At 31.4% G+C, this 72,089-nt stretch overlaps 4 protein-coding genes and 1 non-coding gene across 10 annotated transcripts; 3 read left to right on the top strand and 2 right to left on the bottom strand.

Moving 5' to 3' along the window:
* The first annotated feature begins 13,521 nt into the window (after positions 1–13,521).
* LOC126673834 (uncharacterized) lies at positions 13,522–14,361 on the top strand. The gene has a single exon (XM_050368140.1). It carries the CDS (start codon positions 13,522–13,524, stop codon positions 14,359–14,361), a length of 840 nt encoding a protein of 279 aa, XP_050224097.1.
* Positions 14,362–38,091: 23,730 nt separating this feature from the next.
* Positions 38,092–46,312, top strand: LOC126673818 (uncharacterized). Its single transcript, XM_056104851.1, has 8 exons — positions 38,092–38,795; positions 39,503–39,730; positions 40,106–40,466; positions 40,741–41,574; positions 43,147–43,550; positions 44,175–44,402; positions 44,845–45,232; positions 45,456–46,312. Exons 1-8 carry the CDS (start codon positions 38,402–38,404, stop codon positions 46,177–46,179), a joined length of 3,561 nt encoding a protein of 1,186 aa, XP_055960826.1. The 5' UTR covers positions 38,092–38,401; the 3' UTR covers positions 46,180–46,312.
* Positions 46,313–46,950: 638 nt separating this feature from the next.
* LOC126666416 (small nucleolar RNA snoR8a) lies at positions 46,951–47,041 on the bottom strand. Its single transcript, XR_007637917.1, has one exon. It is a non-coding gene; the product is annotated as a small nucleolar RNA snoR8a (small nucleolar RNA).
* A 9,379-nt stretch (positions 47,042–56,420) lies between these two features.
* Positions 56,421–65,925, top strand: LOC126666338 (pre-mRNA-processing protein 40A). 6 transcript variants are annotated; one of them, XM_050359358.2, is made up of 29 exons: positions 56,421–56,575; positions 56,928–56,989; positions 57,164–57,433; positions 57,510–57,710; positions 58,040–58,107; positions 58,351–58,420; positions 58,678–58,698; positions 59,402–59,454; positions 59,531–59,588; positions 59,674–60,029; positions 60,137–60,209; positions 60,428–60,526; positions 60,658–60,726; positions 60,806–60,883; positions 60,980–61,066; positions 61,182–61,216; positions 61,346–61,451; positions 61,828–61,908; positions 61,987–62,079; positions 62,144–62,197; positions 62,270–62,386; positions 62,521–62,619; positions 63,963–64,010; positions 64,082–64,174; positions 64,452–64,559; positions 64,665–64,729; positions 64,814–64,916; positions 64,992–65,360; positions 65,433–65,925. In XM_050359358.2, exons 2-29 carry the CDS (start codon positions 56,957–56,959, stop codon positions 65,568–65,570), a joined length of 3,045 nt encoding a protein of 1,014 aa, XP_050215315.1. In that variant the 5' UTR covers positions 56,421–56,575; positions 56,928–56,956; the 3' UTR covers positions 65,571–65,925. The 6 variants fall into 6 exon arrangements, with proteins under 6 accessions (XP_050215315.1, XP_050215314.1, XP_055960234.1 ...); XM_050359357.2 differs by having other exon boundaries at positions 57,161–57,433; XM_056104259.1 differs by lacking the exon at positions 56,928–56,989.
* Positions 65,926–66,272: 347 nt separating this feature from the next.
* Positions 66,273–67,960, bottom strand: LOC126666339 (uncharacterized). The gene is made up of 3 exons (XM_050359362.2): positions 67,241–67,960; positions 66,925–67,033; positions 66,273–66,847 (listed from the first exon to the last, which is right to left on the bottom strand). Exons 1-3 carry the CDS (start codon positions 67,652–67,654, stop codon positions 66,321–66,323), a joined length of 1,050 nt encoding a protein of 349 aa, XP_050215319.1. The 5' UTR covers positions 67,655–67,960; the 3' UTR covers positions 66,273–66,320.
* Positions 67,961–72,089: the final 4,129 nt, after the last annotated feature.

The following is a 72,089-nucleotide window of genomic DNA, read 5'->3' as shown; positions in this document are numbered from 1 at the left end:
AAAATAAACCTATGTTGATAAAAAAATGAAAAATTATATAATGCAATTGTTGCGCCATGTCAGCCGTATAACAAAGTAATAATGGGTTATCATGTGAAATTTTTAATGATTAAAAAAATAAATACTAAAAATTAAGAAAAAACTACCATAAATGCTCTTTTTTTTTTATCGGAAATAGATGTTCATTAATTTATTGTAAGTAGTACTACTCCCTCCATTCTGAAATAGTTGTCGCTTTAGCCATTTTCACACAAATTAAGAAATCAATAAATATGTCTAAAATTATAAGTATCTTTACTAAATTAGCCCTTTTTGAAACTTGTTAACATTAATTAGTATGGCTCTTTATTTGTATTTTGTATTCTTTTAATGAATTGATGAGGGATATATGTGGAAAAATAACAATAAATGCTTTCTTGGTTTTCTAAAGTGACAAGTATTATGGAAAAAAAAATCCCCCTAAAGCGACAACTATTTCAGAATGGAGGGAGTAATATATTACTGCGAAGATGAACACACTTAGAAAAAAAATACTACTACTACTAATAATAGTAGTAGAAATGTGAAGTTAATGGTGTGCATGGCTTTCCCAATGCAATGTATTGTGCGTTGGAAACTGGCAGCAGTTTGTTTCATCAAACTGAGAGAGAAGCACCAAAAAGAAAGAGTGGAGACTAATAAAGTGATCATCTTTTGACTCAGCTACGCATAATATTCGTAATACTACTGCTACTTCATTTCCATTTTTGATTAATTTAAGACCAAAAGGGCCGGTTTGCTAATAGCTACTCACGTGATCATCATCATCATCATCTCACTTGGGGTTTTATATTCATCCATTCTTAATTCTTCTCCATCAATTCTCATTATTATGTTTTCCTACATTTAATTTTGTCTACGCTCATTTTAATTATTTTAAGTTGAACATCAGTCTTTCTTTTAACTAATTTTCATTTTAAGATAAATTATAAAAATTCAAAAATGGCTTATTTATCTTAAATTTAAACATTAAAAACTGACATGATCTAATTTTATTAAGATTATTATTAAAGATTTTAGCTTTGTCAATTTAATTTTTCTATCTAAAATGATGATTAAATAAGAAAGATAAATTTAAAATAAAATTAATAGATATTTTTTTAAATTTTCCAAAATATCATCTATTTATAGATAAATATATTTTCTAAATTGCCAGCTAAAGAAGTTGAGGCAGTAAATTTTATTTATTGCATAGAAAATATCCTACGAAAATTGTTTTTACTGATTGTCACTAGTATAAATTCAATGTAATGATAAATGAACAAATAAATGAAAAGGTCGTGAATTGGAGTATGCATTTAGAAATTCAGTTTAATAGTAAAAATATTAATTGATTGATTATAAAAATAGAATTGGAGGAATACAATTTGATTATATTCTAATTTTTTACTAAAATATAAAAATATTTTTAAAATCTTAAAAATAAGAAATTAAAGTCATATGTCATCTCTTCCAATACAATTGTTCTCTTTATTTTATTTTATTAATATTTTCCTATTTAATAAATTATAATCTTTAAAGTTAATTTTTTTATATTGCCTTATGTAATGTTAACTATTTATTACTACCAATTATTTTAAAAAAGATAATTAGTGATAGTACTAGTATTAAATAAGAATATAGTAAAAAATGGTATAAAAATTATAATAATAATTGTATTTTTTTGTTTTATATGATAAAGATAAAGTGGACAGTTTTATTAGTCTGAAAATATTTTAATTCTAATAAATTACCAAATGTGTGCGGATTTTATCAGTTATAATCAAATCTTTTAAAATCAGCTAGTTTAGTCCCTTTTGGAATATTTGGAACCTTTTCTAGCCATTCGTGAACCAAACCGAAAATTGTGTCATTCGTGAATGAGCTAAACTAGCTGATTTTGGGAGATATGAGATATTTGAAACTTTTTATAGCCAAATCAATCAAAATCGGCTAGTTTAACTCATTCACAAATGATAAAAAAATTCAGTTTGGTTCACGAATGACTATTAAAAGTTTCAAATACTCCAAAATAAATTAAACTGTCCGATTTTGAAAAATTTGATTATAACTGATAAAACTCATAAACGTTTAGTTTTTATTATGATTAACCGAAATTAAAAAATCAAATCAACCATTTTCTGTTTTGTGGGCTCAATTGTGTATGGGTTTGATTCGGTGCACACACCTAGTGGTGAGTTGGTGCATGTGAAACGTATAATTATTAAGTGCATTAAAATCGTTACCCTTAATAGGAAATGTAAATGTTTTGAAAGAAGAAATGTAGGCACGAGGGTTAGGTTAGGGGAAGCTGGTGTTTAATTGACAATATCACCTACGTCTATTACAAGCATTTATTTTCATTTGAAAAATATTGGAAATCCATGGAATAGAGCAGTAGACTAGGTTGCCTCCTTCATCTTCATTACCTCAAATATCCCAATATTTATTTTTGGTCGTAATTATTTATCAGCTCTGTTCATGTATTGTGGAATTTTTGTAGTTTTAGGTTGGATCATTTACTGAAGCCCAGTAGATAAGAAAAAAATTTCCTTTAAAAAAATACTCCCTCAGTTTATTTTTATTTGTCAATTTAGTTAGTTTTATTTATTTACAAATAGTTGTCCATTTAGAAATCTCATGTGATATTAGCTACTTATCTTCCAAATTTACCCATCCCTAATAAATAATTCTATGTTTTAATTTAAAAGACATTTATTAACTAATAAGGCTATATTAGTATTTTTCTTTATAAATTAAGACCAAAGAAGCACCATCTTGATATGTACAATATTGATTAAATAGACAACTAAAAAAGAACGGAGGGAGTACCAAATTTATCCCTTAAGTAGCAGCTCTTGTTACTTATACCAGTTTTACATTATATGCTACGCGCGTGACTCGTAATGTGACTCGTCAATTTATATATTAATTAACTTATAATTATATATACTGATGTATTTTATTTATAGTTAATATTAAATTAACTAAAGTTTTTATTAGAAATAAATAAAATTACTTGAATTTATTGACTTTTAAAATGAATTGACGTTAATGATATTTATTTATAAACTAGTTTTTTTTGACACGTGCTACGCACGTTAACGATATCTTATGACCAGTTATTTAATATTATAATTGTATATATTTTTAATAATATATTATTACTTAAATTTTATTAGACTTGTATATTTTTATTTGTTTTGTTGAATTATTTTATAAAATTATAATTTCTTTTATTGGAAATGTTAAAAGTTAGAATTAAGCATTAGATTTAATTTTTGATATTGTTGTTATTAAAAAATGATAATATGATTGAAACAAATTTATATTATTTTTCATAGTAAATAACTAATATATATCAAAAATATCAAAATTTTAACACAAATATTATAATATGATTATTTAATATTAATGAAACTCGTCATATTCTTTTATATATAGTGATATATCTGTGCAATTTCTATTAGGATTAGAAATTTAACACATAATGATAATTGTCACAATTCCTTTTAGTATTAGAAATTTAATACATAATGATAGCTACTGCGATAATTATTTTTAATATGTTTCCTTTATGGATTAGGAATGTCAGCTTTCTATTTGTTAAGCACAAATATTCTTATATGTCACAATTAGAAATATCAACTTGGATAAAATATGTAGAGGGTATTTTTGTCCGTGAACGGAAGTGTTCCCCCGCGAATACACTTTTATATTTGTTATAGATTATTATAATTATACCATTGTGTTTACTATATATAATAAATTAGTTAGAATTTCTGTTGGATTAGGACATATTTTATGAGTTGAATTAAATTAATTATTTTAAGTAAATTCATTCTAAATAATAATGTATTTTATTTTTAATTAATTTTAAATTTGTTGGAGTTTTGATTGGATTAAGAAATTAACATAAATTGGATTAGGACTATTAGTTAGAGCGATTAATTATACTAATAATTAAAATAGTAGTAAGAGTATTACAATCATATTAATTAAATTTGTAATAATTGCACTAATGTATTTTTAAATTAAAATTAATATTAAATTAGTTCGAATTTTTATTAGATTAGAAAATATCTTATGAATTGTATTTTATATATAATTAGTATTAAATTAGTTAGGGATAAGTTATATTTTTTTTGAATTAAAAATATCTTATAATTTGGAATAATTTTATTAATTAATTTTATTACTAATAAAAATAATATTAAAAATACTAATATAAAAGTGCTTGTTTTTATTCATAGCATATAGGTGTGTCAAATTGGGTTATGACATGATAACACAATTCGCCTAACACGTAAATTTGGCGAATACCCAGTTGAGGTTTAGCGGGTTCGTGTCATAAACGTGTAACCCGTTTATGACATAAAATAAATAGGTCGTGTCACGGGTTGACTCACGAACTCATCTAACCCGCCTAACCCGTTTATAAATTATATTATTTATAATAATATATAAATAAAATAGGTATAATTTCATAAGTAAAATTTTTTGTATTAAATTTTTATAATTAGAGTGTTAATTGATTAATTTAAGGTTAAAATCATACTTTTATGGTTTAAATATTTTTAAATGTTAAATGGGTCGTGTTAGTTGTGTCGTGTTATTCGTGTAATTGTGTTGATCGTGTTGCCCGTTTATCTTAACGTGTTAATCGTGTCGTGTCATGTAACTCGTTTAAAATTAGTGTCGTGTTAGGGTTGAAGATTTTAACACGATTAGTTAAACGGATCGTATTCGTGTTAACCCTAATCGTGTTGTCAACAGAATGGATCGACATGACACGTTTACGATCCGCCAACCCATTTTGACACCCCTAATAGTATAGTTATATGTAAAATAGGTTAGGTTTGTGTGGAATAAGGAAGGGTAATACTTGTCGCTTTAAATATGGTTAGAGGTTGATAGCAATTTTGCGAAAATTCCTACTTTTGTTGTTCCTCACATTGAATGATTATAATTAAAGACTTTCTATATAGAAAGGTAAGTTATTATCTAATACGATTTTTATTTAATAGTGATGTTTAACAAATAAATAAGTCTAATTTTTTTTATTCTAGATGAATTCTTCTCCAGTAATAATAGTCAAACAAATATTTTAATTATATAATTAATAAATTACCATTAAACCATAATTTAAACAATCAATTAATAATAATTTAAAAAGAGTTAATAGGTAAATGTGCCTATATCTCCCATCGTCCGTGTTTTTATATATATAGTATTTTTTTCGAAAACATATATCTATCTATACTATATATAAAAGCACGGATGGGGGGGGGGACAGGCAAATTTACCGAATAATCCTTTTCAGTTTACTACTAAATGAAGGTTTTATAGTCATTAACTAATTGGTTATTTAATTAATCACTATTGTAATTAAAGTTCTAATTAGAATAGGTAGCTAAATTATCTCCATATTGTAATTAAAGTCCTAATTAGAATAGGTAGCTAAATTATCACCAATTTAGTTTTTAATATGTACAAAATAACTAAATTGTTTCCAAATTAGTAGGAATACCTATCTTTTAGTAATATTATTAAAATTTCTATCTTATTATTTTTAAAGATATTATTAATAAAATTAAATTAATTATTTAATTAAGTTTATTATAGACCAAAAAAAGAATAAATTCAGTGTGGAAAAAATTTAATAGCCGAATATATTATATTTACTTTTAAAAAAATTCTTAACTAATTTAATATTAATTATAAATAAAAAAATTGATATAATTATAATAAATTTACTAATATGTTCATTGACGAGTTACGTTACGAGCCACGTGCATAGCACGTAATGCGAAACTAGTATATATATAAGGAACAATATCAATTCATGAAAATGTCAATTTTATGAAAATTGGTTGAAAAAAATTGAAATTTTGTCAAACTGTAACAGTGTCATCCCTCTGCAAATAAAAGAAGTGGGATATTTAATTAACCCTAATTGATCCCACCTAATTCTAATCAATTTTAATTAATCGTTAGTGAAAATTACCCATAATTTTAATATGTGTTTATAATGACAAATTTAAATTAAATAAGATTACCAAAGTTTTGACAAAAAAAAAAAAAAAAAAAAAAGATTACCAAAGTTGAAAATTAATTTTTGGCAGGTCTGTGAAAGCGGCACTTTACTACAAATGTCATGACTTTCTTTTTTCATATTCTAACGTGGATATTTTCAAAAGTATTTTATATTTTTAATCTGTTATAGTATTATCTTTTTTCAGAATCGTAGTTTTTATAGTAAATAAACTAGTGAGTCGTAAGTTTTTTTAGCCACTTGTAGGTTTTTAATTCAAGGTTTATTCATTAAACAAAAAGTCTTGTGAGGTCTATAATTAGATATTTAGCTGTTTTTATCTACTGCTGGTCAACATATGTATACAAATTAATTTGATTTGATTTTGGTTGAGTGAATGACTTTTCTATTAATAAACATATAAAGTCGAACTCTAGTATTTCACAAATCAAACTGGACCGGCTGGTTCAACGATTCGGCCGAGAATTACAAATTAGTTCGATTTGTTCTTTTTTTAAATAACAAAGCAGTTCACTTTCTTTGGACCATAAAAAATACTAAAAGTTATTGAACCGGTTAAACGGTAAAAACCGTATGATTCTTTATGTGATATTATTTAACTAGTTGAATCAATTGAGCCATGAAAATACTGTTTTTTTTTTGGATAATTTGGTTTTGAAACACTTATTCAAATATCATTACTCTTACTTTAAAATGAATTTAATAGTTACATAGTTAAAAAAAACATAAATTCATTAATGTACTTGTTGGGGTTCAATATTTTTTGAATTTTATTTAATCTTCATATATTGAAAATTATGTTGAAATAATGCCTAAAATTTTATTTGTATCAAAACGATATTGGTGAAGTATTTGGATGAAGGATAATTTTATTATTATTGGTCAATTAGAAAATATAATCCAATTAGAATTAGTACCCCTAACGCTATAACGAGAATTTGTTTTCTATATACACCCTACCCTATTCATCTTAAAAATTGAACTAAAAGAACTACACACACAATGTAAATTAAATATTGATGTGAATAAGAAAAAAAACGAATGTGTGTGATGTGAGTAATATAAATTAATCTACCCTTTTACGTTATTACGTATAAAGAGTTAAACATTTTATGGGTCCTATATTTTACAGTTCCGAACCTGATATTTATTCCTCCTCCGGTTGAACTAGTTGCCGCTTCCTCCTTTTCATTAGTTTTCTAAGGCCATATTTATTAGAGATGTTCTCATTCTAGTGATTCTCCACTAATTTTATACTCGTTTTGATGATTAGTGCATCGCTCGATTTGTTCGCCCGTGGATGTAAAAGCGTAATTGATGAAACACGTAAATCTCTTTTATTATTTATTTATTTTGCTATATTATTATTTGTTTGATCAAATCCATAATTTAATATTCATCGAATGATTTTATTTCCGCTGCGCATACCAATCCGATAACAGTCACGATAATTTGTATCAGAAATTCAATAATTGGCATGAATCTTACAATAATTTAGATGGTGAAAAGTTTTATATTTTTACGAGTTCATTAGACTCTATTTCTTATTAAACAAATTAAAAACTTGTTCAAAATTTATAAATGAATAAAAAGTCAAAAACACACTAGTGTAGTTACTACCTTTTTTGTTTGTTCAAAGAAGAGATTGACTACTCCTTGTACGTGTCTAAAGACATAAATAAACGTGACAAGCTCAAGTCACCACCAAAAATATATTTCCACACTTAAAAAGTAGTCAGAACATTGCTCAACTGAATTTAAAAACTAAATTTGTGTATTAACTTTTTTGATCCAATATATATAGTGCATGCTTTTCTACTATACTGCCTAACATTTGGGTCCCTGAAGTGTTCAAACCTCATCTTTTACGTGATTTCGCATTTGAATTTTAGAGTATGAGATCAATTGGAGGATGCCCTACTCATTAATCTCACATGAAATTTCACTTTCAGAATTTTTTTAAATGGCTTTTGAACATTCGAAAGGGAAAATCTCATATATGCATTAAGAGTAATATTGAGACTAACAAATATGAGCAAAGAGGTGCGTTCAAAAGAGAAAAGGCTCAAATAATGCCTTCATCATGTCAGGTTCCACATAAATATAAATAAATGATTATTCCAACAATGTTAAAAAGAAAGGGTTATTTGAGTTGTTTTCATTTATTTATTTTTTATAATTGATAGCTATATTTGTCACGATTGATTTCGCGGTAGTGAAAGAGAGAATGTAATATGGAATTGGTGGGTAAAAATAAGCCATGAGTTTAAGCATTTTTTGATGGAAAATGTGCAAAAGTGTCGCAAGGACTTTTACGTCATATTTATTGAAATGGTAAGGATTTTCTTATCACGAAATAAAATGAAGGATTTAATGGGAAATAAATGAAAAGTCAGGGAACATAGGTCGAAATTACCCGAGAAAAATTAGAAGTCCTCTCCTTATATATTCAGCATTATTTTTGTTTTCCTGGTTAAGTTTATAAATTTATATCATAAAAATTAGATTGAGGGTGTTTGTAGCTGTAAGCTGCGTAGTGTTTATAGATTTCTGAAATTATTATATGTATATTCCTGAGATGTGATAAATGTAGATCAGATCAGAAGAGTGGAATCCTCGCTAACCGAAGAGCTGAATAGGGAGGAAATTTACTGGCAACAGAAGGCAAGAGTTGATTGGTTAAAATGGGGAGATAAAAACACTTCTTTCTTCCATTCAAAGGTCATACAAAGACGAAGAAGGAACAACATAACACAACTATTGGATAATTCTGGAACACTTCGCCGGGAGCAGCAACAAATTGCAGACATAGCCATTCAACACTTCCGTTCAATCTACGCTACATCCAATCCCTCAGATATAGGGGCAACAACCGCAGGTATACGCTCCTCAGTTAGTAGAGACATGAATTTGCGCCTCACTAGAGCTGTTTCAGACACAGAAATTTGAAAAGCAGTTTTCAGTATCCATCCGAACAAAGCGCCTAGACAAGACGGGATGACAGGGCTGTTTTTTCAAACCAATTGGAGTATGATCAGTGGGGATATCTGTGGGGCAGTCAGAAGTTTCTTCGAAGGCAGTAATCTCCCTACCAACCTTAACCATACCACTATTACTTTGGTTCCGAAGGTACAAAACCCAAAAACAATGTTCGATCTCAGACCCATAAGCCTTTGCCCGATCTTCTATAAGATCATCTCGAAGATTTTGACCACCCGCCTTCAAAAATTCATGCCACATCTCGTTAGTGAGCACCAAAGCGCATTCATCAAAGGGAGGAATATCTCCGACAATATCTTACTAGCTCATGAAATAACACACCACCTCAAAACACGAAGGGGGAACACAGTTGGCGAGCTAGCTCTAAAGCTTGATATGAGTAAAGCTTACGAGAGGGTGGAGTGGATATTCATCAAGCGAGTTATGCGAAAAATGGGTTTTCACCACTCATGGATAAAGTGGGTTATGAGATGTATAACATCGGTCTCCTATTCGCTCAATTTCAATGGATCATCTCATGGTTTCATCAAGCCATCTAGAGGACTTCAGCAAGGAGACCCGCTCTCACCACTCCTTTTTCTCCTATGCTTGGAAAGCCTGTTCTCTTTATTTAGCCAAGCGGAGGTAGAAGGCAACATCACCGGAGTTCAGATATCACGCTGTAGTCCTCGAGTGTCTCATATGCTCTTTGCAGACGATGCCTTACTGTTCTTTGGAGCCACGACTAGTCAGGCAGCCACAATTTCGCGGACTCTTCAGGTGTACTGTAAATGTAATACCCCGTGTTTTTCCGGCTAGTTCCGATGAACTTTCCAATATACCTTGGATTTGTTTGAGTTGGTTTGACTTCTCGAAAACATGGTTTGAAGGTTCATGACCTCTTGAATGATGTTTTATGATGTTTTGAGTGTGGTTTGGGTCATCGGATCGATTCTGAGCTTAAAGTCAAATTTCACATTTTTTCCTTCTTGGGCAGAAAAGTTAGCGGTCGCCAACTACTTTGCGGTCGCGAACTATAGTTCGCGGTCGCCAACTTGCACTGTACAGTTCGCCGTTTTTCTATAAATACCACCTTATTCGACCTAAATCAATTTTGAACTTTTCTTAAAACCCTATTGCGGCTGTCACTCTCAGATTATCATCTCCTATTGATTCCTCAACTTATTTTCTTCAATTGTAAGTATTTTAATCAACTATTTCAACATTTAATCCCTTAAAACTCATTCAATCGATTTCTTATTAATTGTTCTCTATTATATGTTGCTATAGGTTGAATTGAGTTATTATTTTTCTAGGTTTTCTCTATTGGATCATTATTAATATATTTCAAGAGGTTAGTGGTTCTAATCCTTTGCTTTGAATTGTAGAGATTGTTAGATATTGGTTTACTTTATTGCTTTGGGTGATATAGCATGTTGTATATTCTGTTTTGACTTGATTGAAATCTGAGATTTCATACTTTGGGTGTTGTTGTTAATTGTTGATGTTCTTACTTGATTAGCTTGGAATCATTGTTTAGACTAAGGGCTATGTGATTTGGTATGTGGTTATGAATTAAATTATGTTTCTCTTTCTATAAAAATCTGGAAATACGTATATAAATTGGTAATAGGTGGCTAGTTAAGAATCTTACATTGGGTGACTTGAGATCATTGGCTAGACTTAAGTGTGGTACTAAATTGTAGGTTTCTATAAGTAATCCGATGTTTTAAAGGCATATAAATGTGGCTGGAAATTATCTTTTCAAAAGGGTTATTTTGATAGTTCTAATACGTTGGGCTAATTGATTGAATTGGAAATTGTTGGACAAATCGTTTATAAGTTAAGATAAGTTACCATTGTTTTGATAGTGGATTAAAAAGGTAATTTCAAATCTGAATTGGTTAGTTTATAAGTGTTCATAATCATTGTTGTATCTATTTAAAGTGATTTAACACGTTGTGTTTATTTGGATAATCTTTTGCCAAGTGTTGGCTTAAGTGTTGGCGTGCTGTTACGATTGGATTGTTAGTGATGTTAAGTGTTGAGTTCCTTTGTTTCAAGTTAATATTATTGTAAAGATATTCCAGATTTTTAAATTTGGTTTATACATTGGTTTTGGGTGGGTTAAACTTTGGTCGCCTGACATGTGGGAAGAAATTGAGCATAGTGATGACTCAGTTGACTCACTACCTTGGAATCACTTATTTGAAATAAAGTTGATTTGGGTTTTTGCCCACTCCGGTTTATGTTTTAAAGGTCGGGAACTTAACTTAACATGACTTGTTGTTGGCTTGTTATTTTATTGAGTATTGTGTTTATTTTGATGGGCTTTACCTTGACTTGTCGTTTGTGCTAGTCCTATGTGGTGTCTAGTACTCTTTAGAGTTAGGGTATGTTTTTAATTATTATTTATACCTTGTTTAGACCCGTCGACCGTTCGTACTTCGGAGACGAACCATGATTCGATTGCTTGCGAAGTTGTCACGTGGATTAGCAAGCAGTGAGTTTATCGCTTTATTAAGTAAATTGTATTTTGTATATATGTATATATTGTATAAACAGATTTTGAATTGTTTTCGGCATTATGGATCTGAATTGGAACGGGCTACTCGATGGGCATCATCGAGACTGTGTGCGCACCGGTATGGTCATATATGGTATTTGAGGTAGGTTAGAGATACGTCTCACCTAGTGAGGGCGCCGGTGGAAGATACGTCTCCTGGGACTCACGTGTTTTATTTGAGTGACAGTCGGGGACCGGTTATGGAGATACGTCTCACCGACACGATAACTGGATTTAGATATTTGTGGTTTAGGGTTTCAATGCTTATCCATAATGGTAAAATGCTTTACAAATGTTTTAAGGTTTTTAAAGGTTTTCACTTAATAAATGTAAATAGTTGTATGAACTCATCTCAGTATATCTGACCCCGTTGTTTTCCCAAATTTTCCAGGGTTATGATTTGAGCGAGTCAGCTGGTCTCCGATTCTTTATTTCCTCGGAGGTTTATTTTATTTTATTAAAACTATTAAACTGATTTTATTTTTAGACCGCAGAAGTAATTAGAAATCGTATTTGTCTAATACTTGTTATCAGAATTATTCTATTGATTTAAGTGTTGTTTTGACATTAATATAATAACTTGGGTTATTAAATATTTATGCTATGTTGGAGACTCGTAATTGATCGACCATATATTATATAAATGTTGTATTTTATGAACTGCTAGAACTAGGCTGAAGTCTCGGTTGACCCCGAGCATTGGTTTCTTGCAGGTTATGTATTTATAAGGTTATATGTAAGGCTAGCTTCGGGTTTTGGTACAACCATACCCATACCCTAGCGCCGGTCGCGATTCATGAAAATGGGTTGTGACAGTAAAGCTTCTGGGCAAGAGGTAAATCTCACCAAATCGAGCATTGTGTTCAGTCGCAATACCCCCATAGATGTCCAGAGGAATTTAGCAAGGGTTTTGAATGTCAGATGCGTAGGAAGGCAGGATAAATACCTAGGGCTCCCAGCTTTAGTTTCACGTTAAAAAACAGACACTTTCAAGGATATCGTTACTAAAGTTAAGCAAAAAGTAGCGGGGTGGAAAGGGTGTCTCTTATCTCACGGAGGAAGGGAGGTCCTAATAAAGAGTATCGTGTTCACAATGTCATACTTTCTACTACTCAACAGCGTCCATAAAGAAATAAATAAAGCCATCTCCAATTTCTGGTAGGGTCAGAAGAAAGGGGAGAAGAAGATACACTGGATTTCATGGAAGAAAATGTGCCAACCTAAGGAGAGTGGAGGACTTGGTTTTCGAGACTTACAACACTTCAATAAAGCCCTCCTCGCAAAGCAAGGGTAGCGGCTACAAACACAACCGGAGAGCTTGATCACGAGAGTTCTAAATGGGAAGTACTTTCCTCACACATCGTTCATGGAAGCAAAATCACACTCCAACGGGTCTTGGGCTTGGCAAAGTATCTTGAAAGGGAAATCAATCTTAACTCAAGGAGTCAGATGGCAATGTAGGACGGGGCAGCATATCCTTATTCATAAAGACCCTTGGCTGCCAACTAATGCCCCGTTTACTATCTCGCCGGAGGTAGTGCTTCCTCCTACGATTCAGATACCATGTCACCAAATGCAAGGTAATACTCCCAGCTGGAATATAGGCTTGGTTCGCTCCATTTTTGGCCAAGAGGATGCATCAACAATCTTGCAAATCCCCATCAGTAGCACGGGCCTGCAAGATAGGCAGATTTGGCATCACACCCAGAATGGTCTCTTCTCGGTTCGTTCGGCGTATCACCTCACTTTTAGTTCAGCAAATAACATGTCAGTTAGTCCCCAAAATCCCACATCCTTTGACTGGCGACGGTTTTGGAAAATAAAATTACCTGCTAACATCAAATGTTACTTATGGAAAGCATTAAACAAGGGTCTGGCAACAAACAGAAACCTCCATAGATGAATGGCCACTAGATCAGAACTTTGCCCTCGGTACCTGGATTCGGAGACGACATACCACCTTTTATTCCATTGCCCTTTTGCTTCGGTGGTTTGGTCGGGGTGGAAAAAAGGGAATGACTTAGTTGATTCCGAGAACACAGACTTTGTGACCTGTTGGATTAGTTTGGTGGAGAAACTATCAAAAATGGAAGGAAGACTAGCGCTAATCCAGGAGGCAGCATGGGTCCTTTGGTCAATATGGCTAGCCAGGAATGCGATGATTTTCAGAGATGAATTCAAAGATCTTTGGCAGGTTCTCAATGAAGCAGCGTACTCCTATCATGAATTCCAGCAGGCAACTAATGTGGAAAGGTTACCTGCTGCTCCTAACCCAGAAGCTCTTCCAAGCTGTTGGCAACCTCCTCCTCCTCTTGCTACCAAAATAAACTTTGATGGTGCGTTTATCGCCGCTAGCAGGACCGGTTCAGGAGCTTGTGTAGCAAGGGACTCTGCAGGCAAGATTCTGAGCTCCTACGCGTTCTACGTCCAACATGCTGCCACTCCATCTTTGATGGAAGCTCTAGCTTTACGGGCGAGTATTAATTTGGCAATGAGACTAAGGTTGCAGAATACAATTTTTGAAGGTGACGCCAAAGGTATCATTGAGGCCATGAAGTATGGTTCAAATTTAGATAGCAATTGTGATGTTATCTTGAATGATTGCAGGAAACTGTGTGAGAATTTGCAAGGTTGTTCCTTTTTTTTTGTTAGAAGAAATTGTAATTGGGTGGCACATAGAGTTGCCAAAAAAGCCCTTAGAGATAGAGAATTTTATAACAACCCGCTAGCACAAATAGTGTGACTAGACTCGAGACTTTGTAAGTCGTTTTATCTCATTAATGAAGGTTTAGTATCTTCCGAAAAAAAGGACATTAGGACAATATAAGCAGTCATTTATATTGTTTTTCTTTCTTTTTGATGAAAAACTCATTTATAATTTTTTTGGAATATCTTTTGTTTACCATTCTTGGAATTATAAGTTTCTACCTACAGTATGGTATATTAAAATTTTATTAATTATTAATTTATATGAAAAACTTAAAAAAAATTATAAAATATATTTTAAAACATGTGCATTTGTAGACATAATATTAATAGTGTATTATAAAAAAAATCCAACTAAATACACTTCATTATCGCTCAATATAGAAGAAATAATTTTATATTAAGTTCAAAAAATATCAACTTGATAAAATTTTTTTATCAAGAAGTTATATTTATTAAGTAAAATAACTTTCAAGTTCAACTAGGTATATAAAAAGCCATTTATTTTAGTAAGCAATAAAATTAAGTATTGGATAATATTATTATGCCCCATATATAAATTTAATTAATTCATTATGTTTATATATAAATATATATATATTTCTTTAGAAAAATCTGTCTGATAATTAATATTTATATAGAATATATTTTTAATTTACAAATTATTAAATAACAGAATTATCAATTATACGACGTGAAACGAAATTATTTATCTAAATTTTTATTAATTATTAGAATTATTAATTTATAGTATTATTATTAAAGGGTTGACTGTAATCGAATTTTTCCAGATACATAGGATTCCGGATGTAAAATATATTTGATTTGTCATTAGAAAATTTTAAATGCAAAAATATATATTTGCCTCACTCTAAAAGTTATTTTATGTTCTCTATTTCTCATTTTTTTTATTTTCAATGGATAATTTTTTTACTATTTTGAATTTATCTTGTGCGGGGTAGAATTTGAAAGTCGAGATCTCTACTTTCAGATGTTGCAACTTTGTTTTGTTACTTATAGAATATATAGATTATGAACAATTAAAAAAGAAATAACTATTTGAATAGTACTATAAAATATGAAGTACAAATATAAATTACCTTTTTATATTTTTAGCTTTAATTTTTAAAGATCAAAATATAATACTAACCCCTTCATTGGAAAAAATTATTAATTGTTTGACTTTAGATTATATTTAAATAAAATTAAAAATTATTTTTTATTTTATATCAACAATTAATATTATTACTATTCTGATACCACCTAAAATAATACATTTTATTATTTTATATTAATATTGAATATTAATTAAAATTATAATGCTAATATTATTTTAATTATAATAAACTTTAAGCTATTATTTTAAGATAAAAAGGAGAAGTTTGTAGAATATATATTTTCTTTGATTGTCCATCCGATTTTCAAGGTTTCGCGCTGTTTAATTCGAATTCGATCTGCGTCGCACATCTGATATATTAAGTGAGTCTGTCAACAGAAATTTTCTACATTCACAAAATTACTTATCAATTGGACCAAACTACTTACCAATTGGACCAAAGTACTTGTAGAATATAGGCTTAATTATTTTAAAACCACTCACCTTGAATTTTTTTTCGTTTATACCCTAACTTAGGAAAAAATTTATTTATACCCTGACGTATGTATTTATATTTCACCTCTACCTCGAGGCACTAAATTAACCTCTTTTTATTAAGAAAAAAGTTTAAAATACCTAAGTTAATTAGAGTTTAATTAGAAATGAATTTTTCTCTAAATGAAGGATTATTTTAAACTTTTTTTTAAATGAAAAGAGGTTAATTTAGTGTCTCGGGGTAGAGGTGAAATATAAATACATACATTAGGGTATAAATGAAATTTTTTTTATGTTAAGGTATATACGAAAAAAAAAATTAAGGTGTGTGGTTTTTAAATAATTAAACTTAGAATATATTAATGTGTGATAATGGGAAGTAAAGTTAAAAGAAGTGATTGGTGGTGGGTATGGGATGGGAAAAAGGAAGAGAGGAGGAGCATATGATATGACATGACAGCCCCCACAAACGTTGAAATTATCAAAACTAAAGTGGGTCCCATTGCACAATACAGATAAAATAAGGCCGTTGGATGGACCAATACAAGAAGATGATGACGCCAATTGCAATGAATACTTTCTAAAATCAAAAAAAAAAAAATCTCAAAAAAAAAATCAAAAAAAAAGAATAGAAATGTTAAGTGGGCCCATACAAGGCCTGTCGGCAAACGGGAGACGAAGGTAGCATTGCTCTCTTCAAGCCTAACAGAATCAACTTAGGACCTGTTTGGATTGCTTTTTATTGACACAAATCTTAAGTTGTACACAAATTAAAAACATTTATTTAGCTAGTTTCAAAAAAAAAACATTTATTTAGCTATTTTATTAATATCTCTATAAGAAGATGAGTCTGCGTATTTTTTTATATACCAGTTTCGCATTATGTATTATGCATGTGGCTCGTAATACGTAAAGTAGTACTAAATATAATATTCTATTAATTAAATTTTATTTTAATTATATTAAACTATTTTAAAATTATATTTAGATTTTTTTTGAATTAAAAAATCTTAGAAGTTGAATTAAATTTATTTAATATTAAAACAGATTCTTCAAATTATTAAACCTTGTTAAGTTCTAATACTACATTACTTTTCATATTCGTTCTAAAAGACCACAATGTTGCGCGACAGATTCAATCGATTCAGTAAATTATTTAAAAATATAATTTTAATATGCTTTATAGTCTAATCAGTTGAATTTCTGGTTCAACAAATTCAACAAGATATATCAATATTAATTGGATCAAACAACTGTTTGGATTTTGGTTCAACCGTTTGGTTTTTATAATTAGGATTTTATAGCATTATAATTTTACATTATCTGTTACTCTCCCGGGCCATAATAATTTATTTATATTTTATTATTTTTATATGATGAATGAAATATTTTAGTTAATTTTTTGAGGTTTTTAAAACACATTAACTTGTTTTAAAAGAAGATAAATTAAACTCCATTATGTTATGTACTACAATCAAAATTATTTATATCAATATCTAACTTAAAATAGATAATAAAAATATATTAAATAATTTTCTTAGTGTTGATCATCATTTAAATAATTTTTTTTGACATTAAAACATGTTTCTTTGCCTCCTTTACTCTTCTATTATCTTCTTAGTTTTGTACAAACTTGCATCTCCTTTGATTCTTCTTCTTTATTTCTTTGTTTGGGGTCACATAAAAAGAAAGGGTACAAAATAGATAGGATATTGTTAGATATTAAAGAGGGGGAGGATGCCATGTTGTATAGGGGTCCACGTGGAATTGCATAGGCCACACCCTCTATTGACACGTCAACATCAGTGTCTCTCTCTTCAATTACCCAAACCGAAACCATAATGGGGTTTCAAAGATGATACGATGATGGGAAGAAGTAGATCTATTTTCCCCTTTGCTTTGCATTCTTCTTCTATTCCCTTCATCATTTCACCTCTGAATTTGGTACTAAATATCAAAAAGGTCCAAATTTATAAAATCTGATCAAACAAATCCACAATTTGGCGAAATCGTACCAGTTTCACCCCTCCTCACCCTCTCCCACTCTCAATTCGCGTTTGAAACACATACTATTTAATATTTAGGCAAAATTTATCCTAAGATCCATGTACATTCTCTTTTTTCTTTACTGTCTTTTAATAATTTGTTTTTTTTACTTGATCTTTATACTTTCAAAAATATTTTTATGTAATTTTTTTGTTTATAAAAGTGCGGAAGTGTCGGACACTCTCAAAAAGTAAATAAAACTATTTTCGAAAGTATAAAATCTGCATAAATATAAAATCTGCATAAAGAATCGAAGGAATTTATTACATTATATTCGAAAGTACAGAGAACAACTAAAGAAATAAAAACTCTTAAAGGCGAATATAATAGGTTAAGCTTAATATTTATCTGTCTTCTTTTATCCATTTTATTCATGCTCCATTTTACCCCGCCAATCTTTTTGTTCAACATTCCATTTCGTTTTGTTTAAAGCGGTAAGATTCAAAAGGATTACTATTCATTTTCTTTAATCTAATGCTCATAATTTGGTCTTAATATAAATATCGATAAATTTATGTAAACTCATATTTGGACATAATAAAAATATATAAATAATAAAATTCTATAACTTTTAATACAATTATACATTCAATGTTTAAATATTAAAATTTTAATTAAATTAAAGTATTATATCTTTGATATTAGGTCGAAATTACTATACTTTTTTCTAAATTTTAAAATTATTTTTTTTCCTATATTTTTTGTCAGGGGTGCAGGGAGGGTCGAGGAGGGTCAGCCGACCCTCCTCGACGGAAAAAAACTAAAATAATATAAAAAAAATTAACACGTTTTCTTCTAGGGATGGTTATAACCGCCCTATAAGTCCTTGTTGTCATGTTTACACCATATTTACTGAAATTTAATTTTTCTAAATAGCTGTATGTAAAAATTTCGACTCTTTTGAATTGGAGTCCTGGTTCCGCCCCTATTTTTTATGCAAGGTGATGTGTAAAGAAATTTTAGCATCATTTGAATTAAAAATTTATCATCCTATAAAATTGTTTATTTAATTTCCATTGAAAAAGTTAATTCATCTTTTTTTAACATAATAGATTGTTATAATATTTATTATTCTAATTAATATCGCCATTTTATTAAGGATCTTCGAAGAAATGAAGAAAATAAAGCACTGGCACGCTACAATTAACTGTTTCTATTTTGGAAGTTTCTGAATGAAAAGTGGATGCTTCTTTTACTAAAATTAATTTATTAAAGAGCAAATTATTTTAAAACCTTTCACGTTTGTCATAATTTACAGTTTGCTAGCTCTTGTTTGAAAATCAAACGATTTGATATTTTAGTTTTGATTTTGTAAACTTTAAGACACTTCTGTTAGTTCCATTAATAATTTAAAATTTACTTTCAAACGATTTGGTACCTCACATTTTATTCTGTTGACGATTTAATACCTAAATTTAACAAAAGGGTCTTATAGTTTATAAAATCAAAATTGAGGTACCAAATCGTTTGATTTTCAAAAAATTTATCAAACTGTAAATTATGACAAATTTGAAGGGCCTTAAAATAATTTTTGCTCTTTATTAAATTTGTAAGGGTGAATTTGCAAATGAAAGCTGGAAACAGAGAATAATGAAGCGTGGGCCGTATTCGAGCTGTCTTCATTCGCTTCGAAAGCATGCCTCTTCTACTACTCCTAGGCCAATTTTTTTCAAGTTCTTTAACACCTATGCCTAAGTTAAATTAAGTACTTCCTCCGTCCCGTTTAAAAAGGGACATATCTCAATTTCTTTTGTCCTACTTAAAAAGGCCAATTCAAAATTTTTGTGCCATTTTTTTAAGAAATTCTCTCTTATACTCTCATTTTCTCTTTTTATAATTAAAGCTAATACTCTACACACAAATTACAAGACAATAATTAATAGGGGTAAAATAAGAAAAGTCAAGAGTAGTTTTTTTTTTAATTTATATGCATAATGGCTATGTCCCTTTTTAAATAGAACGGAGGGAGTACATTTTTACAATTAAAATAATATTACTTTCCGATAAAAAAGTAAGGCTTAATTTCTTAAAAAACCTCCACCTTGCATTTTTTTTTCGTTTATACCCTGACCTTGTAAAAACACCATTTGTACCCAATTTTGAGTATTTATGTTTCATCTCTACCCAAAAGCATTAAATTGTACTCTTTTCATTTGAAAAAAAGTTTAAAACAATCCTTCATTTTTAACTTATATACGAATTAGATATTAATGTTATTAATAGTACAAAAACACCATCTTTTTCAAAAAATTAAAAATAATAATAATTTTTTTTAATTTTTTTAAAAAATATTTCGAATTTTTTTTAATTTTTTCAACTTTTTAAAAAATATTTCCGACAAAAAAAATTAAAAATAATAATTTTTTTTAATTTTTTATTATTTTATCAAATTAAAAAAATTAATTAATTATTTGGATGTATTTGATTATTTTTTAAGTTTAAGGATTTATTTGTATATTTTAAAATAGAAAAAAGTATGTTTTAAACTCTTTTTCAAATGAAAAAAGTACAATTTAATGCTTTTGGGTAGAGATGAAACATAAAAATTCAAAATTGGGTACAAATGGTGTTTTTACAAGGTCAGGGTATAAACGAAGAAAAAATGCAAGGTGGAGGTTTTTTAAGGAATTAAGCCAAAAAGTAAAGAAGAAGAAATAATATCACTACTTTTATATTCATGTTTTTATATTGAAGATAATTTCATTTGAAGATGAAAAATGACTACAAAAATCTCAAATTTAGTCAAAGTAATTACAATAAGTGAGTCTGTTTGACAACTTAATGAGACAACTTCCTCTCTACTTCATCTCTTAAAGGGTGGGAGGAGGTGATTTTCCGATCTCAATCGGAAATCGCCTCTTCTCCGCCCATCAAAGTTTAATCTTTTATAAACTTAAGCCTTATTTCAATAAATTTATCAGTTTAATAGCTTTTTCGGTATGGATTTTAGTGTTTTTTTACTTGAAAGTTTATGTTTTTATGGTGTGTGTTTTTAGATCTATCAAGAATCTCAAGTGATTGTTCAAGCTTCATAGTCAATTTTTTGTAGATCTAAAATTTTTGGATGGGTATTGTTCTAACTTTTTAGAACTTCATTGAAGATGAGGATCGGAAATACTTAGCTTCAACGGATCAAGCGGTTTGCCGGTCAAATCGGAAGGACAAATCGAAGACCCGCTCCAACGGAACTTCACTCTTAAGTTCTTGTTCGGTCCTTTTATGCGGAATCGATGTTTAGATTTGCTTAATTTCGATTTATTTTTTGCTTGTATCTTGGGTTGTTTGTTAGTATTTTAGATCAAAATTGAAAGATCATATATTAACTTTGTTATATGACTTTCCAATGTAATTTACTCTTCATCAATGAATTCTATCTTTGGTAAAAAAAAAAACCAATATAAAATTTTATAAAACTAAATTTAAAAATAAGTCTAGCCAAATAGTCAAATAGACACAAAATTTACATATCTATTTAATTTCAATAAGAAAACTATATATCTACAACAAATTTAGGTGACAAGATTTATACTGTAAAAATTAAATCTAAAAATTACTATTTTAAATGAAAATGAAAAAAAATTAATGACAAATTAATTCCAGTCTATTTCTAAACCGAAGAACCATCAAATAATTGTGGAGAGCATGAAATATCGGATTATAACATTTAAATTTTATATAGAAATAAAAAAATACCTTGCAAAATTTCTTATTTAAAAAAGAAATAAATTTATGTAGGGTGAACTCAAATCCATATAATATATATGAAACCATTAAAAAAAACTGTAATAATAATAACATATCACGATATGTTATAAGATAATAAAATTTAAAGCACCACGAGGTAATTTTTGATCTAAAAATGACCAAAATTCACTTCTCATAAGAGATGTACGACACTGCTATGGTTTAGGAGAAAAAGGACTTCTAGAGTTGGAGAAAGATATTAAAAGTAATAAAATTTCATCTAACTATATGGATGTGATTGTGCGAAAATTTTAACTATAATTGTTTTATCCTAAGAACGACGTGGTTAATAGATTATTTTGCATCTCAAGACAGAGCCGCGAAACGTCTCAAAGAGGACGGCCTAATCAACGACTCAACCATAAATTCTATTGGCATTTTGGCGACGGACTGGCCATCCATCGCCGATTCCGTCGGTAACTGACGAAATTAGCGACGGATGGACAATCCGTCGGTGACTGACGAAATTAGCGACGGATGGACAATCCGTCGGTGACTGACGAAATTAGCGACGGATGGACAATCCGTCGCTAATTTCTGTCGTTAAACAACAGATTTCTACTAGTGTGATAATCATTCCAATTAACGCAAGCTGCTTTGACAAATGAACCGAACTTTTCGTTATTTGTTAAATAGTTCAAACAAGAATTATTTCTCTCACATTCTTAGCAAATAAAATCAAAAGAACTAATATATAAAAGCATAGCAGCTTCCACTTTATGACTGAGATGAAGGTGAAATGACAATTGAAGTAATAGTATTTTGACAGTGACATACAAACGCATCTTCCATATATATATAATGTGCAGCTAGCAATCCACTTACTGCATCTTTATTTATCATTTACATTCTCTGCCATTTGCACTGTTCATACATACCGCCTTTTTATTTATTTTCCTTCATGCTATTACTAACTAATACTACTACTTATTCAACTTTACTTTAAAATCATTTTCACCTTATGATCACCAGATATATATATACAGAAAATCTATTCTTTATGGGCCATCAAGAAAACAAAAATCTTTCAATCATTAACTTGCTTTAGATTTCTGAAATTTACACATTTTCTGTCTCCCGCTCCCTTTTCTCCGGCAGTGGAAAAATAAATTTAAAAAAAGATTTCATTTGAATATAAACAAGAGGTATGAAACAATAAAGATAATGCTGTTATGGACTATCCAATCAAATAATGTATCTGTCGAAGACCAAATTCAACTTTCGATGTTCATAGTATATTTTATAATTTACGAAAAATATAAAACTCAATTATTGAATTAGTTATGAAATTTGATCTGTACAATTGACAAACTGATCACAACCATGTTTTTTTTTTTGAACAGAATTAATATCATTGATTGGAAGATTCAGAATACAAAATACGTTGGAGCTCAGTGGGAGGATTTAAATACCATCCCTCATTGTACAAAAGTGACTTATCCTTACTAACCCAATCTGCAACATAGTTTTGAGTACGACTAATATGAGCAAAGTTACATGAATGAATCAATGAGGATAGAGCCCGGATTTCTTCCACAATAGGCCGGATATCCCACGGAATAACTTCGTTGTTGCGATTGCAGTACCTAATCACAACTGAAGAGTCTGATTCGCAATCGACTTGGTGCCATTGGAGGTGGATTGCGGAACTGACTGCATCCCGGAGAGCAAGAGCCTCGGCTTGAAGCGCTGATCTACAGCAATATCTTTTAGCCTTACCAAAAATAAGATCACCATGGTGATTTCTACAGACAACAGCTGCTGTTCCAAGCTTCGTGTTGCTGTCAAAAGAGGCATCGGCGTTGAGCTTTAGCCTGCCTGTAGGGGGGAGGAGCCACTTAGCTGGAGGGCCGGCGTGTGGCCTGATTGGAGGGGAGAGGCCGGTTGGTTGAGAGTAGAAGCCTTGGGTAGCAGCTCTGATTGTAGCTAGAGGATCGACTGCTTTTTGTTGGAAAATCAGAGCGTTCCTGGCAAGCCAAATGTTCCAGCAAATGTAAGCTACATGCAAAATTTGATCTTTCATATGAGCATTAGATAAATGGTCATTAACATGTGTCCACCAATCTGAAAAAGAAGTGAAGTTCATATTCTGGGTAATTATTCCCAAATTGCTAGCAAACCAGGTTTGCTTGGAGGTGGGGCAGTAGAGGAGCATGTGAGGAATGGATTCCTCCTCCAGGTTGCAAATTTTGCAAGTAGCAGTGGCAGAGATGCGGCGGGCATGGAGATTGGTTTGCACTGCGAGAGAATTGGTTGCACAACGCCAAAGGAAGCAACTGAGCTTTGGAGGCCCTTTTAGATCCCAAATAGATTTCCAGAGAGAGTTTGGCTGAGAGACTGCCCTATGGAGAGTAGAGGAAAGCAATTTGTAACCTGACTTAACAGTGTAGATCCCAGAGTTGGTGAAATGCCATATCAAGCTGTCAGGAGAATTCAGTTGCCCGATGGGAATAGAGAGGATAAGCTTGCATTCTTCTTCTGAGAAAGTTTGTTGAATGAGGTCGGTGTTCCAGGAGGGGTTGGTGGGCATGATGAGGTCCGCGACGAGATTGATGTTCGCCGGTCTGGAAGTGGGGTGATGGAGTTTAAAGTTTTCAGAGTCCGGAACCCAGCTATGATTCCATATTTCAATGGAGTGCCCGTCTCCAACTTGCCAGTGAGTCCCTTTTAAGATGGTATCTCTGCCTTTTAGGAGGCTATGCCAGGCCCAGGATGGCTTTGATCCCAGCTTAGCATCGGCAAAGGACGAGTGGGGGAAGTAAATACCTTTGAGAGTGGCTGCCCAAAGAGAGTCAGTTTCATTTAAGAGCTTCCAGCTTTGTTTTGCAACTAGGGATAGGTTGAATTCAGCCATTTGTTTGAATCCGATGCCTCCTTCTAGTTTGGGTTTGGTGAGCTTTTTCCAATTGAGCCAATGAATACCTCTCTTGTTAATGTCTTCATTCCACCAAAATTTTGAGGCCAGGTTTTCCAACTTCTTGGTGACTGATATGGGAAGGATAAAGATAGACATGAGGAATGTTGGGATTGCTTGGAAGATGGCTTTGAGGAGGACTTCTCTTCCTGCTTGAGATAATAGTTTCCCTTTCCAGGCTTGAAGCTGCTTTAGGGTCCTCTCCATAAGGAAATCACAAGCTTGGATCTTAGATTTTCCCCAACTTGAGGGGATCCCAAGGTATTTGCCAATCGCGGTAACTTCGCCCACTCCAAGGATTGAGGATATGGATGATTTGCGGTTTGGGGGGGTGTTGGGGCTGAAGTATATCTCAGATTTTTGAAGGTTAATGTTTTGACCGGAGGCTCTGGAGTAGTGGGTTAAGATGGAGTTGAGGGTGTGGGCTTCTTGAGAGGTTGCTTTTCCGTAAATAATGGTGTCGTCGGCGAAGAGGAGGTGGCTGATGGTGGGGCATCTGGGATTGATTTTATAACCAATGTAGTTGCCTTGTGCTCTCTGACTATGAATGAGTCTTGATAAAACGTCTGAGACTAGAATGAAGATGTAGGGAGATAAAGGGTCCCCTTGTCTGATGCCTCTTGATGGTTTGAAAAGAGGGGTTGGTTGGCCATTCACCATAACCGCTAGATTGACAGAAGTAATACAGGCCATAACCCAGCTTGTCCATTTTTCATTGAACCCCAGACTAGTCAGAACCAAGTGGATGAAATGCCAGTCAACTCTGTCGAAGGCCTTAAGCATGTCAAGCTTCAAAGCGAAGAAACTTTTCTTGCCTGTTTTTTTGCATTTCAGACTATGAATGGCTTCATGATTCACTGTGATGTTGTCAAAAATGCTTCGGTTGCTGATAAAAGCAGCCTGCTCAGCTGAGATGATGTTATTAAGGATGGGTTTAAGTCTGTTGGCTAAGATTTTTGAGATAATCTTGTAAGAGAAGTTGCAACAGCTTATAGGTCTGTAATCTGCTAGGGTTTCAGGGGAGGGTTTTTTGGGAATGAGGGTTATATGGGTGTTGTTAATGGTTCGGGGCATTACACCAGAGGAGAAGAAATCATGGACAAGTTTGAAAACATCAGTTTTAATATGAGACCAAAACTTGTGATAGAAAGTTCCAGGGAACCCATCGGGGCCTGGAGCTTTCGTGGCTCCCAGTTGAAAAACAGCACGTTCAATTTCAAGATCAGTTATATTACAGCCAAGGGACAAGTTTTGATCCTCACTAATAGAGGGATAGAGAACAGAACGTACCTGGGGGGAGACCGTGGTGTTGCCTCTGGAAAAGAGTCTTTGGAAGTACAGAGACGTAGCTCTGCGAATTTTAGTTTCATCCTCCGTCCAGTTCCCATTTGGCAGCTTGATCTTTTGGAGCTGGTTCCTCTGCCTTCTAACTATAGTAGAGACATGAAAGAATCTAGTATTACGGTCTCCAAGCTTCAACCAGTTGATACGAGATTTTTAAAGCCAAAATTGCTCCTCCAAATTATAAGCTTCTTGAATCTCGTTAAGAATAATTTTCTCCCGCGAATCAGAGTCTTCATTAGACACAGGGTTACTCTGTATGGCTTCCAGGGCTGCTTTGAGACTAGCAATTTTTTTCTTTGAATTTCCAAACTTGGCAGAGCTCCATTTGCGAAGGCTTTCCTTGCATCTATGAATTTTGTGGGAGAAGCTGTTACGCTCCCCCAAATTGTTAGACCACGCCTGAGCCATGATAGGAATACAATCCTCTGCTTCGAACCATCTGTTTTGGAATCTGAACTGACCTCTTTTCTTTATTATACCCCTCTTGAGAATGGCCACTAATGGCCTGTGGTCCGATCCTATCAGGGATTCATGCCTGATGTGGGCATATTGGAATTGTTCCCGCCAAGGTATGTTTGCCATGCCATAATCCAGGCGCTCCATGACTTTACGGCGACCTACCTGCTTGTTTGACCAAGTGAATCTGGGACCCTTGAACCCCAAATCAAGAAGCCCTAGGTCTGAAACAAGAGAGTTGAAGTCAGAGAGATGGTTCCAGTTAATCGGTTTCATACCTTGTTTGTCCAGCGGGGAGAGCATGGCATTAAAGTCGCCGAGAGTTAACCAAGGAGTATCATCTCCTGGGTCAAGGGATCTGATTTGCTGCCACACTAGGGACCGATCGGAGGCAGAAGGGGCACCATAGATGCCTGTAAAGTGCCATTTCCCTTGAAATTCAACTGTTGCATCAATAAAGTTTTTTGTACTGTGGAGGATAGAGATGTGGCAAGGCTCCATCCACCAGAGCGCCAGACCACCGCTTAGACCTTCCGGAGCGACATAGAAGCCTTCTTTAAAACCCCATTTAGCACGGTATTTCTCTAACTTTGCTTCCTGTTGTTTTGTCTCACTCAAAAACACTAGGAAGGGGCAGTAATGTTTTATTAACCCATGAAGGGTTTGAACTGTCAAGGGCTGCCCTAAGCCTTGACAGTTCCAGGCGATGGCACTCATTGAGGGGGTGGTGGCACCGTGCCGGCCACCATGGCATCCGCTGAGAGATTTTGGTCATTAGCTGTTGGCTGGGAGGATTGGGTTGAGGAGGGAGAAAGTTGCTGCTGAGTAACTATGGTGGAAGATGTGGATCGAGCACGGGCCTTAAGCCTGTTTCTTTTAGACTGGGCTGGATTGGAGGGGGAAGAGAGATGACTGGGTTGGTCTATAGTGAAAAGAGGGGCTTTTTTGGTTTGGGCTTCAGGGGTTTGGCCCTCTAAAGCTATTTGTGATTCATCGATATTTAGGGTTGAAATGTGGGGAGTAGAAGGGGGGGCAGAGTTCGATGCAACTTTCCTTTTTTTGTGGCCGCCTGATTGTTCCCCTTGATCAGAGGAGATGTCTTTTCTGGATGGTTCTTTGACAGAGCCTATACTCTTATCAACTAACAGTACAGGGGCAGGGTGATGGGTGGCTCGTGGCTCCAAAACTTTAGTAGCAGGTAGCAAAAGAGTTGTTGGCGATTTAGACGTCTCCCCACTTCCTCCAGGTCGCATGTGAGCACCACGCTCCGTCTCCGTCACTTGTTGCGATTGTGTTGGTCTTGACCAGTTGTTTTCAGGCTGGACTTTCCTGGGTCCCCTTCGTTGTGGAGCAGAAGCTTCAACTCTGATCCATGGTCCGTAATCTCTGTGCTCTTCTCGTCGCAGCTCGAGAGATTCCATGGTTCTGATAAAAACACACTCTTTTGGGCCATGACCAAGTCTGCCACACTTTTGGCAGAAGAAGGGAAGTCGTTCGTACCTGATGCTAACCCATTTTTCATTCCCTTTCCTTGTGCTTGCAAAGCCCAGCGGGAGGGGTTGTCGGGTATCAACCCAGACTTTGATTCTCAAATAGGGGCTAATATCAAGGATGGAGTTTGGATCAATATCTGAGTCACAGTAGCCTGAAAAAACAGTGTTCCCAATTTGCTGGGCGTTTGAAAGGTTTATTTGGTTAAGCGGAAGACCCTCCACCTGGACCCAAAATTTTTCTTTGGAGAAATCCACTTCATTCAATGGGGTGCCTGGGTCCCAGTCACTGAGAATGAGGAGGTTGAATTGGACGTTCCAAGGGACGCCTAGGGTAATTTTTGTTTGTCTTGCACATTCTGGAATTTAAAGACAAAGACATTTGGGGTTCTTGTTTTTTGGATTTCAAAATTCTGAGTGGTGATCCAGATGGGGGATAAAATGGAGTGGAGGAGAGTGTCACCGTAGATTTTGGAACCCAGAATTTTCCCCACCAGGCAGAGACGTGTGAGACGTTGGGCTCCTTCGTTGTCTTCCGACAGCTGGAGAGAACATACTGATGATTGCAGTGAGCGCATTGAAGACTGTAGGTCTTCAATGTTGGGATCTTTTGCCATAGTAAATGCACGAAGGAAAGACTTGAATGCAGGTTGTTGCAAACTCAAAAACTGTGGATACTTCAAATTCTAACTCAAGAGCAGGGCTTTTGGAGAGAGAACACTCGTTTTATATGGGTATCTTTATTTGTGAAAAATGATGCATTCCATAATTCAATCACAACCATGTTGGATACTTAGCAACATCAGCAACACTTCACCAATAATGGGGAAGAGTGAGTACACCTAAGCACATAACCATGAGCTTGATGATCAAGTCGTACCAAAGATAAAATAAAAACTCCAGACGTAATTGCCTACCCAAGTCGAGTTATATTTTATTTACGAGCTCACCTAAACAAAAAATTTAAAATAAGAACTTAAGAAAAATGTATATTTTTTTTAGGCTTAATGGCAAAAAAAAAAACCAAACGTTTACGACTTGTTGCAATTATATCCAAACCTTTTAATTTTTGTAATAATATCCAAATTGCATTATTTTGTTATAATAATATCCAAATTGCACTTTTTATGTGAATTTTTTTGAGTTTTGCCATTTTTTGGGACTTTTACTATATTATTATACATCAAAACATAATAATAGCTTAATATCTTAATTGAAAACAACAAGTTTAGCCATCAATTTTACTATTATTGCTACAAAAAAATGCAATTTGAATATTATTGCAACAAAAAAAATACAATTTGGATATTATTGCAAAAATTAAAAGGTTTGGATATAATTGCAAGAAGTTGTAAAGGTTTGGGTTTTTTTTACCATTAGACCTTTTTTTTAATACTAGTTTCGCATTACGTGCTACGCACGTGACTCGTGGTGTAACTCGTCAATTTATGTATTAGTAGTTAAAATTTTTATAATTATACAAATTTATGTTATTTGTAATCAATGTTAAATCAATTAGAGCTTTTGTTTGTAATAATAAAATACTTCAATTAAAATTTAAATAAGTGACGTCAATAAAATTTATTTATAATTTAATCTATTAGTTAAATTTATAATAAGTATGCGAATATATTTTATGTATAATTAATATTAAATTAGTTAGATGATATTCTATTGTATTTATCAATTATTTATGTGTACTTATTACAGGTTATCCATATTTTAATTGAAGAATATAAATATAAAATTGTCAATCAAGTAAATTTTACTGGAATTAGCAATAGAAATTCTTAAAATAATTATTTAAAATAATTGATCATAACCTTTGTAATTAAGTAACCGATTAGTAAACAAAATATTCATTAATTTAACCGCATAATATCATTATATTTAGTAGATGTCTCTTATAAATTCATAGTTTTTAATAATTGTATATAAATTTTAATTATTTTTAATAAAAAAAGTAAATATAATGTCCAATTTTATATCTTTTTAAAATTTAATGTTGATATACTAAATAAAAAATAGACAATTTGGTTAATATTAATTTGGTTTGTAAGATATTTGTTTTTCGAATTTCTTTCATGTTCATATAAAATATATCAAACTCTAATCAATATAATTTATCATGTAGAATTTTTAAATTATAGCAACCAATTTAATGGTCATATACTCGTTTATTTATGTATTCATTGGTATATACCCTAATTCAACTTAACTTTAGTTGCATCGCTTTACGTGTTTCACACGTGGCTCGTACTGTGACTCGTCAAATAATAATCTTAATTATATTTCTAATCAGACTTATTTTCAAGAGTCTAAAAATTTATAAATTATATTATTAAATTAGTCAAAAAATTTAATTTTAATAGTTTAATTATTTTTAGGAGAAGTAATTTGGAATAGCTCGAAATTCATACATATGTAAAAATATATTTTAATTGATAATACGTCAAAATTACCATATATGTGGAAGTTTGCAAATTATATGATTGTTGCCCCTAGAATATAGGGGATTTCTAGCCTATATAAAAAATTTCAATCGTAATTAATTTAGTTTCTATTCAAATCAGATATGTATTTCAACTAAACTATATCCATTAATAAATATTTATTGATGATTGAATCTGTTCATTACTGTCTGGATGCAAGAATGGGAACTCAAAAGCTGACTGCCGAACATTAGGTAGATTCTGCTGGTAATATAAATCAGCAGGTCTCCAATCAAATTTGAAAGTAATCATGTGTTAAGTGTACAATTCTATTATAATTAGAACTCTAATTATAGTTAATTAGGTAATGACTATAAAACCTTTATTTACTAATAAATATAAAAGGGTTATCCGGTAATTTTGCCTGTCCCCCCCCCCCCCCATCCGTGCTTTTATATATAGTACTAGTTTTTCGCCACGTGCTACGCACGTGAGCGACATTTACATGACCCGTTATATATGAAAATTATTATTAAATATAATATATATTTGTAATTTTTTAAATCATATTTGAATTTAATTTTTGTGGTGTTATTTTAACTTAAATATGAATTAAATTATAAAATGTAATACTTTAGTATTCAATTAACTATTTTTTAGTTAAATTAAAATTGTAACATGTAAATAATTATTATATGACCCGTTATATATAATAAATATTAATTAAATTTAATATTATTGAAATTTATTGCTGTTGTAATAGCATAACATATTCTAATAATTAAACACTTGATATAGTAAAAAAGGCTAAATTTATATGAAAGCCAAAGAAAATGAGGAAAAATAAAATATAAAATTAAAGAATCAGTTATTTATCAGTAGGTTGAAAGCCAAAGAAAATGAGAAAAAATAAAATATAAAATTAAAGAATCAGTTATTTATCAGTAGGTTATAAAAAATATATATTTAATATTAAAAAAGACTTTAAAAATTAGTGATAATAATTTTATCATAAATTTAAGATGAAATTTTTTCAGGAATTATAAGAGATTGAAATTAAATATACCTCTTTAGCAGGGAAACAACTTCTTCAGCTGGAGCAACATGATCCACTTTTGCCATCAACTCGTACATCCATAGTTTTCCTGGAAAATTATACATTAAAAAATATTTAGTTCATGTGGTTTTATCATGGATCTTCGTGAACAAACTGAATTTAGGAATTGTTGGTGCAATGTGGGCGATGATTGTGTCGACTTGGGTGACTTTGTTGGGCGAGATTGTTTATGTTTTAGGAGGTTGGTGTCACAATGGCTTCTTATGCCATGTAAAATATCTAATTTTTAGATATTAACTTTTTATATAATTCAAATTCATATGAACAACTAAAACCTATTATTACAGTTGTTTATTTTACCGAATTTTTAATTATAGTAGCTTATTGAAATTAAACTTACTTATTTTAATATTTTTTAATATGAGTTGGAGTTGAACTCTTCACTGTTTTATTATTTTTTTATTTAAATTAAATTTTATTAATTTTACTTTTTAATATCAACAATACCCTTAATGAAACCTATTAACGTAATTTTACCTGTCCCTCCCTTCCCACATATAAGATAGTTATAGATATAGATTTGATTGGTTAGATTCACGAATAAAATATAAACCTGATGCATATAGTAATTAGTTGATATATTTATGAGTGTTGAATGTAATTATTAATGGAAATAAAAAGAGTGTCTGTTGTTGCAAGTTTGTGGTGAGATGGGTCCTTAGTAGGGAATGCCAAAAAAGGGTATGAAGTGTGGTTGTAGTTCCTCAGCAGCTAGACATGCTTCCCACCATGGAGGCAAGAGAGAGATGGGGATGAACTGTTTGCTTCTGTAGCTTTTGGAAACCGATTTTGAATTTTATTTATTTTTGGATTTTTTGGAAAGAAAAAAAGTCAATTTTTTAAAATAATTAGCATTTTAAATACTGTATATAGAAACTGGTAAAAAATATCTCACAGACTCACATTTTATTTTTTGGTAAGTTTTGATCCATCATAATCTAATATCATTTCGTGCAATACAAAACAACGTCATTTGATGAAGAAAAAGTATTATATCAAAACATGAAAGATGGAATTTTTTTATAATTTTTTTATAGTTTTTAAGTGTGATATTTAGAATGTTAAAACGAATTAAAAGGTGTTTTTTTCCATTCTTCCGAATACTCACTATTTTAGGTGAATGATATTAAAAAGGAGACAATATTGAGGGTAGTTTCATGGTTAATGTTGCACTTATTTGATCCATAAATTTTGTTGTGATTGATTTTGATTTGATTATGTATGGACCCAACTTTCACACTTTACCTCAGCGACACACTTCTTTCATTCCGCGTTTGGTTTATTATTTCGGAGATGGGTCCGGTTTTGAATCAAAATTTAATGCGGTGTTTTTATAATTAAACCGCACCAGATGATTCAATCTTTAATTTCTTTTATTTTGATACTAATTGGGGAGAGAGAACGCTTGTAAAAAAAAAATTAAATCCACGATTTCGACAGTCTAATTTTCAACATTTATATCATTTGAGCTACAGCTCGTTGGTGATTCAATCTTGAATTTGTTTAACTGCAAATGAAAATCAGTTTGAATTATTTCTTTTTTTACACGGTTCAATCTTTTAAAATTAATATTGTTATAAAAAAATGAAAATCATTAAACGGTAAAAATCATCTAATTCTTTATTTGCTAGTTAAAATGTGGTATTTATAATTTTCTAATTATATATATATATATATATATATATATATATATATATATATATATACTTTTAGATGCGGGTGTACATGTAGAATTAGAGTTTTTGAAGGAAATGAATATAGCTTTAAATTCGAAGTTTGCGACTTAAACAATCAATGAGTCTAATTTTATTTGAAACGAGTTGACAATCGATACATATCATCTTCGCTTGTGATGTTTGTCGCTTTTGAACCAAATTTAGTCGTTTCGCTTGTGATGTTTGCCGCTTTTGAACCAAATTCAATTGTTTGAGCCTCAAAAACTGTGCTTTATATATATATTTAATTTTTTATTTCCGCCTATAATTTTATTTTTAATTCAGATTATGGTTTCATTATTTTTTATATTTACATAAAATTTAAAAGAAGTTAGAAGCAACTTTTGAATGTAAAGAAACGGCCTTTTATTTTTTAGTTTCAGTATCTAGTTAATCAATAGATGTTTATTTTTAAAAAAATTATTCGAATCAATAGATGTTTATTTTTAAAATTTTATTCGAATCAATAGATTTTAAAAGCTATAATTTGATATTAATCTCCTAATTAATGTTTCATACTACATATTAATTAAAAATTCTTACAATTGTCCTAAACTATTTACTTGAGCGACATTGCTTTTGCTTCATAATTCAATCCACTCAATTATCGGTTCAACCGGTTAAATAAATATATTTATATATAGGCAAAGTAATTTTCATATCCACAATCTTAATTATTTTATCGAATATATTTTTAAACATAACTTAAATATTATGATCCAGCAATTTTACAGTTTGGGGCAATAACTGAACTAAAAATAAATTTATAAATCAATTGACAGCAACTTTAGCTAGAATGCGCTGTTTATAATTTTACAGTCTAAACCCCCAAATATTGTAATAAATGAAAATTAGATTGAAATGAATTAGGTGGTTCTTCCTCTTTACCCACCCAACCTTGTACATGAGAAATAAATTGGACCCCTAAAACATTATTGCACTCTAAACATTTTTTTATGAATAATTATTTTGTTGACGTGGCATAAATATACTATAAAAGGTGGACATACCAATGGGAGTTGGTCCAAGTGGTAAGCGTCTTGGTATCGCTTAAGCAAGGTCTCGGGTTCGAGTCCTTGTGAATGCAGAAAATTCCCACTGGAAGACTCACCCATCATGCCAGATGCGCGACACGGGTCGGATCCGGATTAGTCAAGGCGAAGTCTTGGAAACCGGATGGGCTTACCAAAAAAAAGGGTGGACATCACTAGCAAATAATGAATTAAACAACACAAATGAATAATTGATTCATCCCACTTAATACTATAATAAATCAAAATCATTAATTTTTTACATAGTTAAGTATCACATCAAAAACATCCATCTCCACTATAATTAATATCAATATAGCTACATCTTTATATGCCATCAATTTATTTATAGTTAAGGCCAATGTGCATTAGGAAAGTTTAGTATTAATAGCATATAGCTTTAGTATCTTTGACCACCAACTATGTACTTAAGCAAAAATATAAAAATATATTAAGGAAAAGGAGCAACTACAATGACACATGAATGTAATTAAACAAATGAGTATACATTCATTTAAATGAAACCCTGGACCCGCTTTAAAATCTGTTTTAATTTTTGTTTAAAATGTTGATTCTTTATGGATTTGAAAATGTTAAAAAATGATATGGGCATGGTGTAGATCTTGACCGGATAAAAACAGGAAATTGAAGATTTGGGCAGTGATGGGTAGAATATGAAGGGTGGGTGTTTGTCACGTGGCAATGCATGTTTGTTCACTCTTTTCAACTTTAACGAGATTATATAAGTAAATAAAGAATTCATTTAAACCGCTAGCGGAGTTTGCAAGGCATTGAAATCAAAATTATTATTCTCCTTTTATATTTTTTCTAATATTTATGTATTACTACTAACTCCATCGAATTTTCATCAAAAAAAACTCCAGCAAATTTCTTTTAAATGAATCAACTTCACCATATAAAATTAAATCGTCTGTTTGATATGTAACATTTGATTTAAATATTTAAAACAACCAATTAATAAAAAATATATTAATTAATAATTAATTTAATACTTTCTCTGTCCCATTTCAGAAGGGACATATCTCAATTTTATATAGCTCCTATAAAAAGGTCATAACATGATTTTTGTATAATTTTATAAAAAATTCTCTTTTATATTTTTTTATACTTTCTATAATTAATGGCCACTATTCTACACACAAACTTCAAAATTAAAATTAAAAAGGGTCAAAAAAATAATTATTTTCTTTTTAATTTATGTGTAAAAAAGATATGTCCCTTCTTAAACGGGACGGAGGAAATATATTTTATTTAAAGATGATACTTTTTTTATTAATTGCTAATTGTAGATAATTATGATATGTGTCACACTTAAATAAATGGCTCATAATTTTATACGTTGAATTTAAATTAGATGAGAGTTTTTTTTTTAATAAAATTGTCTATTTTTTATGGTCACATAATTTAATATTATGAATTTTCAAAAAAAATCTATTTTTTAATGATATAGTCAATAATTTTGTTTTATTAATCTATTGGCGGCTTTAGATTAACGTAATATAAAAAATTATTTATAAAGATTGTATTTTCGCAAAACTAACAAGAGTTTTAGGACAAATAAAGAAGAGAAAACAAACAATTCTAATGGAATAATCTTAATGTACTCTATTTTTTGGACACGAATGTAGAAGTATTTTTTTTATATATTGTAGAAAAATAATACTCCATCCATCTATTTTAGAAGTCCTATTATTTTTACACACAAATTTAAAAAATATTTATTATCTTTATTTTTTTATGTTTTGCTCCCATTAGTAATAGTAAAAAATTTCATAGAATTTTTTTATACAATGACTAAATGAAGAATACATATTCATTGAAAAATATTTCAAAAATAAAAATGATTTTTAAAAAAAAATAAAACATCTTAAAATGAAATATGAGACTTCTTAAATGAGACGGAAGAAGTAGTAATTAATTTGAGAGTTGATAGTATTAGTTATCTTGAAAAGTTACTCCCTCCGTTTATTTTAGTTGTCCATTTAGAAAAAATTGTACATATTAAGATAATGTTTTTTTGTCTTAAATTATAAAAAAATATTAATATAGTCCTATTAATTATAAATATTTTTTAAAGTAAAATATAAAGTTATTTATTAGATATGCGTAAATTTAAAAAACTAAAATTAAAATTATTTAAATTTTTAAATAGATAATTATTTATAGATAATAAAATTAGTTTAAATGGATAACTAAAAAGCATGGAGGGAGTACTATTTTAGAATGTAAAAAGATATATACTTGGTATATAATTAAATGGGGTGGAGAGGTGGGTCCATCACAGTTTGTCTTGAATGAGGGAATGAAGTAAATTATCTTTCTTTGTAAAGGATGTTCTTGCAACTTGCAAATCTAACTTCTTCTTCAACTTCTTGACAAACTTCTTATCTCTTTTCAATTTTTTTTCTTTTCAAAAAATTTATTTTCATTACACTTGAATGCTTAGCCTGTTTGGCAAGCAATTTTCAAGCAGTGGCCTGACTAAAAATAGTTTAACACTAACACTTAACTCTGCTAACTATTAGGCTATCTTTGTTAATTTTTTTTTTCATTTTTCAAGTAAAAATAACAAAATAAAAGGTTTGTGCATAAGTTTTCTTGTATATATTCATTGAAAAAGAAAAAATTACTTTGTAGAATCCAAATTTTCTATTATTTTAATTTTTCATATCAGTATTTTAACTTACAAAAATAATTTTTCTTTATTCCAAATTAATAGATAATTTAAAATAAATATAAATATTGAAAAATTAATTTGTATATAGATGACTTAATTCACAAAAATACCACATCAATTCTTAGTTTATTAAATAATATTTTTGTATCCTTTAATAATTTTTATTTGCTTTAATTTATGTTATTGTAATAATTAAAGGTACATATAATATTTAATTATTAAAGTAATAATTAAATTTTATAATTTATAATTAAAAAAATAATTTTTTTATTAATTTAAGACTAGAAAATTATCCTTTATGTTCCCTTTTAATCGTCATTTTTAAGTTTTTTTATTCCAAAACAATTTTCTGTTATAAATTTTAATAACAATTTTTCTTTTATTATTATTGCCTTTTAGTTTAGCAAGTGAAGTAGAGAGAATATTTACGATACATTGACATTTATATTTATGTAAGATCATTTTATTATTTAAGGAAATTTAAAAAGAAAATAGAAAATAGTAAATAAGTAATTTATTAGTTTGCTAATTATTATTTTCTAAAAAAAACTAGGAAATTATTATGTGTGTAAATAACTTATATAATCCCCCAGTTCTTTTATAATGACCATTTGTTAAGTTTTTTTTTCAAAATATTTGTCCATTATAAGTTTCAATGATAAATTGTAAAATTATTTTCATTGTTTCTCTTTACTTTAATCAGTGAGATGTAGAGAGTATTTATTAATATGTGGAATTTTAATATATCAATGCATAGTTATTTTATCATTTATTTGAAATTTTAATAATTTTTTTAATATGTGTGTTTTATTAAAAATAGACAATTAAAAGAAAACAACGAGAGTATAAAATAGCAATTGCAAATTATGTCAATACAATTGAAATTTACTTTGATCTTTGTTATTAGTTTAATGATCGAAAAAACATTAACAATACTCATTTAATACGATCATAATAAATTAAATTAGTAAATTATAAAAATTTGAATTTAAATAATAAAAATAACAGATTTAGAAAAATTAAAACATTGTATAATCTTCCATTAAAAAATACCCCAAAGAAAGAGAAAAAGGGTTTTGCTTGGTATAGCTCAGAAAAAACATGCACTTTTTTGTTAGTTTGCGTAGGATATAAAATATTAATAAAATGAAAAGGCTTATTTTTAGTACTCACCGGTCACTACTACCTTTGTCTAGTCACTTCCTCGTCTCCTCTTCCCATCCCCACCTCCTCTCTCTCTCCATCTCTACAATTATTAGTAGTAGTATATCTTTTGCTAGAAAAATATCAACTCTTTAAAACCCAAAACTAAAACCATTCTGGTTTCAATACCCTCTTTATATCAAACCCACCAAAAAAAAAAGATGCTTCTGTCTCCTGTTACCCTTCAACCCACTCTTTTTTCTGCTTATGAACCATTACTCCATCAATGCGTTTTGATGTTTAGTGCTGCGCAACACCAAGTTTTGTAGATTTTTTTGGTGAAAGTTTTATTCTTTATGGATTTTGGTGCTGTTGGTTTGGAGGGGTTGGTGGGTTCGGACACAACCACAACTAGTAGCAGTGGTTTTGGTTCTCTTGCTGCTACAGTTTCGGGTTCGGATCCTGACACGAAACACAAGTGGTACGGATCTGGGTTTATCAAGCAAGAAAGATCTTATTCTCCTGCTGATGAAGATGAATGGAGAAGCTCTAAACTGTCCAAAACTACGTCAATGAATCATTCACATTATAAGAATCATACTTTACTCAAATCTAATACTGCAGCTCCGTTCGCCGGTGATAATGGTCAGCAGCAGATGCTGAGCTTTTCTTGTCCTAAATCAGAGACTCAAAACTCTACGTTGCCTTACTTTCAACTCACTTCTTCTGCTGCCTATAATAGAAATACAGGTATATATAAAGTTATAGTGTTGACGTTGAAGTGTAAGTTAAGCTAAGCATACCTCATTACTTTAGGAAATGAAAATGAAGTCTCTTTCTTGGGGAGTAACGGGTTACTACATGGGTAAATTTGCATGCTTTTTAAACAAAAAGATTAGACTTTTGGGTTTTGATTTAAGTAGAAGATTGGATAGTTTTGAGGTTTTTGATTTATGAGTAGTGAATGGAGGTCTTTTCAGGGAAATCTAGGATTAGTCTTTGTTTTTCAAGTCATATCAATTTTCTTTTTCAAACAAGTGGATAACTTTTTTCTATTTTAAATTTTAGCTCCTCTAAAATCTCTGTCTTTCTGTTTCTGGTTCATGGAGTTTGATAATGAATCAAACAGATCATAACAGTGTCAGTGTGCATAAAAGAAGTTAAGTTTATGACGGTAAAACTGAAAGAACCAAGAACTGTTCACCTGAAAAACCTTCTCATTTTCACTTCACTTCTTTTTAATTTCTTTTTCTATCAAAGACTACGAATTGATGATTTTGTATCCCTTATAACGTTCCCGACAAAGCTATGATTTTTTTACCAAGATAGCCTTTTTGGATTTTCCATTTTGCTGCTAATTACTACTATTGATTTTTTTGGCTTTTATATCTCACCATTCTTTTACCTGATCATTTCTTTCTTTTTATTTTTTATTTTTTGTTTGATAATTATTTCAGGGCATAACTATGGCAATTACAACACTGCAAATCTGTATGGAGTTTATGCGGATGCCAGAGGACCATTTACTCCATCTCAGTGGATGGAGCTTGAACATCAGGCCTTGATCTACAAATACATAACTGCTAATGTCCCTATACCATCTAATCTGCTTATCCCCATAAGAAAAGCTCTTGATTCTGCTGGTTTCTCTAGCTTCTCAGGCGGACTTCTCAGACCCAACCCATGTAAGTTGTTTCTTGATCTGGGATTGAGGAAAAAAAACAAGTTACTAATCTTTTTGGTCCGCAGTATTTTCATCTCTATCTCCTAAAATGTTTTTCAATTATATTATATTGATCTTCAAAGTTGCCATCTTTATCCTGTCTTATATCTCAAGTGCAAGATTCTTACTTTAGTGTGTTTCTATTTACCAAGTATTGATTCATCGGTAATGGTTCAGTTATACAAATACAACTTCAAGTACAGATTTGGCTTATTGTTTTGTGTTAAAAAAATTGATTTTTTCAAAAAGCTCCAAGTTTAAGCTATATTAGCGAAGTTCTTGTAGTTAATAGAAGAATATAATATTTCTTATTTGATTTTTTGATGGAAAAATATAGTGTCATGGGGTACTTTCCATCTGGGATTCTCTAACAACACCGACCCAGAGCCTGGAAGGTGTCGTAGAACAGATGGGAAGAAATGGCGGTGCTCAAGAGATGCAGTTGCTGATCAAAAGTACTGTGAGAGGCATATGAACAGAGGCCGCCATCGTTCAAGAAAGCCTGTGGAAGGTCAATCTGCCCATTCTGCTGCTGGTGCAGCTGTTACTACCATCACCACCACTACTGCAAAGCCAATGTCCACTGCCTCCTCTTCAGTTTCACTTGTGGGCCCGCATAGTGGCGGAATTGGACAGCATCAGCAGCAGCTCAAGAACTTGCAGCCTGATAACTCATCTAATCTTTCTGCGACTGGCAGGTAAAAAAAACAAAATTTGAAGATTATATCTTATGGACTTGTGTTTATCTATTTAAGAATATATTGTATACTTTTAGGCTTTTAGCATATCAGATGACTATATATTTCAGTTTAGCATCAGATCTATCTTTTAAAGGGAATCAGTGCATACTTAAATTTCTTTTCTAGGAACTGGCTCTGGTATTAGCTGCATATGTAATTGCAGGTGTTTCTGTTATTTTAGGATGTTTTTCAGTTGATTAACGGCTTCTGTATTTGGTAAACCCCGTTGCAGGATGTTTCTTAATAAAAAAGAGAAGGTGGGTGAGCGGCTGCAAGATTCACATGGGCTGTCGATGTTATCGTCTAACATTGACCTGAAATCTAAAGAAACCCCTCTCTCCATCTCAAAAGATTCATCGCATATTGCTTTCGGACTTGTCAACTCTGACTCTCTCCTGAATCCATCACATAATGGCTCTACAATAATTAATTGCAGAAACTTTGGTTCTTCTCATGATCTCACTGATCAGGAAACTGTTTCTCAACGTTCTGTTCGCCAATTCATGGATGATTGGCCGAAAAGTCAGTCTGATAGATCAGCTGTTTCTTGGCCTCAACTTGATGTGCAACCAGATAGAACCCAGTTATCGATTTCAATCCCCGCGGGCCATCATACAGATTACATGTCCTCTACTTCCTCTCCAAACAACGAAAAAGTAAATCTTTCACCGCTAAGACTATCACGTGATTTTGATCCGATACAGATGGGTCTTGGAGTTGGTAGTGTTATTGATGGTCATAATCGAAGGCAAGCGAATTGGATTCCAATCTCTTGGGAGAATTCAATGGGCGGTCCTTTAGGTGAGGTTTTGCACAATACAAGTAATAGTGCTTCGGAGTGTAAAAGTTCATCAGCACTGAACCTGATGACAGAAGGTTGGGACAGTAGTTCTCATGTAGGTTCATCTCCCACCGGAGTGTTGCAGAAGACTACGTTTGGTTCGCTTTCGAACAGCAGTGCTGGAAGCAGCCCAAGAACTGAGAACAATAAAACCAGTGAAGGGGCTAGTATGTGTACTGATCTATTGGGTTCGAGTCTTGTGCATTCAACTTCATTGCCCGCCTTGTAGCTTGATTCGATCTGCAAATTAAGCGCGTTATTAGACGACGAAAGAAGAGTGCAAGTTTTATCTATGCTTTATTTATCAGTTTCTAATCAGTATGCTGTTTTGTTTTTTTCCCTTAAATTTTATTTATAATATGTATTTGTTATGTCCATGCTTTTGCTAAGTAAATGTAAACTATTTAGAGAAACTAGCCAAGGAAGAAAGACGACAGGCTTGTAGTCTGGAATTATGGTTTATATGAACTCAAGTTTTGATAATCATCTTTGCAAATTCTTGTGTTTGATCTGCTACTACAATCAATTTTCTTGGTTTAAGCAGCTTATTTAAGTTTGATAATTTTCCCATTATAATGAAGTTGACAGGTAGCTACAATGTAATTTTTCTTACGTACGTTTTTAAGTTTAGGAAAAATGTATTGTATTTGGTGCTGGTAGTTGTTGAAAAGAGAAGCAAATACAACAGAACAATCATTTTCATTCAACAGAACTTCTCAGTTGCACAGAGAGTTGGAATCCAGTTTGATTTTTGTTTAGAACAAAGTTAGGATCCAATCAAAGTATTCCAAAATTTGATTACATTGAGAGTTTCAGTTCCAAGAGTGGCTATTATTAACATTTTGTAGTTAGATGAATGAGAATGACCTGCTATCAGTCCATATGTATCAAGATTCAGATTTTGGCCCAAATCCAAAACTAATAGTATCAAAAAATACAGACCCTTTTGGATTGAGACTTGGAAGTACTATTCCTATCTTGTCCAGAAAAATTCCTAGATAAATTTCAAGTCTTTTATTTACATTTTCCTGTTCTTAACCTAAAGACTCATCCATCAGCACAAATTGCTCCCATTAGAAGGAGCAATATAGCATGGAGCTTGTCTAGCCTGGAAGAGATTTTAGGTAAATTGACTAGAATATTCTGCACCATCAAACCCAAATAGCCTTTTAATAAATGCACTTACCTAATTTTTTTCCACTGAAAGCAGTTGTTTTTGTTTCAAATAAGTCCTTTTTGGAAGGTCAATTTTGAAAATCTATACCTTTTCTTAACTAAAATGACCAACTTGTAAATAAATAGTAGTATGAAGGAACAAGAGAAAATATCAAAAAGAAAACAGAGACAAAAAGGAAAAACAAATTGAAGGCAGGCACAAGAGAAATACAATACAAGACAGAAAAGGTTACACTTTTTCAAAAATGGAAAATTATATTCAATAGCAAGGGTAAAGTGGTAATATGATTATCTTTGTCAAAACACAAAATTTCGAGACCAAAAAGTTATGTTTTTTTTACCTTCATTTGGAGTCCTCTGTTTTCTCTCCTAATTTAATTTCCAATCCAAACAAGGCCTTAACTCTTAAGTGCTACCTTTGTCTCTCCACAGTCAAACCCCTCTTCTATCTCTCTCTCCAATAATTTTTTATCTTTCCAAAATATCAAATGCCAAGCAAAGCAACCAACACCAACCAGAGTTTGCTTTTCATTTGAGCTGATAATCTTTAACCAATCAAACCCATTTCCAAATCCTCCTAAAATGAATAAAAAAACCAGTTTCTTTCTTGCCCATGGCTTGAAACTCCACTATTTCTTCGAAGGAGAAATTTTGTAGTTTTTGGTTTGGTCATTTTCATTTCTTTATGGATTTTGGGGTAGGGGGTGGTTTGGAGGGATTGGTGGGTTCATCAGATCATGAAACAAAACAAGAATGGTACGGATCTGGGTTTCTTAACAAAGAAAGATCTGGTACTACTGGTGATGATCAAGATGAATGGAAGAGCTCTAAACAGTCAAAGACAAACGTTTCTACCAAATCTAACGGCAATACCAATCTTTTCGGTGGTAATGGCCAGCAACAGCAACAAATGCTGAGTTTTTCTTGTCCCAAATCAGAATCCTTCTCCTCTGTTGAGAGAAGCTCTCAGAATGCTACATTGCCTGGATTTCATATCACTTCTTCTGCTTATAATCGAAGTTCAGGTACTGTAACTATACTGACCAATATTAAGAGTTTGATGTAGTATTATCTTTGTTTGTTCCCTCTGAGGGAGTAAATGCATGGAGACAAAGGGTTTATTAGGAGATAAGGTTGTTTTAGTAAAATGGACTGGTGTCATTGGTTTTCTTGAGCGCTGATTCTTGGCACTAATTAGGGATTCTTTTTCATGGAAATCTACAGCTGGTTTTTGTTTTAAGTCATGTCAAGCAAAAAAGTTGACATTTTTTTCTTTCTTTTCTTGTAAAAAGAAGTGGTCTTTCTGTTTCTAGGTGATGGGTTTTGGTAATTAATCAAATCTAGGAGACCAGTGTGCACAAAAGAGGAAAGTTTTTGTGAAAGTGAAATAGATAAGACCAGAAAAACAGATGAAATTCCCATTTTTTGAATGGGTGGAGAATCCTTTTATTGATCTTTTTGTTTTCCATCAGTTTTATTCTTCCTGTGGTTCATGATTATTGCAGACAGAGCTATGATTTTTGGTTATGAGTACTCCTCCCTGTTTTTTTTTTTACCAAGATTTACAGTTTACTGTCTATTGATCCTTTGAAATTTTGGTAAATTTCTTCCAATATTTTAACATGTTGTTTCCTTAATTTATCTTTCAGGGTACAATTATGGAAGCTTTAATTATGCAAACATGCATGGATTTTTTACAGAGGCTAGAGGGCCATTTTCTCCATCTCAGTGGATGGAGCTTGAACACCAGGCCTTGATCTACAAGTATATAACTGCTAATGTCCCAGTACCTTCTAATCTGCTTATCCCCATTAAAAAAGCTTTTGATTCTCTTGGCTTCTCTAACTTTTCCGGTGGACTCCTCAGAGCTAATACATGTAAGTTTTCTCTCTTTAATTATGGAATAAAACCACAATCTCTTAGTTTTCAGACCTAGTACATGTAAGTTGTCTATTTAGCTATGGAATAAAACCGCTATCTTTTAGTTTTAGTTGCAGAATTCGTTTACGAGATTGATTCTCAATTTCTTGACATGAATCTCAAAATATCTATTTTTAACTTTCTTTCTGTGAGTGCAAGAATGGTATTTTGCTTTGTGCTCTGTACTGTTCCAGTAGTAACAGTTGTAATGGTCTTTAATTCAAATTGTCTGTGAATGCAATTTATTGTCCCATGAAAAAGAAATGCAAGCCTCAGTTTTTAGCTTTGTTCTCTTGAGTATATCCAGATACAAGTTACTACAAGTTTTCTTACTATTAAACTGCGATTGAGATTCCCTAGCTGATTACTTCGATGTTCCATTTTTTGTGGCAAATTTAGTGCCATGGGGCGCTTTCCATCTGGGTTTCTCGAGCAACACCGACCCAGAGCCGGGGCGTTGCCGTAGGACAGATGGGAAGAAATGGCGGTGCTCAAGAGACGCGGTTGCTGATCAGAAGTACTGTGAGCGGCATATGAACAGAGGCCGTCATCGTTCAAGAAAGCATGTGGAAGGCCAATCTGGCCATTCTGCTGCTGCTGCTACAACTATTACCAATGCAAAGTCGACACCAAATGCTGCACTATCCTCCGCGTCAGCATCAGTGCCGGGGCTTAAGGGCAGCGGTGCATCCAACAATGTCACCATTGCCCAAAATCAGCAGCAGCAGCTTAAGAACTTGCAGCCAGATGGCTTGTTTAATCTTTCTGCAGCAACTCCCCTTAACAGGTAATATAAAATGAGGTTATATGCTAGTTTGCCGTTTCAAATTCACAATAATATGGCATTCTGATCTGATCATCATTTCTGTTTCGTTTGAACTTGGTCAGCATTTTAAGTGCTTCGAGAGAAATTCATTAATCTGCCTATATACTAATTATAATTGCATTTAGTCTAAAGGAGTTTATTCCATGTTCCTGATGATTTGTATACATTGTAATCTCTCTTGCAGAATGTTCTTTAGTAAAGACAGTTTGGGTGAAAGACTGCAAGATTCATCCAGTGAGTTCATTCTATCATCCGATACTGATTTGAAATCTAAAGAAAACCCTATTTTTTCTCCAAAACAAAATAGCTCATATCAGGAGTCTTCACAAATTGAGTTTGGACACGTCAACTCCGATTCTCTCGTTAACCCTTCACATAATAGCTCTTCATCGGTTAGTTGCAGAGACTTCAGCACTGCTCGGGATGGCACTGAACAGGAAACTGTTCCTCAATATTCCAGTCGTGAGTTCATGGAGGGTTGGCCTAAAAGCCAATCTGATAAATTCGGTGTCTCATGGCCTCAACTGGGTGTCCAGTCAGATAGAACTCAGTTATCCATTTCAATCCCCATAGCTTCTGCAGAGTTCAAGTTCCCTACCTACTCTCTAAACAAGGACAAATCTGCTGTTTCTGCTCCAAGGTTTTTGCGTGATAATGACGGGATTCAAGTCCCATGGGAAACTTCAATGGGTGGTCCTCTTGGAGAGGTTTTGCATAATGGCAGTAACAGTCCCCGGTTAGGTTTATCACCCACGGGGGTCTTACAAAAGACCACATTTGGCTCTCTTTCGAATAGCAGTGCCGGAAGTAGCCCACGAGCAGAAAATAACAGGACCACTGAAGGAGCCAGCCTCCGGCATGATATTCTGGGTTCAAGCCTGATGCATTCTTCTTTGCCTGCACTTTAACTGCTTTATCTGGTGATGTAGTTGCAGGAGGAATTATTTTTATCTCTGTTGACTGGATATTAAACTACTTAATCAGTCTTTGACATTGTTTTTTTATTTCCGACTGAAATCTTACATGATTAATTTGTACCTATTTGATTTTCTTTTATTGTATTTTAAGTTTTTGCTTGTAATGGTAGATTCGTTAAAAGGCCAAGCTTGTCCGGTCAAATTAAGTTACCTTTATCGATTTATCAATATAACCCAGGTTTTTGTCGAAGCTTTTCTTATAAATTGTTCATATAAATCAAGATAATTATACTCTCATAGAATAATATAGACCCAATGGCACAACTTGGATTGGAAGTCATAATTTCCCGGAATGTGGGAATTTGTCAAATTGCCTCGAACTGGTTATTAACAATAAGCAAGCAAAATGAGATGCAATGCTCAAACTTGTCAACATGGGAAAACTGAGATCATATCTCATAGTACTTCAAAAGAAGCAACATTTCAATGAAAACTTTCTCCATAGAGATTGAAATTGAAGTTGAAAAATAATTGAGAATGTGGAGGTGTGCGTAACCATTATCTACAGTTTTCAAGATTGAGGCTTTAAACACCACCATGATTTCATTTTAAGGAGTTTGACTAAATGCGATGCAACATTAACATTCTGCACTGCAAATTCAGAGCCAATCTCCTTCACAACTTTCAAATTTCAATTCAGTCAACTGTAAATTAAAATCAAATCTAGAATCAAAATAAAACAAAAAGAATGATATAAGGTGAAACTGCTCATATTCTATGGGTGTATAGAGAGTCTGTCATGCCATGGCTATAGCTTTCAGAACGAGGAATTTTTTATAATCATCGCAGTCAACACTTCTTTTTCAAAATCCACATTTAAACCAGTATCAAGAAAATAAATTTGAAAAATATTCAACGAGAAAACTTCAAATCAGAGAGCTGGGTATAAAATTAAGTAGATAGAAGCAAAAATTTTTTGAATGGAAAGGAGCAAATAAAGCATAAAATTTGAATAGAAGCAATTGAAAACGATTAAGTAGCCGCTGCACGTATTGGTTGCAAGCAGTTGCGGCACTTTAAATAGGCAAAGAGTGCAGAGTCTATAAACCTAACCCTAAACTAAAACATACTACTAGTAATCGGCAAAAGACAACCACGCCCTTTCATCACCTTCATTACAACACGCTGTCGTTTTAGCTTTTAATGCACAAGCACAACCCACAACACAAACGAATAACGACGATGCAAAGCAGATTACCTTCTTTAAGCTTCTTAGGCTTTTAAACGCTGCGTTTTGTAAATCTATTTTTTGCATTGGTTTCAATATCCAATAAATAATTTTTAAAAAACAAGAGTTGAGATTAGCAGCTTAAATATCCATTAATATGTACATAAAAAATCATTATTAATAATAATGGCAATCATTATATTTTCTTTGTATCTTTTTGTGATTTTATGAATTTTATAAAAATATAAATTTATCCACCAAAAGAAAATTTAATTGACACAAAGAGATAGTAGTGAACTTGATTAAAATCCAAGATAAATTTTTTGGTTTTTTTAAAGTTAATCAATATAGTTAATTTGATGTGATCTTAACTCAACCAAAACATGATTTAACCATTAACATATAGAAATTTGACTTCTTCCTAAATGTTATGTTTGTGTTATTTTTAGCGAAACAATTTTTAATTTTTAATTTTCGTAAGACGATATGTGAATCAGGCGGCACATATTTTAACACAATGTGTGTTCCATCTAAAACCATCATAAATGGTTTTTGATATTTTCAAAAAAATTTACAAATATAATTGCTAAGAATTCTATTTAATATAATATTTTGATTGTCAAATAAAAACCATTAACACATAGGAAAGCAATGTCACACAAATTTTTTGTTTTTTTTTAGGGAATGTCACAGAATGTTATTTTCATTGAATTTTGAATGATGATGCTCGATTCTTTTGTATTTGCCCAAAAAATTGCAATGCGATTCACAATTTAGTCGTTTATTTTGAATTTTGAATATTAAATTAATTTTCCAATTTGTTACAAGAAACAAATTAAAGACTAACGTGGTGGCGTACAGGTCATAATCGAATTGCAGCACTAAATAATTTAAAAGAAATTACGGTCGACAAATAAAAGCGGACCTAGAAAGAGTTTATGGTATGTAATTGAACATCTTATTATTTGAAATCTTTGGAAAAATATGGATATATAAATTAATATTATAGTTTTTCGGCTTTAAAATTTGAAGCACTATCCACCTTAAATTTTATATTTCGTCCATTTTGTCCATTTCATAAATTTTCGGTATAATTTTGCCCATTTTATAAAATATTTATGAATCTGCCACTGTCGACAATTAATATACATAGTGGATTAAAAAATTATTAATTAATATAATTATTTATCTATTGAATATTATATAAGATGTAATATTGAAGTTGATTTTCTAAATTTTTAATAATTATTAAAATTACTAATTTATTGGATATTAATTGATGGATTCCGACATCTCGACGGCATTAATCCTGCAAAACAGTGTAGATGGCTAATCAGACGGTTTGTCTGATTAGCTCTCCGATGTTTAAGTCAGTTTAGGTTTAAGGGAGAATAGTTGTATTTGTTATAAGTTGTGTGTTTAGGCATATCTCAAACTCCTTTTATAGTAGTTGAATGTATATCTTATAAATATGGAATAGAAAAGTGATTCCTATTTAGTAGGGTTTGACCCTGATTAGGAGCGTCCTTCCTTATTTAGATAGGAGTCCTATTTAGGAAATTAGAGGTTATCTTTCTAAGTTGGAGTTTGTAACCAAATAGGAAAGATACTCCGAATATGCGTAGATTTTGGTGATCTTATATGAATCCCAGGGTCGACGTGCTTTGTCCGAGTCCTCAGGAATTCAGTCTTTATGATGTCGAATGATGTATTCCAGTCAAGGTGGATCTGGTGGATTCGGCCGCTGGTTTATCTTGATTCGGCCCTTTGGACGGGAATCTGGTGTCGTCTGAAAATAGATCTTCTGCGACTCGACTACATTATAAGTAGAATAGGATTCGGTATCCATCATTAATTATTGAAAACTTTAATGTATGCGAAGCTACTTGACCAAACAAGATGATCTTTCCTCAGTTTATATTAAACTAATAAAAAATATTTAATTCCATTCCAGAGTTAAATAAACTAAAATATATTTTCAAACTCAATTTTTTTAAAAAATTTTGACAAATTATAGTATTAATTTATTTATGCCCACGAAATCCAAATAAGCTTGAAAGTTTGTTGACGAGCTACATAAAATTTGTTGAATATTGAAATAGTCCTTCCTCGATCACAATCTTTAACTTGGCAACTTTGCTACGCTTGTTTATGGCCCATGTGACAGATTTATGGTTTAAATTGTTTGTCTTTTAAATTTAATCTGATTTTTCTTTTTAATGTTAATACCTATTAATTTTAAAAAGCTCCAATTTTAATTTTATTTGCTAAAAAACAAATTTTTATAATTTGTATGGATTAGGCATTATTATAAATAATTTAAATTAGGCCTAATGCTTAAAAAAACTCCGACCTTTTAGTCCCTTTTTAATCCTACCCTGACGTTGAAAATTGATTAATTTTACCCTATTTTGCATTTTTGTGTTTCAATTGTACCCTGAAATATTAAATTGACGTCTTTTTTATTTGAAAATAATTAGAAAACGTTCTCCATGTCTAGCATATATTAATTGCATATATTGAAAATTTATTTAGATCTAGTTAAATTAATTAAGAATTTAAATTAGTTTTAATTTAATTATAGTTTTTAGTTAGTTTTTTAAAATAAAAGACTTGTTTGTACTTTTTTGAATGGAAATAAATTTAATTTGACCTTTAAACTTAGTTAATTAAATGATTTCATCATTTAAATAAAAAAATTATAAAATTTTAAAAAATTAGGATACAATTGAAACGAGAAAATACAAAATAGGGTACAATTGACCAGTTTTCAATGTCAGGGTAGAATTGAAAAGGGGCTAAAAGGTCGGGATTTTTAAAGTATTAGACCTTTAAACTAAAATAAAATTTATTTTTATTGGAATACACCAATCTTTTCCTTTTGTATTGAGCGTGCTAAATTTTACTAGTTTAAGAGCTTATAGCTAACTCACTTTTTTCAGCAAAAGCAGCAGTTATAAGGCATAAAGAACATGATCACCTAAATATAGCCCCATTCAAAATAAAAAAACTTCAAATTGATGTGAAACCATATACATCCTAATTACCTATAGTTAGCTCAAGATATATAGAAAAGGAGAAATAAAAAATGAGTCATAAAAATGAGGTAAAAGCTCAAGTAAATGTGCCGTTTTCATGGGAGCACAAACCCGGAGTTTCCAAGGTTAAACATCACCGTCATCATCTTCAAGAAAGCATTATATTTGACGACATAGGTCACTATTCGACGCTAAATAAGTTGCCTTCCCCTCCTCCTTCAAAAAATAGTGCAATTAGGGTTTCAAATCATCGCCATGATACTGCTTTGAAGGCTCCATCTAAAAATCATTATTTCAAGAAAATTATTGGTTACCATCAAGAAGAGCAAGACCCGTTTCTTGTAGCTTACAACAACTGTACTACATCAAGCTATGAAGATCATGGGATTAGGAGGAAGAAATTTAATGTTGCTCAAACTTTGTCTTGTAAATACAGCAGTAGTTGTGATGTTGCTAGTGATAATCTAGTAAGGATGTCTCAGATTCCTGGATCAATGATGAAAGAGAGGGAATTGGGAGGTCAAGAAGATGTTAATTAAGCATAATGGATCGATGCGAAGGATATTTTAGTCTTTTAATTTATTTTTATGACTATATCATTTATAATTGGAGAAAAATTTATAAAAAAAATGAAAATTATATCTATCCATTTTCGATAAAAAGAAGGCTTCATTATTTAAAAAATGCCCACCTTTTACTTTTTTATAGTCTATATGATTATAATTGAAACTTAAAATTGAAAATGAGTTAAAATTGACGATTCTAACAGATTAAGTTTAAAAGTAGAAAAGGTGAAATATTTTTAGATAATTAAAAGTCTAAATTTTTATATGAGTTTTTATGTTATTATAAAAAAATGTGATTTTTTCTTTAAAAAGAGACTAATTTATAGTAATAAAATAACATAATATTAAATTATATACTTTCAACACAACGTGGGTCATCGAAAAGATATTTTTACTGGTATTGATGATTGTTCATTTTATTGAAGTGTTATTTAAAAATAATTGATTTAAAATGTAAAATTGATGTACCAAATTATCATAACTTTTGTGCTTATGCAATATTAATTAATTTTAATATAGTTGTAGATATAATAATTTATTTTACATTTTTATTATTATTTTAACAAAATTAACATTCAACAAGTCATCTTCGTTATTTATGATACACCATATGTATAATAATGGCTAAGTTAGAATAATCAAAAATCCCCTAGAAGCCAATTCAACCATCACTTTGTAGGATATCTAACGACAAAGGAATGTCCAAATATTAAAAATGATTTTGATTTTATCTCTAGTTAAATATGTACCTTAAGGGTCTTATTTTTAGTTAGCTTGTAAGTGGATCTGGCGTGAGTTTGTAAATAAAAGAAAAGCATTATATTGATAAGTTGTTTAATTAAGTGACTTCAATTAAAGAAATTTCATCAGGGCAAAACCAGAACTCCAACTTAAAAAAATTGAAATTTTCACGTTAAGATAACTAGTACATTTAGAGACGGTTATACAAAAAAAAAAACCCGCCCCTAACACTCCTTGACCACCCCGGATCCGCCCCTGAATCCCATTGATCTCAAAAAGTTTTAAAATTACAGTTTCTTACCACTTCATTATCTTAATATATTTGTAAATGTTTCCTCAAAAAAAAAAAAATTTTGTAAATTGTAACTATTCAAATTAAACAGGGTGTTGAGTTTATAATTTACAGAAAAACAAATAATTTTTCTTGTTAATTTTGTTGTTGTTCTTTTAATTAATTTAATTGTCTGAAATTACGTGTTTAACTAAGATGGCCTCACAGTATCCATTATATATAGATAATTAAATATAATATTGGTAATTGATTATGAGCTAGCTCGAGGTCTTTGTACTTTGCTTTTATTTATTTTGGTTACGTAATTTGATTTGTTTCATTTTAATAATAAAACTATAACTACTTTCCAACAAAAAAGAATTTTGTTATTACTAAAATAATATTGAGTTAATTTTTGGTTAATTATGTGAGAACATAAAATATATGTACAATTTAGTATAAATAATAAAAAAAAATTTGCCATATGTACATAATTTAGTTGTAAATCACTTAAAAACCTTATGATATTATTAAAATCATAGTTAGCAATCGAATTGAAGCAAATTAAAATACGACCACCAATATTTTAGAATAAAAACAAAGTACATAAGTGAATTTACTTATACATATTAAATCTTTTTTCTAGAGATTCCAAATCAAACTGCCACCATTAGTATAGTCTACTTGATGTCCTTAAGCCAAATGAACAATCATAGGGCGGCAAGAAGTAGTGTAGAAAACGGTTAAGCATATCCATCTCACGCATCTGCACATCTGAAGTCAGTCAATATACATAAACAGTTTTATATTTGTCATTTTCCCTCTAATTCTTTCTCCAATTTCCAAATAAACTTAGTCATGATGTAGACTCATACGACTTGGTCTTTTTTCCCCAACTTCTTTGTCTTCTCCTTCTCAAAATCTGTTAAAAAGGTACCCCTCTCAAATGCCCTTTTCCCATCTTCACGTTTATTGCTCGATCCCCCGATAACTGTCAAGATTATCAAGACACTTATATATAAACCCTAACCACAACAACCATATGTATTTCTAATATGGATCAAAGCAAGGTTCGGTTTTCATGGGAGAAGAAACCTGGTCTTTCCAAGTTGATCAACCAAGAACCTGAAGAGTTTGTGTGGAAGCTTCCCTTACCGCCTTGCCCTATTATTGAAATTAGCCCTAGGGTTTCGACTCATGAGGCGACGATGAATATTCCTCTTCCACCGTGCACCTTTCAACCACCTCCTTCGAGAAGTTCTTCAAGAAAAGGTCTTAAAAATTATAAGCTGTTGCATGATGACGATGATCCTTTTTTGGCAGCTTATAAAGAGTGCACTAAGAGTGCTTCTAGGAAAGGTTCTGCTGGTTCGCGAAAGCCTTTTATGTTTACTTTTTCATGTAAGAATTCTTGTAGTGTTCGAGATGATAATTTAGTTAGGGTTTCTCAGATTCCTTCTGAGAATGATAAAGAAAAAGGTCAGAAGTGGCATCGTTAGTTTGTCAACTATTGACGGCTTCATCGGCCTGTTTGTTCTTCTATCTAGCATATACAGTAATGTAAAACTAAGAATTGCTTCAGTAAATTTTCGTCTGCATTGGCTAACACCAAGTTTTCTCATTATAACCAAATTGCTATTTTTCTAATTTGAGTATCTATAAATTTAAAAGATCCTTATCTAATTTATAAACTAATTCATTTGATTCCATTTCGAATTACTGGATATAGCTAAATTGATTTTTGAATATCAAGATCATAAATAAAAAATGTACTGATTGTTTTTAGGTTGAAATTCAGACAAAAGAATTTGAAGCTCAAAAAATTCATGAAAAATGGATTCTATGATAGAATAAACTAGTTTTGCACATACTCTCGGCTCGGTGTGGACACCTAAAATAAGGAACTTGTGAATCAATTTTTCGTGAATATTAACATGATTGTTGTTAGCATGAAAAAGTAATAAAGTGATCAGAAAATGTAGGCACGTATGTATATTTTAAATAATTTAAGTAAGTAACTTGAAATCATATTAAATTGATTAGTAATTGTATATAGAAGTTAGGAAAAATTACACTCTTGATAGGTTAAGTTAAAATTATTATATTTGAAGTTTCAACCTTACGATCTCATTTCAGTTATTTCAGTTATTTCATATTTAAATATTTAAATATATTTTTAATTTAAGAGATTTTACACTAACATATTATTTTATTAATTGTTTTTTTTATTTCTTTTAACATATTTAATATTCAATTATAATATTAAGTTATTTAAATTAAATTGACTATCAAAAAATTTATGCTGACAAAAAAAATCCTCAAACCATGTGTACATGGTTTGGTTTGACTATTTTATCATTGATATCTTAGTCCAAACCAATTATACTGGTTTGATAAATTTTCAAACCAAAATCAAACCAGACAGATTATAAAAAAATAAAATTAGTTTGGTTTGATTTGATAATGTTTTCTTTGAAATCAGTTCAAACCATCATCAAACAATTATTTATGTATCATCTAAAATACAAAATTTAATAATTTAAAATTATTTATTCATCATAAATAAATATAATATTTATGTAGCAAATTATAATAATGACTAAGAAAAAATATATTTTATTAAATTTTATATTATAAATTTTTACATTTTATTAATATGATATCTTAATATTATATAAATATAACATTTATTGATCTATAATAAATATTAAATATTAAAATTATAAATAATAATAATTATTTCATTATATGATATTTAAATATATTATTTTATCAAGTACAGTTCAAAAAATAGAGATATAAATTTTATTATTAAGTTAATATTTTTATAATTTTAATAAAATGTATGTATATGTATTGGTTTATTTTATATTGGTTTATAATTTTTAAAACCACAAACCAGACTAATATTTTTTTTTCTATTTTTTAAACTAAAATCAAATCAACAACCTTTTAAACCGTAATATTTGGTTTGGTTTGATTGAATCGGTTTAACTTGATTGATTTTAAATTTTTTAGGCTTAATTACTTAAAAAAACCCTCATCTTTAACTTTGTTTTCGTTTATACCCTGACCTAGGAAAATTGTCACGTATACTCATGACCTTATCTTTATGTTTCACCTCTACCCCAAATTTCAAAAAAAATATAATTTATTAAAAAAAATCTAAATATAAGGGTTCTTTTACACCTTTTTCTATTAAAAAAATACAAACAAATACTTCATCTTTAAAAACGTTCAAATAAGTCCTAAAATTAATTAATTTTTTAATTTAAATAAAATAATTTTTTTTTTATTTATTACAACCTACAATTATACTTCAATTTTAAAAACCGCTAATATTATTATTTAAAAAAATTGATTTTCGGAAACGACGTCGGACAAGGAGGAGCAGCTGCTCCTCCTTCCATGGAGGAACGACGTGTTCCTCCATGGAAGGAGGACGGTGGCGGAGGGTGAATTTATTTTTATAAAAAAATTAATTTAATTTTGTTTATAGAGTTTTTTTACGGTTTTTAATATTGATAGCAGATTCTAAAATTGGAGTATGGTTGTAGGTCAGGAATAATTAAATAATTATGATTAGTTTATTTCATTAAAGAAGAAGGTGTTTTTGTATAATTTATAACATTGATGTGTAATTAGAATATATATTACATATGAAGGACTATTTTAAACTTTTTTTCAAATGAAAAAAGATAAATTTAATACCTCGAGGGTAGAGGTGAAACATAAAGATAAGGTTATGAGTATATGTGACAATTTTTTTAGGTCAGGGTATAAACGAAAAAAAAGTTAAAAGTGAGGGTTTTTTAAGTAATTAAGCCAATTTTTTTATGTACAGTCATAGTTTATATGTCCAAATTTTTACCGTTTGCCGTTTGCGCCCGAGTCGCCTAAAGGGCATGCCTGAGATGCGGTCACGAATTGTAATATGGCCTATTTACTTAAAAAAACCCCACCTTGTTATATTTTTTCATTTATACCCTCACTTAGGAAAAAAATTCATTTGTACCCTTTTTTTGATTTTTCGTTTTCATCTCTACCCTAAAATTATTATTTTTGGCAATTAAATTAATTAAAGGATGAAAACATTATAAATGATTAATAATATTAATGTTTAATTAGAATATAAGCTAAATATAAAGGATCATTTTGAATATTTTTCCAAATAAAAAAGGTCAAATTAGCTCTTTAGGGTAGAGATGAAAATAAAAATAAAAAAAAAGAGTACAAATGAACTTTTTTTTATGTCAGGATATAAACGAAAAAATATTAAAAGGTGGGTTTTTTTTAAGTAATTAGGCCTTGTAATATTGAGACAAGTGTGGGGATTATTTTGGAAAACCGAATATAATTTTGCAGCGAGTAGCTGGTGCGTGTATTTGGCATTCTTCTTCTTCACTAAAAATAAGAAATCCCCTTTTACTGGTATTTTTATTACTTGCCACTTAAACCCTAACACCTGATACTTAATTTTAAAACCTTGCGCACTACAGACTGATCCAATACCTTCTCTGCATTTCATTCTTGTGCTCTAATTGTAAGTTTAGATATGATGCTCTCCATTTCTCATTTCTTTTTAATTTTTCTTGATTGTTTGGTTACTATCTCAATATTTTCAATTCAAAATAGTATCAAAGTGCCCAGTTAAATTTTCCGATGCGATTGTGATTTTTGCTGGCAATTGTCAGAAGCTTCAAATTCATTCTATTATACGGAAGAAATCACGCGCAAGAATTATAATCTAAGCCAGCTATTGTAATATCATTTCAAGACTTTGTTTGTGCAAAATTCATAAGCCAGCTATTGTACTATCATTTACCAATGCGTTTCTTGTTTTATACTTTCTATTTATTTAACTGAATAAACTGTTTTTCTTATTTTTGTAATAGCTATTTTTTGAGTTTGCACATGTGCTGCTATGGATAATAATTCTCAATCCTCTGGTGCACAGGTATCTACTAAATCTGCTTCAGCTTTAGTTTTTATTAATGACGAGCCAACCATCTCAACTTACTTGCTTTGTCTCATGATGAATTTGTTTGGAGTAACATGTATATTTCTGATTCATGTTATTTAAATATCTGATTTTATTAATAACTTTTTGCACATTTGATTTTTGTAGCAGTTCCGGCCAGTAGCTCCGGCACAGCAGGGACAGCAGTTCATGTCGATGTCTCACCAACAGTTCAGGCCTGTTGCACATGGAATGCCATCTAACGTTGGGATGCCAATTCCAGCTGGGCAAGGTCAGGCGATGCAGTTTTCTCAACCTATGCAACAGATGCCACCATGGGCAAATCATCCTGGCCATCTCGCACCTTCATCACAATCTGTTCCATTGCCATATGCTCATCCAAATAGGCCTCCACCACAGCTGCAGCAGAATGTGCCACCTGTTAGTAATAATTACTTGCTTGATTTTGTGGGGTTTTGTATGTGACTCCCTCATAAATTTTTTGCTTTCGTTTCAGTTTGCACCATCTTCTTTTGGTCAGCTTCAACCTAATGCGATTCCGTCATCCCAATTCCAACCATCGCCTCAAATGCATGCACATCTTTTTCCTACAGGGGCACAACCTTGGTTGCCCTCTGGAACCACTGGCATAACAGTTGCTACCTCAATACATCCAACTGGGCAACAAGTTTCCGTCTCTTCTTCTTCTTCTGATACAGTATGTGCTTTTTTTCCTGCTTCTGCTTTTTGGGCGTGTTGTCTTTATATTGCTCTTGTTGTCTTACTACGCAACTATTTGTATTGAAGTGATGAGCTGCATACAACTTGAGAATAAATATTCCTTCAAATTATCCCGTGTTTAATATATTTTTCTTTTAGGTCATGTAAATTTGGATATGGTGATGTTTTTCTTAATGCTAATTTGAGTTGTTTGCTTTGGGGTTCTATTCGTGGACAACGGACATTCGTTTTCACCAGTTTTGAAACCTGGCTATCTATGGTTAGCTAGTTTCTGATGCTATTACTTTATTCATTTTCGAATTTCAGGCGGTAAATGTTCCTAATCAACAGTCTTCATCTGAATGGCAAGAGCATACGGCTTCTGATGGGCGGAGGTTTGGTTTTTGTTGTCGTTGTGATAATTGTCCTTTGTTCCTTTCCCATGCTGTATTATTTAAATTTTCGTTTTTTAGGGCGTCGCACTTGCACTTATATAAAAAAGTTCATAAAGAACACTTTCTGTCTCAATCATGTAAACCAAAACTAGCATTTTCTCCTTATGTTAGTTTTTCTAGAATCTAGACGTTGTTCATAGCATTCTGCTTCCTCCTATAATATTTATCAACATGTTTTTCTAGATATTATTACAACAAGAGAACAAAACAGTCTAGTTGGGAGAAGCCTCTTGAATTGATGACTCCAATTGAGGTAAGTCATTCTGATGTAATTGCTATTTGTTTAACTTAAACTTTGTTTCTGTTAGGTGATATACATGCTTTGAATCTTGAATAGTTTTTGGCCTTTGTTAAAACTGAAATTGCCTACCTCTTATGGATGTTGCAGTTAAGTTGATCAACTTTGTTTTATATGAATTCTCCTCTCTTTGCATGTTTCTTTACTGATTTGTAGATGTCATGGCAAGTCTGGAGAAATTTAACAAGTGCTCTATATTCTCACTTTTGAAGGCAGGATTTCACTTTCTCAAGGCAGGCAACATGTTGTTATTTACAATCTTATCTGTCTCATATGGGGGAAGTTATTTGTGGAATTATCTATTGAACATGATTAGCCAGCATTAATTATATATATAATTTTTATTTTCTTGCTGTTTCCTGCATAAATTTCATGTCTGCATATCTATATATTTTTATATGTCCTGCTCCTTCATGTAACATTTTCTTAGAAAATAGTAGCATTCCTCTTTCAATGCCCTTCTGTTTGTTGCATGTTTTTCTAGATTTAGTCTTTCTTTTTGGCTCATTGATGTGACATAGTTTGCTACTTTATATGTTTTTCTTCATTACATATTTACTTTTGCATGTATTGTTCTGTTCTGCAACACTTATTTGTTGACTGTTAATCCTAGAAGAGCTCCACAGTCCACAGTTCAGTTATGTCCCTCTTGGTTTTGAGATGTATGAGTATGAAGTGCTGGATTGCTGGTGCATTTTTTTTAAGTTCAATTTTTATTCCAGTTATTTCTAATTGCTCTTTATAATTTTTTTGCCCCTCTCCAGTAATGTAATAATGCATAGTATTTTTTTTATATACCCTCTTTGTGTAACTTTCTATTATTTCTCTTTTAAATACTGAAATAGTGAAACTAAAATATTGGTTTACAATTATCATTTCTATCGATTTTTCTCTTATATGGCTTTGTTCTCTTTGTAATATCTGCCACTATCATAGAGGGCTGATGCATCAACTGTCTGGAAGGAATTCACAACTCCAGAAGGGAAAACGTGCGTTTTTTCCCCCTTTTCCACTTGTCATTATTAACTATATTTATACATATCATCAAATGGTTCTCATTTGCAGGTATTACTACAACAAGCTCACAAAGCAATCTAAGTGGTCAATACCTGACGAATTGAGGGTAGGCTAGTGTGATTGTATTGTTCATTATTTCCTTGTTTAGCTTGCTGTATTTCTGATCTGGCATTCTGAAAATTCCATTATAGTTAGCTAGAGAACAGGCTCAACAGACAGCAAGCCAGGGAACCCAATCAGAAACTGATGCAGCTTCTCATTCCTCGGTTGCTGTTAGTGTTGGAGATACTTCTGCAACAGCTATTCCAGTTTGCTCTAGCTCTTCAATTTCTGGGGTAGTTTCTAGCCCAGCACAAGTTACCCCTGCTGTTGCTGTTCCTAATCCTACAGTGGTAGTTCCTAGTGCATCAGCCCTACCTGCTGCACCACCTGTCATAGCAAATGCTCCTGGTGTGCAAACCTCTCCGGTAACTATGACTGTTTTACCTACTGCAGGGAGTACTAGTGCTGCTGCTGCTGCTGTTGTAGTTAATTCCCAGACGTCACGGTATGGATGTCAATGTCATATGCTTTTTCAGCTGTTAAATAATCAGTAAATCACATGTTATTTTCATTTATTGTAAATGCCACTTGCATAACCTTTACTGATTGCAGGGGAGGGTTTGATAATCATGCATCTCAAGGTTCCGTAACTTCTGTAGATGGAGCATCAATGCAGATTGCTGAGGTATGATAGTTTTTTGAAGGCTGCTATTGAAAGTCTTATATCTTGGTCTGTATTTCTACTGTAGCTAAAGTTCTCATGGCTACTAATATCTTGGAGAAGAAACGGGAACCTGCTCATTTTTATATTTAAAATGCTAATGCTATTTATGAATAGTATGTTTGCCCATATCAGATAAGTTATTTGTTTTGGTTGACTTGTTTATACTGGATTGTTGGCAGGAATTGAAAAAAGGAACTGTAGTTGCATTAAAAAGTGATGCAAATTCCACAGAGGAGAAAACTTTGGATGACGAACCTTTAGTATTTGCCAATAAATTGGTATCAACTTGAAATGACTTTGTCTCCCCAACCCCACCCCTTTAGTCAATATCTTGATTTGGGAAATGGCAATGATCATTACATTTTTTTTGACATTATTTGTTTCCTTTATCTACAATATTATTGTTTAGGAGGCAAAAAATGCATTCAAAGCTCTCCTGGAATCTGCTAACGTTCAGTCTGATTGGACTTGGGAGCAGGTAGCATGGTTTTTTTTTTGTCTTCTTGCTATTGAATCTTTGTTGAGTGACCATCATTGACTGGAGAATTTGATGTTAGACAATGAAGGAGATCAATAACGACAAGAGATATAATGCTCTAAAGACACTAGGTGAACGGAAGCAAGCATTTAATGAAGTAAGCATTGCATTAACTTAAATTGCTTTCCCTTGTTATTTTTTAACTTATAATTAACATTCACGTTAACTGAACTAACTACATACTATGCTATAGTATTTGGGTCAAAGGAAAAAAGTGGAAGCTGAGGAGAGACGCATGAGACAAAAACGAGCGCGTGAGGAATTCACAAAAATGTTGGAAGTACGTTGTATATGGCCGACTATTGTTTCTCCTTATCCATTCTCTGTTTTCACCTTCTCCTGCCTCTATATTTTGATTGACTTAATGCTTTATGGTGCTTTTGGTCTCATTCCAGGAGTCCAAGGAACTCACGTCGTCCATGAAATGGAGGTTTAAATTCCTTCCCATTTATTCACTTTAGCTGTAGGCCCTTTCTGTTGTCTTAGTTTGTGAACCTTAGCTGGTAGCCTTTTTTTGGCCCTGGAAAATTATTTGATCTAAAAGTTCTGTGGAATCCAGCAAAGCCATAAGCTTATTTGAAACTGATGAACGGTTCAAAGCTGTTGAGAAAGCTAGAGACCGGGAGGATCTTTTTGACAACTACGTAGTGGAACTTGAGAGGAAGGTGTGGTTTTATTATAGCTCTGCTTCGTTATTCTTCCAATACAACATTGTATATCAGATTCAATGTCTGTTTATTTATCTTTATCTCATGTTAGAGTCACCAATGATGTCAAAAAAATTCCAGGTTCTCGACTATAAATAGCTTAAGATCGTAATATGCTTAAAAGTGAGGTCCGATGTGTACTGTATCTATTTCATGGATTTTTACGTAGAACATAAGCAATACTTGTGCTCCTCAGAGATCATGTTTTTGGTCATCTTATTATGTTCTTGATGTTATAAGATTATTATTTCAAATTGACATTTGAATGGCCTAAGGGTGCCTATGACGTTGTTCATTCCATTTTTACCATTAACACCTTCCATTAATGATGCAGGAAAGGGAAAAAGCTGCAGAAGATCACAGGCAACATGTAACAGAATTTAAAACATTTCTGGAATCCTGTGATTTTATTAAGGTATTTATGGAGGATTACAGGAAACGTTTTATAGTTGTTTATTCCTGGACCTTGTCATGGTTAGTATTTCATTTGCAGGTGAATAGCCAGTGGAGAAAAGTACAAGATCGTTTGGAGGATGATGAAAGGTGTTTGCGTCTTGAAAAACTTGACCGCTTACTTGTTTTCCAGGTATATTCTTTCGCATAAGAATCACCGGGTGTTTTGAACTATGCACTGATACTTTAAGTGGCAGGACTACATACGGGACCTAGAGAAGGAAGAAGAGGAACAAAAGAAGATTCAGAAGGTAGATATGTTTACATGATCATTAAATCTCTGGAAGCGCATGTCTCATCTTAAATCTTTTTCTTCATCAAAGGAACAACTGAGACGGACTGAGCGCAAAAACCGTGATGCATTCCGTAAATTGCTTGAAGATCATGTTGCTGATGGCTCTCTTACGGCAAAAACTCACTGGCTTGACTATTGTTACAAGGTTTAATCTTGATTCTTATAGAATAAAATTGACAAAAAGTTACTTTCAGAGTAAAATATTTCAGGTTTATTTTATGCAGGATCGACTTTAATCACTGGGTTTGATAACATTTTTTTATCCTTTTCTGGTTGTAGGTTAAGGACTTGCCTCAATATCATGCTGTTGCAACAAACACCTCTGGTTCAACACCAAAAGATTTGTTTGAGGATGTCGCTGAAGAATTAGAGAAACAGGTAAATGCTTCATTTCTTCTCTTTCAGATCAACTTTGATCAATTTGATACTTGATGGATTTATTGTGTATTAAGTCTGTTCTTCAAAGGTGATGTTTTACTATTTCTTGACAGCAAGACTTGTTCATAGTTTAAATGAGAGATATATATGGTGATGGTTTTTTATGTTGGAATCTGGGAAGGTTAGAAGTTTTTATTTGGTTGGTGCTATTGGTGAGCTCAGTTATTAATGGGTTTCAATAATGGACTTTCAGGCTCATAAACTGTGCTTAAGCTTTCTACCCATTTTGATATATTATATAATTGCAGTTTTTTAGATGTTAATGACTTTTTAACAATTACAATTCTCCTTTTCACAATTTCATGAGCACTAAATCACCCAATGTTGGTTGGTTGGTCTTATGCATCTACAAAGTAAATTTCTATAAATGTAAGGCTCTGCTTGATAGATGCCACCACTGTTGTCATAATCGTACAATTTGCGATTCGAATCGTATGATTCATTCGATTCACTCATAAAACGATACGAATCCTTGGGTGAATCGAAGAATGACCTGAATCGATGCCGAATCTATCGATTTGGCAGTGAATCGTGCGATTCACTGTGATTCTTAAATAAAAAAAACTTAAAAAGGAAATAAAAGAAGAAAAAGAATTGAAGAGAAAATTCCCAATGCGGGTATGTATGTTCTTTTAATTAATTCTTCTTCTTGCAATCCTGGTTTGTTTCTTGGTTTTAGCTTTCACGTGCATGCTAGACGAAAATGGGTTTGTACTCTTTTTTTAATGAAACTGTACTCTGTTTATTGTTTGTGAATCAGATGCTAATTTTGACAAAAATATATTCTTAGACTCTTAGTCATGCCATATACCTACAGTACATGCCACTTAGCAATAAGCATTATACTTTCCACCTGTCCTATTAAGACTTTTTTATTGTTTAACAATTATATAATTCATATTTTGAAATATACATGAAATTTCATATATAATTTATGTGAGTAAGTTTTTTTGTAAATAATATTACAGATATAACCCGAATCTTACGATTCACTTCGATTCACCAATTCACTAACCAAGCATTTCGATTCTCGATTCACCGATTCACTAACCAAGCATTTCGATTCTCAATTCGAATCCCGATTTGACAACTATGAAAGCCACACTTGGAACGAATTATATGCTTTGACTTGTAATTTATATATTACACATTTTTGGAAATACTAACTATTTTACTTCAGTTATCCGTTCATTATCATCTTTTATCACTCTTCTTTCTTCTTTAAGAAATTAGAACTGTTGACTGATCTTTCGTGGCCTCCCTTCCTGTTTCCACATTGGCAGTACCGTGATGACAAAACTCGTGTGAAGGAAGGTCTGAAATTAGGGAAGGTAAGACTCTGCATGCACTTTTTTCTTTTTGCTTCAATTTCTTTAAAAATTTGTAATGTTTCTGTTCCCAGATTACCATTACATCAACATGGACATTTGAAGATTTCAGTACTGCTATATCCGATGATATTGATTCCCCACGGGTATCAGATATCAACAAAAAGGTGAGGATTTTTTTTTTATTTCTTGAAATTTTTAGATTTTCTTTTAACATTAGATGAAGTAAAACAGTTGGTTAGAATCGTCAATTATATGTTCCGGAAGAACTAGTCCTCTGGTTCAGAGTCAGGCCGTAGGGGTAATGAGAATCGGTAGTACTAAATAGCCAAATGGCACATGTACATTTTGAGTGTATCTTTGTTTATTTTCTGTTTAAGGGTTGAATAACACTCGTAAGCCTGGAGTTATGTAAGATTCTAAGTATGATCTCTTTCTTTGAAGCTTTTGTATGAGGAATTGCTTGAGCGAGCAAAGGAGAAGGAGGAGAAAGAAGCTAAAAAGCGTCAGCGTCTTGCTGATGACCTCACTACACTATTACGTACATATAAGGTAGGACGTTTATTATGGAAAAATTGCTTGCAGTCTTGTTTCATTGTGCGTGGTGGAACTTTTCTATTAGTATTTTTATCTTACCAGTTTTATCCTGTCCTCTAGGAAATTACTGCATCCTCTAGCTGGGAGGATTGTAAACCCCTTTTGGAAGGAAGCCAAGAGTATAGGTATTGTACCTTCTCGGCATCTCTCAGCTTTTCACCCTTTTTAATTTTCCATATGTTTTTATATCTGTTCCTTGTATCTTGTAGGGCGATTGGAGAAGAGAGTTTAAGCAAAGAAATTTTTGAGGAATATGTTGCACACATGCAGGAAAAGGCTAAAGATAAGGAACGCAAGCGTGAAGAGGAGAAGGTATCATTATATTGTTGCTGTTTCTGGCAAGACATTTCCTGAGTTCATTTGTTTATTTGTTACGGTTTCTATCAGGCAAAAAAGGAGTTAGAGAAGGAAGAAAAAGAGAAGCGGAAAGACAAAGAGAGAAAGGAAAAGGAGAAGGAACGTGAAAAAGAAAAAGGAAAGGAACGGATAAAGAAGGATGAATCCGATAGTGAAAATGTTGATACAATTGACAGTTACGCACTTAGGGAGGACAAGAAGAGGGAAAAAGATAAAGATAGGAAACATCGGAAACGACATCAAAACGGCACTGATGATGTCAGTTCGGATAAGGATGAGAAAGAAGAATCTAAAAAGTCCCGTAGACATGGTTACAGTGATGTAAGTTCAGACAAGGATGAGAAAGAAGAATCCAGAAAGTCCCGCAGACATGGTAGTGAACGAAAAAAATCAAGAAAGGTATTAATTTTATTTGTGTTTGCATTTGAATTGTGGAGGATGCTTTAAATTTCTTCCGCTGTTTCTTGACAGCATTCACGCACACCTGAATCTGATAGCGAAAGCCGGCCTAGAAAGCATAAGAGAGATCATCGTGACGGTTCCCGTAGAAATGGCAGCCATGATGACCTAGAAGATGGGGAACTCGGCGAGTATGGGGAAATTGATTAGCAATTTATTGCCATATTTTCTCAAATTGTGGTGACCTATGGATGGACAAGATGTAAAAACTTCAGCTAATTCTCACTTCCTTTTTACTGCATAAGATTTTACTGAAATATAGATGACGCTGTTGTAGATTTTGGGAAGTGGTCCATCACCATAACAACTGATACTCCTTTTGGATGTATTATTCAATTCATGTTATGGTCGTGAGTTTCATTACTGTCCAGAATTGGAAAATGCCTAGAGGATAATTGTCTAGCTAGTGTGGTCCCTGTTGTTCTTTTGGCATTTTGTAATTAGCAGATATTGAATTGAGCTAAACAGTATTTATTGAGATATTAAGAATTTTTAGTTTTTGTTTTTTGGTTTTTGCAAGCAACATAATTGGGTTTTCAAATTGAATTTCCTTGGGACGAGAGATAATTTAAATGAAAATAGTCGAGGAAGATGGTTTTGCCGCCATTGTAGATTTGCAGTTCAAAGCCCAGAATTGAAAAGTGAGAAATGTTTTATAGATTTACTATTTTATATAGACAGCTTATGATTTACTCCATTGTAGTTAATTAAATTCTGACAGTTGCTTATAATTAATTAAATTTTTTATGACGTGTGTAGTTTATAATTGAAAACTGGACATTAAATTATGTGCAATAATATTATTGGTTCCGTTTACGGAAATGATCATAGTTTAAGCGAGAAAAGAAACGGTGAAAGAGCAGAAGATGTAATATTCACATTGATAAATCCATAATTTAGTTACAAATGAATCATATCCATTACTAACTCATTTCTCATCTCTTCAAAAATAGCATCTTCAATCTCAAACCCAATCTTGCTCCTCTGAGATTCAAAACCACTCCATTCTTGTACTGAATCCGATTTTAACAATTTTGATTCATTTTCTCTTAAAGATTTACTCCCCCACCACTTATTTTTATCCCTAGTAGTACTTAGCTTCCCAAGATCCTCTGAAGCTAAATAATCTCTCTGCTGCTGTTGTTGCTGCTGCTGCTTCTGCTTTCTTTCTTGATTCGCCACTATTTCCCTTACACAATCAAATAAAAGTTGTCTTGTTTGCGGCAAAACTGATTTATTAGATTTTAAGAACTGTGAAGAAATATTATTATTATTATCAGTCTTCGATTTCTCTTTTGCTGACTGGAAAAGTACTTTCCATAAAGAAGCTGATAAAATGGATTCTTCTTCAACTTTCTTTGGCAGAAGAACACAGTTAGTTCTTGATGAATTTGTTTCTTTTCTAATCCTGAACCCTTTTGTTTTATCTGCAAGAACAGCGAGAACATCATTTTAAAACACTGCATTGAAATTAAGTTAGTGGCAGAAGAAGAAATATACTAACTTTTATCTGGAGAAGCTCTATGTGAAGCTGCTGCTTCCAGTATTGATATTGGACTCAGCTCTCTATTTTCTGCTGTGCACTGCCATCTCAACTTTCTATCTGAAACAGCCTGTTAGCTTTGTCAGTGACAAAAACACCTTAGTTCTGTTAATTATTTCAGCCTATATCTATGGAAACGAAAAGTCGAAACCTCGAAACGCCATAAAACGGCGAAACTGCATTTTTTATAGAAACAAATTGTAAATATGGAGTTTTAGAAGTGTTTTCGGAAACAAAATGTGGAACTCGATAAGTTTCCGTGAAGTAGAAATCATACCTTATTTTGAATTGGATTGCAAAGCAAGAAAGGTTGAGAAGTGTCTGGTTTGAAAAAGAAGTGATCCTTTTGGTGTGAAGTTGAAGTTTCTTCAGCATCACTTCCATTACTACATGAATTAAAAACCGTTGAGCTACTATCAGAAGAAAACCTATCCAATTCTGCAGCTTCTTCCTTATTCTCACCAACATTTCCATTTCTATGACTAGAGCTTCTGATTCTGATTCTTGAATAAACAGCTCCTAATAAATTCAAACAGCTAACTGACTTCTTGATGGACTTTCTTGAACTGAACATCTTATTTGTTAAATACCCTCTTTCAAGTAGGTAAAGATGAAGAACAAAAGGGTCTTGCTTTTCTTGAAGAAGCTCTTTAAGTTGCTTATTAGCTGGGTTAGAGTGCATGGTGGCCATTGAAGTAGGAAATGAATTGAAGAATTTTAAGTAGAAATGGATTTATAGTGTATAGTTTAAAAATAGGTGCAACTGTATATTAAATAAGAGAGAAGAAATAATAAGATTGGTTATCTAAGGAGGATATGTTCTCTAGGCCATATGCTCTTAACTAACTCTATACTGTTGTTGGTGGTACCATTTTTTCTGCTTTCAGATTTTGCTCATTAATTGCAATTCTATCTTCTTCTATTCTTCTCTATTCCATACTCTTATGTATATCAGTTTTCCAAAAATCAAACTGGTATGGCTGTTGGTCCACGATCCAACCAGTTCACCCGGTTTAATCACAACACAAGTACAAATGCTTGAATAATTATAACAATTATTTGCAAATAAAAGTCAAACCTTTCATCCTTTTAACGATTTATGCACACTTTATAAAAATTGATGACCCACAACACATTCTTCTTTTTAAATCTAGCATTTGAACCATACAAACAAATTATAAAAATTGGTTTGTATGGTTCAAATGGATCAATAGTTTACCGGTTCGTATGAGTTTTTAGAATTTAAAGCAATTGAACCATAATTATTTATTTTAAGGAGGAATCGAATCAGACCGGCCTCAAGTTTGTAGTCGAACTAGTTGAACATGATTCAGTTCTTAAAACACTGATGTATATATATATATATATTTTTCAGAGTTGTCTTTGTTCATTATAGACTCTCTCTGCCATTGTTTTTCTCACCCCATGAAGACTTGTTGTCATGTTAATGTAAGTAGTTTTCATGCCCATATGGTCCATACAGGATTTTGTCATATCTGTGAGTAAAGTACAAACATTAAAAACGAAAATTTATACATTTCTATCAATGAAATTCGAATTGTATAAAGTTTATGTTTTGTTGATACTAAATCATGTATATATGAACACCTCAAAATAACAAATTTCTCATGCTGGTAGGGTTTAATGAATTACTTTAATTCAAAGCCAAAAATAATGAATTAAAAGGGGGCTTTAGTCTATTTCATTATTATAATTTAGGGCTACATTTGTTAGCATAATCATGCTCTTAAAGACCCACATAATGGAAACGAGCGATGGAGTTGGTGAATGTGGGTCAACTTCTAAAAGAAACCTCCCAACAACGGCATCCAAAATATTAATTAATGTGGCTCAACTTCATTTTAATTTATAGCCAAGTTGGTGGAAGTGTATTTCAGAATGAAGAAATTTGATAACTTAAATAATACTTAAACTATTTAATGTCTTGAAGAATGATGTTAGCTATTTTAAAGTTTAATTATGTCTATCCATCTGTAAAGAACTTATAAATTGAGTTTGTCACCACCATGATTGAAATCACATGATTTTGGTCCAAAAAGAAAATCCATTCATTTATTTAATTTATATCTAGGGATATTAATGTCTCAATGACATTACTTTGTTTTTTTTTTAAAAAAATTTAAACTTCATTATTAAAAATCAATGACTTTATAATATTCAAATATACTTATATACTTTGAAAAATTATTTATAAATCTTATTATAAAAATAAATTATTTAAAAAAAAGATTAATTGTGTCGATAGAGTAATTATATACATATGACACCGTTTGAATTGAGAAATTTTGGAGGAGCAAAATCTATAGATTTTACACAATTCATGAATTTTATGGAAATCCATCGTTTGGTGTAAAAAAAATATCATGAGAATCCATGAATTGTAACAATCCTTCATCCTCCAAAATTCATTGTTTAATTTTCCACCTCTTAGATAGGAAAGTTTAACTCCATCATTTTTAATGAATGATGGATTGTATTACAATTTAAATATTTTAACTTTATTTTTATAAATTCACAAATTTTATATTCAATTCAAACAATGAATTCATAAATTCATTGATTTCACATTTCATGTATTTAAAATCCATCAATTTAGTAAAATTCATGGATTTTAAAAACTCTCAATCCAAATATAGTATAAAATCAATAACTCTAATAACACGATTTGTAAATTCATCATCCTCCCAGTTTTCACAAACCATTTAATAGAAGTAAATTAAAACATCAAGCTCATATTTATTTATTCAAATAATATAAATCAGATTTTAGAAATCAAATAAATAAAGCCTCATTATTTAAAAAAAACCCCACCTTAAAACATTTTTTCGTTTATACCCTGACCTAGGAAAAAGTTCATTTGTACCCTTTTTTTGATTTTTCGTTTTCAATTGTACCCCAAAATTTTATTTTTTGACAATTTAATTAATTAAAGGATGAAAACATTAAAAATAATTAAATAGAAGGGTTATATCATCTTTTTTCTATTTGAAAAAATACAAATAAGTTAAAAAATGAAGGATTATTTTAAACTTTTTTCTAAATAAAAACAGTTCAATTTAGTGCTTTAGGGTAGAGTTGAAAACGAAAAATCAAAAAAAAGATACAAATGAACTTTTTCCTAAGTCATGGTATAAATGAAAAAATATTATAAGGTGGGATTTTTTTTAAGTAATTAGGCCAATAAATAATTCACTAAATATAAGGGCATGTAATCTACTCACTGCCCCATTGCCACAATCTCGGCTTACCGTATATTTTGTTCTCGCCTCCTCTGAGTCAGTCCCTATTTCAAATGATAATTATATTAACAACATGTAACTAGGCATGTACAAATTTAGTTTACGACACGTGGGTCATAAATTTTGAAAAGTTCATTCTCGTAGTGAGTCAATATTTAAAAAAAATCAAATGATCAATATTGCACTAAAAATACTATCTCATTCAAAGTTGATGACCTACATAAATAATCCATATTTGAATACCATTGCATCAAACTAATATTTCCTTAACAATTTAACTCCGTAATTGCTAAAATAAGTATGCAACTACTACTTATACCATATTTTAATTTTAAGTCAATTATGGTATATGCAGTTGTAATTTACACGTCAATAAATAAATAAATAATTTATGTTGGAGTTGGATGCAGCATCGTAATAATAATGATACATCACAATCCAATCTAATGTCTTTAGCGTCTTCCTCTTTTAAATGGAAAATATTAATTTAGTTTAGAGGGTTAAACTTGGTTGTAACCAAAAATTAGATTAGAAGCAATTGATATATTATTGTTTATCACCTCTCTCATTCATTCTTGTGGGACTCCATCACCTGAAAAATGGCCGTAAATGAAATGGCATGGGCGTTTTATCATCAATCAACATCCCCAACTCAAATACTACATAACCAAAACCCTTTAGTCATTAGGGCTTAATTGTACCATTTTTTTTTAAGTATTGTACAAATTCAATTTTGTTATCTTTGTTGTTTGTTTTTGTCCTTTACCTTGCTGATAATCATAATTTTCTTTTGAGCTTGTTAAGATAAATTCAATTTTTTTTATTGGACTTTTAGATGTATTGGTTATTTATAAAATACCGCTATTTACGATTGAACTACTTAGAATTCGGTCATTAATAATATTTATTTAATTAATTAAATAATTGAATATGATAATAAAATGAGTATGCATATGTATTTATGTAGTACTACTATTATTATTGAAATCTCATTGAATAGTTTATATTTTAGACAACTTAATTATTTGACTGGATTAAAAAAGTGTTAAACCCAATTCTACAGTGAAGACACACACGGATTAATTCGAAAAAAATAAAAAAAGTTACTCGCGGGTCCTAAAAAAGTGATTAATTGGGACAAAATAGAACATGATTGGATTGGGAATGATATGTTTGTTGTCTTTGTGTTTCACTATTTAAAGCATACAAATTTTAGGTACCACTTAGTAATTGGGTTTATGCATGTTCAACTAGGAGTAGCTCTTACGTGTTTTATTCAGGACCACTTATCATAATTACAACAAATGTTAAGCTACTTTTCCAATATCATCCTAATCACACAAATATTCATTAAACATCATGTTCGATTCTAGTGTCGACATTTTCTTGCTAAAAGGAAAAAATAAATTACATACAAAGTAAATTATAATTGAAAATGTAATTTATAACCACAATACAAATTCTAATCCGAATTTTAAATTTTGATAGCTTTAGACATAAATTAGTATTAAATTTTGCTGTTCGAAATAACGAATAGTTTTATGATAAAATAATATTGATGCAGAAACCAAGTTCCATATTATTTCAACATAATACGACATGGATGGCGTGATTAGAGTATAATTTGTACATATTTGTAATGTTGTATATGTAGTTAACTTATATATCTATCTCTATTGAAAAAACAAATCAACATTTTTTTATCAAAACAATATTCGGTATTTCAAATTATAAAAATTAGTAGCTTATGTCTAACATTATAAAGCTTCATAGTATAATTATAACAAACTAAAATTCATAATTGGTATTGCAATTAATCTAAATAAGAAGGGCTACTTCTATCAAAGACATTGAAGTTCCAAATTA

The sequence above is a fragment of the Mercurialis annua genome, linkage group LG1-X, assembly GCF_937616625.2.
Source record: "Mercurialis annua linkage group LG1-X, ddMerAnnu1.2, whole genome shotgun sequence".
NCBI lineage: Eukaryota > Viridiplantae > Streptophyta > Magnoliopsida > Malpighiales > Euphorbiaceae > Mercurialis > Mercurialis annua.
Note: the sequence above shows the minus strand (reverse complement) of the source record. Positions and strands in the feature narration are given on the sequence as shown.

Coding starts and splice junctions, on each gene's coding strand:
- LOC126673834 (XM_050368140.1), top strand. CDS start 13,522: ATGGCCACTAGATCAGAACTTTGCCCTCGGTACCTGGATTCGGAGACG.
- LOC126673818 (XM_056104851.1), top strand. CDS start 38,402: ATGGATTTTGGTGCTGTTGGTTTGGAGGGGTTGGTGGGTTCGGACACA. Junction 40,467..40,740: donor AATCTTTCTGCGACTGGCAG/GTAAAAAAAACA, acceptor ACCCCGTTGCAG/GATGTTTCTTAATAAAAAAG. Junction 44,403..44,844: donor ACTCCTCAGAGCTAATACAT/GTAAGTTTTCTC, acceptor TGGCAAATTTAG/TGCCATGGGGCGCTTTCCAT.
- LOC126666338 (XM_050359357.2), top strand. CDS start 56,957: ATGGATAATAATTCTCAATCCTCTGGTGCACAG. Junction 56,990..57,160: donor CTCAATCCTCTGGTGCACAG/GTATCTACTAAA, acceptor TGATTTTTGTAG/CAGTTCCGGCCAGTAGCTCC. Junction 60,884..60,979: donor GGAAGCAAGCATTTAATGAA/GTAAGCATTGCA, acceptor ACTATGCTATAG/TATTTGGGTCAAAGGAAAAA.
- LOC126666339 (XM_050359362.2), bottom strand. CDS start 67,654: ATGGCCACCATGCACTCTAACCCAGCTAATAAGCAACTTAAAGAGCTT. Junction 67,034..67,240: donor GCAATCCAATTCAAAATAAG/GTATGATTTCTA, acceptor CAAAGCTAACAG/GCTGTTTCAGATAGAAAGTT. Junction 66,848..66,924: donor TAGAGCTTCTCCAGATAAAA/GTTAGTATATTT, acceptor CTGTTCTTGCAG/ATAAAACAAAAGGGTTCAGG.